Consider the following 72,089-nt stretch of genomic DNA (forward strand, 5'->3'; position numbering starts at 1 on the left):
ATCTCAGCAAAAGAAGGAACGATCTGGAATTAGGATCCATTTACACAGAAAGATTATCTGACAGATTATCTGCCAAAGATTTGAAGCCAAAGCCAGGAATGGACTTGAAAAGAGGAAAAATCTCAGGCTTTCCTTTATGACCTGATCTCTGTTTATAGTCTGTTCCTGGCTTTGGCTTCAAATCTTTGGCAGATAATCTTTGTGTGTAAATTGACCCTTATGCTAAGTTTACACGGAGCGATTATCGGGCGAATTTTCGCGATAACGATCGAATTCGAATGATAATCGTACGTGTAAACGATCATTTTGATCTTTTAACATGTTCTTAAATCGTCGTTCGTAAAAAATTCGCAGATCGTTCTGTGTAAACAGTCGTTCACTGATTTTACCTATGTGTGAGATAGGCTTAAGCGATCGCAAAACGATCGCAAAACGAATTTTCTGTATAATATATTGTTCCATCTAAACGCTGATCGTTATAAAAAAAAAAATTGTTACTTCGAAATCGTTAATCGTACGATCGGCCCAATAATCGCCTCACTTAGCAATACAGCAAACGATTAACAATGATTTTAAGGTAAGATCTAAATGAATGATCAACGACACACAAACGATTTTTCAATCAATGTCTGCAATTACACGGAACAATTATTGTTTTAATTTAAAAGATATAACGTTTTTCCGCATGATAATCATCCCGTGCAATAGGGCCCTCTGTGGCTCTTTAAGCATAGGGGATGATGGCAGTTGCAGTTTTTCAACAGCTGAACTACAAATCCCATCATGCCTTGACGGCCTTCATCTATCAGGGCATGATGGTATTTGTAGTTTGGCACTAGCAGGACTACAACTCCAATCATGCCCTGACAGCATAATAATAATATTTATTTGTATAGCGCCAACATACGCCATAGTGCATTTTAATTTATTATTTTTTTAATAGGAGACATTTTACATTTACATGTCCCGGAATTAAAATATATTGAGGTTGCAGTTTTGCAACAACTGGGCTACAAATCCTTCAGCTGTCAGAGCATGCTGGGACTTGTAGTCTGGCAACATCTGGACTATAACACCTAAAATGCCCTAAAATTCTTCATCTGTCATGGCATGATGGAACTTGTAGCTGTGGACTACAACTCCCATTATGATGGGAGAGCTACACATTGGGAAAGACTGCTCTATGTGAACTTTCCCTACAAGGAACAATAGATTCCTGTGCACAATGACCACAATCAGTGTAAATCTACGTGTAATATACAGATTGGTAGTAGACCAATTCTGCTCACAACCTGTAGGGGGAGCCCGAGAGACCGCAGCCGAAAACAGCCGAATGGAACCTACGGAAATAGCCGAAGCGACCTGGCCAGGTATCTCTTACCTGGAGACCACGTGGGAGGAGGGGGCGGTACCGACCCATCCCAATGACAAGTCACCAGCCACTGCAAGGCGCCTGCTAGGGGCGCAGCCTGCATTGTATTGGTTCCCTTACAGGAGTGCAAAACAAAAAAAGAGGCAAAACCGGCCTCTCCCTCTCCCTCCCCCTCCCCCCAACCTGGATCCTCCTGCAGAGTGAGTGCAGGTCCCCAGGGTGTCCTCTTCCATATCTATAGGTGGAGGTGATTCAAGGTGTAGGGTGGTGCTGTGTTTGGGGGGGCTTTTCTTTCACTTTTTTGGGGGGGAAGGTGAAAGTTTATTATTATTTTTTTTTTTATACCTATAAATATTTTTTGTTGTTGTATATAATTGTTTTGCACACTTGTTGCTCACCATGACGGCGGCTTCCCCGGATTACCTGGTGATTCTGTTCACTAGCACTGCGGGTGCAAACTGTGCCAAGCTGGGCTCCGATGAGAAGGAGGTCATCCAGCTGCTGTGGAGGGTCATAGACCTGGCCAACGAGAAGGTGAGTGGTCGGGGGGGCCCAGGGGTGGTCGGGGGGACGGGACACCTGAGAGACAGAGCCCCACATAATAACAACATGGAGGCTCTGCTCCACCTGGGCCTGCCCTGTCCTACAGCATGTGCTGAAGCCCCTCTGTGCTGCTTTCTGTTGCAGGTGGGGGAGCTGCACGACGTTAAGGTCCGACCTGACCACCTGGACCTGACAGAAGAATGTAAGGAAGCCACAAAGATGGAGGCCGAGAGCCTGTACCTGGCCCCCCAGCTGGAGCAAGCCCTGCAGCAGGTGAGGCCCCCAGCAACCCTGACAGCATTAACCCCTTCACTGCTGACCTCATAGGATAAGGTTGTATCCATGTATATCCTACAGAGCAGCAGGCTACATTGTGGAAATACTATCATGTGGGGGCTTCGCTAGTTCTTGTATGAAGCCCCCCTTATACTATGGACTATATATGCAGATAGCAGGAGACATCTGTCATAGTATATCCACCTGTGCATATACATAGCACAGTGTCCCTAGCATGATATGACAACCTTTGGTTATAGTATATTCACCTGTGCACTAGGGTGTTATGTATATAGCACAGTGTCCTTCAACCAAAACTACAACTCCCAGCATGTATATTCACATGTGCTATAGAGGCCATGTACTTAACAGTGTTCTCACCACCTGTGAAGGCTAAACTACAACTCTCAGCATGCTCTGACAACCTTTGGTTAGAGTATGCTTACCTGGGCAATAGGAGGTCATTTATATAGCACAGTGTTTCTCAACCAGAACTACAACTCCCAGCATGCGCTGACAACCTTTGGTTAGAGTATGTTCACCTGTGCAGAAGGGTGTTATGTATATAGCAAAGTGTCCTTCAACCAAAACTACAACTCCCAGCATGTATATTCACATGTGCTATAGAGGCCATGTACCTAACAGTGTTCTCACCACCTGTGACGACTAAACTACAACTCCTGGCATGTATGTTCACATGTGCTTTAGAGGCCAATGTTCTTACAACATGTGACTGCTAAACTACAACTCCCAGCATGCTCTGACAACCTTGGTTAGAGTATGTTCACCTGGGCAATAGGGGGTCATGTATATGGCAAAAACGACAACTCCAAGCATGCTCTGACAATCTTTGGTTATAGTATATTCACCTGTGCAATAGGGTGTTATGTATATAGCAGTGTCCTTCAACCAAAACTACAACTCCCAGCATGTATGTTCACATGTGCTATAGAGGTCAATGTTCTTACAACATGTGACTGCTAAACTACAACCCCCAGCATGCTCTGTCAGCCTTTGGTTATAGTATATTCACATGTGCAACAGGGGAGCATTTATATAGCACAGTGTCCTTCAACCAAAACTACAATTCCCAACATGCTGTGACCACTTTCAGTTAATGGTATCTGCATGTATCCAGCACAGTGTTCATCCTGCTGTGAAAAACTACAACTCCCAGCATGCTTTGACACCTTTAGGCCAATATATCTTCACAATAGGAGGGCTCATGTATCTAGTACGGTATTCCTCCCAATTGGTTGACTGGCTATCAGCGCATGATGGGAGATGTAGTTTTGCAACAGCTAGAGAGCCACAAGTTGGGGAATATAATGAGGGCATGATGGGCGATGTAGTTTTGCAACAACTAGCAAGCCACATGTTGAGGAGCATTATGTATTGTCTGTGAGGGCATGTTGGGAGTTATACTTTTGTCACAGATTGGGGAGCACTAATAAAGTTGTATATACATTGAATGCTCTCCTCATATTTCCTATGAAGCTTGTACCTTATATGATACATACAGACCCTTGCATTTTTTTTTATTATATTTTAGGTATACTATATAAGTGATTGTCCTGGCTCCGCGGCACTGGACGTCACCTTTGTTTTGTTATGTTTTTTTTAAAGCGTCCGCCATATTCAATGATGTTTCGAAGCACAGTTCTAGTCTGACAGCACTGATCCCCTTTGTATACATTGTGGGTTATTCTGAGGTAGAAACGATCATGGCAGCTGTCAGGACTTCCTTGTCAGTAAATGTAAAGCGCTCACGTTAACTCTTTCGTTGCTGGAAGCCTCTTGGGTTCGCTTGCTGTACAGCGATTACAAACATGGCGGTTGTCCGGAGGGCCTTCTGCTCATGTGCTGAAGTTAACCCTTTCAAATTCAAATCTAGATACAGGCTAGGGCTGTCTAGCTTTTCTTTGACACAAAGGACGCCTCCTGAGGTAGACTTTACCTCAGGAAGCGTTCCCCTGTATATCCCTTTTTTTTTTTTTTTTGTCTGGCTCACAATTTAGCAGTATTTTTTGTGTTGGGTGTCATTACACCCACAGAGAGTCATTAACTAAACAGGTGGCTCAGGTTTGTACAACTACAGCTGTGGCGTTATCCGCCCATAATCCATCTGCTGGTAGCCTGTAATCACACAAGGGCAGAGATCCGGGGAGGCTCCTGGAGGTGGGACTCACCATACCGGATCACTATTTGACACCTTTGGGAAGTGGAGTCACCGCTGGTTTTATTCTATGGCACCTCATGCTACATGAGATCCTGTTTTCTATCAGGGAATGTAGAACATGGCATGGCTTGTATTCATACTGTGTCTAAGTATATATATATATATATATATATTTTTTTTTTTTTTTTTTATGCTTATAGTTGCCACCTTTTAGTGTTTTAACATTAACAGTACAGATTTCATGTCCCTGTTATTTTCCCTATTTTTTCTACTTTATAGTTTATTTAGCAGACCAGATATTATTCCATAAGGCCGCATTCACACACCTTGGTACATTTTTCACTGTACTTTATCCTAGCAAAACCACTGCCCATAGATGATTGATGGTCCCTCTAGTCATTCTTCTACTATAACCCCCATCATGCACCTACAGCTGCAGAACATGATTATCCCAGACCTGTGTGAATGAATAATGAATGAACATTATTTTTATACACTTTTTTTTTTAGACTTTTAATGTGCTTAAACATATACTGTATATAGTTTGTTTTTGTTTTTTCTCAAAATTCACACTTAAACACATGTATATGTCTGTGCTGTAATGCCTGATTTTTGTCTATGTATGTACCCCAGAACTGCTGTGGAACCTGTTGACACTATAGTAATAAAAATATTAATAATATATTATATGCCTTACTGACATGTTGAAAGTTAAGACTGTGGAGGGAGTGCCCAGGTGCTGAGACCCCCCCCCCCCCCCCCCATTTGCTGCTAAAACAAAGGGTTAGAAGTGATCAGTTGAGTGCTGTGTCCCACTATGTTTGGATCCTCTCGGAGAGACGAGAAGGTGCAGTCTCAAAGGCTGTGTTCACCCAGTGCATGAACAACAGCCGCTCTTTGACACTCGAAAACAGCATCTGTCGTAGTTAGTGTCGAACAACGGACGTTGTTGCACTGAAAGCTGCATTGATTTCAGTGCAATACGGACGGAAATAATTGACGTGTCAATTATTTCCTCAGCCGGTGCGAACAACAGCTGTAGGTCAATACATTGTGTTTTTATGACAAGAATGGCCGTTGTTTTAATCGTCAACAACGGCCGTTCTAGTCATAAAAAAAAGTTGTGTGAATATAGGCTAAGGGTGGTATTACATTATATATTACATTTTTTAAGCGATAAACGATCTCAAATGACTTATGACGAACGATCTTAATCGTTCACCCTATTACACAGGATGATGATTGTTACTTGCGGTCATTTTTGCGCTTTAGGGAAAAAGCGAACGACGCATTTACACCGAATGAGTAACGATAAAACTAGGTCCAGATTCTATCAAATGGTCAATGATTTCTCGTTGGTCGCCTAATCAGTGCCTGCTATTACACATAACTATTATTGTTCAAATCTGAACGATCCAACGATTTTTTGAAAGAAAATCGTCCCGTGTAATAAGGCCCTAAAGGATGTTCTACATAAGGCAATCGACCCAGCAGTCTCTTTGGTTTTGCGCAGGCCTACGGCTGTGTTTGCACATGCATGCATTCTAAACCATGCAATCTCCAATGTCTAGCAACGTTGCACAGCCATTGACGAACACGAGAGGGTGTAGTATCAAATGCATGCATGGGGGAACCCATCCTAAAAATTAGCAGCACCTCTCTATGTAAACAGAGGATGTGCTGCTAACAATAATGGAAGTGAACAGCAACATGTATAATCAACCTAAAAAGCCTTTTATTTCTGGAATATGTAGTGCTTCAAGGTCAGACTCCACCAATATATAGGACTTACCTGGGTATTTATTTATTTAATATATATATATATATATATATATATATATATATATATATATATACACGCGCGCATATACGCGCGCGCATACACACGCGCGCGCACACACGCGCGCACACACACAGTTACTCCACTTTAAGCTGATGTTCCCCTTTAAACCCAGACCCATTAGGTTTATGGGCAATTCTGCACTGCTGGTCTGGTAACTCTGTGGCTCCAGGTGTTTTAACATTGCAGCTCCCGACATTCCTAGACCCCAGGCCAGTGCATTAGTGGTCACCTCTATTTCTGTCTTGAAGCTAGAACCATCTTGGAAATATTACCAAAAATTAAAGGGGGTTCTGCTTCTGTATAGTTAAAGGAGTTGTTCACCAATTTTTATTATAAATTTTAGTTTTTTCAATCAACTGGTGCCAGACATTTCTGATTTACTTCTATTAAAATTCAAGTCGTTCAGTACTTATCAGTTGCTGCATGTCCTGCAGGAAGTGGTGTAATTTTTCTGGAGAGGTTTTCTATGGGAATTTGCTACTTTTCTGGACAGTTCCTGACATGGACAGAGAGGGCAGCAGAGAGCATTGTCCGACTGGAGACATTAGGGGAGATTTATCAAACATGGTTCAAAGTGAAACTGGCTCAGTTGCCCCTAGCAACCAATCAGATTCCACTTTTCATTCCTCAGACTTTTTGGAAAATGAAAGGTGGAATCTGATTGCTAGGGGCAACTGAGCAAGTTTCACTTTACACCATGTTTGATCTCCCCCATTGTGTTTCTTATAAGAACTGATAGACATTTCCTACCTGTGTCTGCTCTGGACAGTTCCTGACATGGACAGAGGTGGCAGCGGAGAGCACTGTGTCAGACTGGAAAGAAAACCCCACTTTCTGTAGGACATACAGCAGCTGATACTACTGGGTTTACTTTACAAATCTGTATAACTTTCTGCAACAAGGGAGTGAAACGAAAAAAATCTCTGAAGTGCCCCTTTAATATTAAGAGTAGAAACAGTAACATGAATGACCTGATGCATGACGTAGCTTCTGCTTTATGTCTCTACCTGATATCTGAGTTGTTGCACATTATATAGTTTATTGCCATATCAAACAGTGGATTACATGAAGCCTATCCTGAATGATACCATAAAGCACAAGGAGAACTATACTGTGTACATAGGTCAGATGAGCAGTCTGTTTATCATGGGTATAAAGGGTTACATAGCAATCATAGAATAGGTTTGGGGCACGTGCTCAGTATTTTGTTGTTTGGTTCAATGTACGTTGTGCTGTTTGGCACCCGACGTGTAACTCAACCTTGTCTTATTGTATTCAATGCTTCTAATATGTTAACTCTTGATAAGGTTATAGGATAAAGAAACTTTAGCCTTTTTTTCTTTTAATAACCCCTTATTTGTATGTTTTATTTCTTGAGTCACAAATAGGGAAGTACCAGGGTGGCCCCTTTAAATCAAAAGTCTAACTAATTGACATGACATGGGGGAAAACCAAAGCCAGGTATCCATCCACAGACAGCTGTTTCAGGGTGTTGCCCCTCATCAGTGTGGAGCAGGATTCTGGTTAACAGGGCAATTAAAAGTAGACCAACAAAACACAACAATCAGTGAGCTCAGGGAGATCATTAGAGAAAACAAAACAAATGGAGTACTCATTTAAGGGGGGCAATTGCTGGTCCACTTTTCACTGCCACCTACTCCTCACTGATGAGGGGCAACACCCTAAAACAGCTGTCTGTGGATGGATGCCTGGCTTTAATTTTCCCTCGTCATTTCGCAACAGAGTTAAGGTGCGTTTACACGAAACGATTATCGTGCGAATTTGCATGATAACTATCGAATTCGAACGATAATCGTTTGTGTAAACGCTGCGAACGATCAAACGACGAACGAGAAATTGTTCAGATCGTTCCGTGTAAACAGTCGTTCGCCGATTTAACCAATGTGTGAGATAGGCTTAAGCGATCGCAGAGCGAATTTCCGTACGATATATCGTACAGTCTAAGCGCTGATCGTTGTGAAAAAAAAATTGTTACTCCGACATCGTTAATCGTACAATTGGGCCAATTATCGTTTCGTGTAAACGCACCTTTAGACTTGAACTTAAAAGGGGCCATCCTGATATTTCCCTATTTGTGCCCTAATACTTGCAACAGAGTGGCTACATATCGTTGTGGTTTGGTGGTCACCACTTAGCAACAGGTTTCCTTCCCAGGAGGGATATCTGGCTTTTCCCATTTTTGAGGCTCCACAGACCCCCTTTTTTTTTTTTTTTTTTTTTTGCATATTCATTTTTTTTAGGCGGCAATGTATCAATGGAGATTCTTGAATACTCGCATTGATTTTTTTTTTTTTTTTCTTTTGCTGATCTCCCTGAGCTCAGTGACTGTTGTGTTTTGTTGTTTTATTTCTTGTAAGCAAAACGTTATTGCCCATAGCAGCCATACCAGTATGGATGACAGTCGCAGTGTTATCTATATAGTCATAGATGGAGGATGGCATCATTAAAACAGTTCTCTGGGGAAAATATTTGTTTTCAAATCAACTGGTGTCAGAAAAGTATACAAATTTGTAAGTCACTGCTATTTAAAAATTTCAACTCTTCTAGTACTTATTAACTGCTGTATGTCCTGCAGGAAGTGCTGTATTCTTTCCACTCTGACAGTGCTCTCTGCTGCCACCTCTGTCCATGTCAGGAACTGTCCAGAGCAGGAGAGGTTTTCTATGGGGATTTACTACTGCTCTGGACAGTTCCTGACATGGACAGAGGTGGCAGCAGAGAGCACTGTGTCAGAGTGGAAAGACTATACCACTTCCTTCAGGACATACAGCAGCTGGTAAGTGCTGGAAGAGGCAAGTTGTTTTTTAAAATAGAACTCATTTTACAAATCTGTATAATTTTGTTGATCTGAAAATATTTACCCACCCCCACCACCACCACCAGAATACTCCTTTAAAGGTACATCCCATAAAACTGTCCCAATTCTGATTGTGTCTAGAATAGGAAGACCAGATTGTAATTCCACTAGAGAAATGATTTGAACTAAAAGAATACATCCATTGTCCACCGCTGTAGAAGGTGTCCCCTCTGTATGAACAGGACATAATAGTTACAATAACACGCTCCACACCACAAAATAACATTGTGTGCACTCAGCTGTCTCACAGTTGCCAGACACAGTTATCCATTCCTATAGGTTTTGTTAAATGTATGCAATTGGTGAAACTGCATGTCACTGCCCATATGGTTGTGGGTCAGCATGGAGAAGACATCCCGATCGATTTTGGCCCCGTAGTATGTGAGGTCACCTCTTCTCTTTAGTTGGCTCAGCTAATTCGGTCACACCCATTGTTAACTGGTACATAAAACCGAGCAGCCATGCACTCTCCATAGATAAACATTAACAATAGGATGGATGCCTTCTTTCTATTGAGTCAGTTTGTCAAGTTTCGACCCTGCTTGGGTTTTTCTTTCTACTGCAGAACTGGCCATACACATGCGATGGCTTTCGGCTGAAAAGTCCCGATCCCTACATACACTTGCAATGGCTTTTGGCTACACAGTTCTTTCTAGTGCCAACATACACATGAACATTTGGTTGGCTAAATGTTCTTGTGTTTAGAATTGAGAGTTGAGAGTAAGCTGCTGCTGGACTCTTAAAGTCAACATGCCCGATCCTTCTCTCCCCCCCCCCCCAACATTATCTGCCAGGAGGCCCCCCATACAACCAGTCCTGCTAAAATCGGTGGGATTTGACTGCTATTTTTTTTAACATGTATGGGGTGGGGGACCTAAAATGGTGGTGGGGTAAGACGTGACACTAGTTTAGATGAACTCTAGAGTCCTATTACACTGAGCGATTTTTAACGATTAATGACAAAGAATCTCGTTTGTAATTATTTGTCGTTAACCCGAAATCGTTCACCATAATACACAGAAGATGATCGTTACTACGATTGTTATTGCGACCGTTACTATGATCGTTTACTCCATCTGATCCCAGCAAAACAATGAACAATGTGCAATTACACTGAACGATTAGTGAAAAAATGCGGAACTTGAGCGAACGGATGTGGAATTACAGCGAACGGTTAACGATAATTTTAGGTTCAGATCTAAATCAACGACATACGAGTGATTTTTTATTTTTTTTCCCTGCAGTTACACAGAACGATTATCGTTTAAATTCGAATGGTATAACAATTTTTTTGCATGATGATCGTCCTGTGTAACAGGGTCCTAAGAAAGGGTAGGCTATAAGCCTACGGCAATAATTCTTTGTGCGTTCTATGTTGAAATCCTCCAATGGGGCCATTGTTCGTGTGTGCAGAAAGTAAGTGTCTTGTCACTTGTTGAGCCTGAACATGGACACCCATTATGAAACCATAGCAATACCTATATGTATTTTGCACTGCATTGCTTCTACTGTTCAACATGTATACCATTGTGTGAGTTTTCCATCAGAAGTTTACCCCTTGGAACAGGATTCTTGTCCTTTTTTGCTCTTTTGCTTGTAAGCACAGGCTCAGACATGCTCGTCTAAGTGGTCATAGTGAAAAACTGCATTGGTGGCATCTATATGCATGGTACGGGGGTGAAGGATTCCTTTAGGGCACCATGGGGGGTGAACACTTTGAACCTAGCTTAGAAATATCTGTGTTAAATACTACAGCGTGCACACTATTATTGTTATGCCAGGATATATTGATTTTTTTTTTTTTTTTTTTTAAGGTTTATCTTTTCTTATCACAGTTGAGAGGAGGCAGTGAGTATTATTAGGATTATAGGGCTATCAGGTGTATACTAGTTATATTTATATTTACGTTGTATTATGTTTGTCTCCTTGAAAATTTTGAATTTCTAATTTTGTTTGACATGTGTACATGACATGAGACAGACCCCTAAAGCAATTGTTCCTCAGACTAGTCACTGACCATAATTATGTAGCTGTTGTTTGGCTTCAAACAATTAAGAATACAGAGGATCCTGCCATAAGCTTAGATGAGATTTAGATGAGGCGTTAAATTGTAGGATTGTTCTCCAATCTTAGAGGATGTACCACCAGGTACATCCTCTTTAATCTGAACCCACGAACTGAACGGCGACATTACATGAAAGCAGGTGCCGTTTTTCGGACTGCAGCCCGGTTCCCGTGCACAGCGCCGTTCTATGCACCGGCCGGTGCTCAAGCACTGGAGGCCGGACCACCCCCAGTGGGAGGGAATTCCCTCCCTGTATGACGCGGCTCCCTCCCTGTGACTGCGCCGTTCGATCCGTGGGTTCAGATTAAAGAGGATGTACCTGGTGGTACATCCTCTTTAAGGTGGCCACAGGTTCCCACCACTGCCTTAAGCCCATATTACACGGGGCAACTAGACTCGTTTCCCGCTCTCTGCCAGCCCACTACACGCGGCGGCAGCCAAATACGGCCGATAATCATTCTCTGTAATTGGGCCTTTTGGGCCCTATTACACTAACAGATGTCTGACGAATTTTTTTTGACAAGAGGAGAAATCTCAGTCTTTTATGACCTGTTCTCTGTTTATAGTCCATTCCTGGCTTTGGCTCAAAAATAACAAATCTGTCAGATAATCTGTGGGTGTAATAGGGCCCATAGACGATTGGCTGGTCCCACCAAGTTTGGCTGTTTTTTCTCTAATGTTTATGGTGGCCTTAAGGGTATAACATGTAGCAGTATTGTTGCAGATATTGCCACCATGTAAACTAAGCTCTATGCGTCTGAATGGGTTTGTTTTTATATCAAGCACACAGGCTTTTGTAAGTTTCGTTCAAGAAATCCAGGCAGTTGCAGAAACTTCCTCAACTCTTCCATGTATAAAGGCCTAATTGGGGAAAACTTTACTTATGCCCCCCACCCCCATTAAATACCCACAATACAGTTCATTTGTTTTGGTAACCAATTATTGGAAGGGTATACATAAGTTGCGATATAATATGCCATATGAACACTAAAAAGGAGCATACTTTTTTTTTTTTTTTAAGACTTTAAAAATGGTCCCTGTTGAAAGTCTGATCCTGTAGGCTACCCTTCATTCATGGGTCTATACAACAGTCTGTCTCTTCTAAAGTCTAAGCAACTGCCCCCCAACCGAGGGTTCTCCAACTGTTGTCAGGACATTGTGGGAGATGCCATTTTGCACCCGCTAGAGCCACTTGTTTGGAGTATACAGTATTCATCATTGCATGAGGCTCTTAATTTCTGGAATTAACTTTATTTTATTTTTTTCTATTACAGTTCAACCAGTCCGTAGGAAACGAGATAAACATTGGTGTGGGGACTTCTTTCTGCTTGTGCACCGATGGGCAACTTCACATCAGACAAGTGTTACACCCCGAGACCTCCAAAAAGGTATTGTGCTGATCCTCTCATATATATATATATATATATATATATATATATATATATATATATATATATATATATATATATATATTATAATATGAATAATATTTTGTCATTATTTGTTATTTTCTATATTAAAGGTATTCTCTGCTTTAGAAATCCTGGTTCCTCAACTATGGTATGCTGTGGTAATATTCAGGATAACATCACCACTACTACTAGAAGGCATAAACTAGAGCATTAGAAAGCAGAATACCTATGTAGTAATTACATTACTACTAAACAGTTACTTATGCATCTTGGACCCCAATATAAAACGTGTAATGACACTGACTACCTACCATGTGCTTTCTATATTGGTGATATATACAACAGAGTGGCCTTTGGGTCCCTTCTTGCACTAGGGTTTGGCTTTAACTGCTATCTAGCACTTTCTATAGCTATGGTTCTGTTCATGCAACAAATCAGATTCCACCTTTCATTCCTCACAGACTCTTTGGAAAATGAAAGGTGGAATCTGATTGGTTGCCAGGGGCAACTGAGCTAGTTTCACTTAACACCATGTTTAATAAATCTCCCCCAATGTGTTTTCAATCAAGTCTAATGTTGGCCATACATCTAAGATAGTTGGCAGCTGAATGTCTGTTCCATCAACAGCTGTTTCTCTCCTTTGCCCCCCACCCCAATAAACTTGCACCCTCAGGCTATGTTCACACATTGTATGAGACCAGCCGTTCTGTAACACGGAACGCCCGGTCTTAGAAAAGATCATCCTGCATTACTGGCCGGATGATCTTTAGCGCCACTGAGTTCTGATGCGGGTGCATCCGTGCACGCCCGCATCAGAACTCCCCACAGCACGCTCCATTGTGTGAACTGACAGGGTTTTCTGTGGCCGCAGAAAACTGACATGTCCGTTTTCTACGGCGCTAGGGATCCCGGATGGAGTGTATACTATGTGTATACACTCCGGCCGAGATTCCCTCAGCCTGCAGCACTACGTAAGTACGACAGAAATCAGAAATTTCTGTGAAACTTGCGTAGTGTGAACATAGCCTCATGTGTAAATTTTTTTTAAGCTGTTGCTAGATACCTGTGGTAGCTGCTTATCTCACCAAAACAAGAGAATGAGGATGTTCAGGCCCAACTGCATGTCTTTCCCTTGTATCTGCCTTTAGGAGAGTCAGGAAGCCCTCAAAGATACTTGACTGGTTTGGCTAATATAAATCTATGGGACCGGATTTAGGAATCATTCAGATATAATTTTTACCATCCATATCTTTCTGTTTTCATCTTCCTTTCCTTAATAAGGCTAGCTTTAAACTTTGTCAAGGCACCATTTTGTGGGGTTACTGTCACCGTATCCATTTGGCGCCACAAAACAGACCCGGATGGTCTTTTTGAGAGTGGACACTAAGGCTGGGTTCACACTGCGGTTTTTTTGCATTTGTGTGCATCCGTTTTTCCATTGACTTCCATTTTAAAAAAGGACCAAAACGGATCTGTTTTTTTTTTTTTTAACGGACACAAAATTAGTGTCAGCTACGTTTTTGTGTCAGTCAAAAAAAATGATCCGTTTTGATCCGTTTTTTTTACAATGGGTTGCAAAAACGCAGTGTGAACCCAGCCTAACTGATGCAGATGGATCCTGACAGATACCATTGACTCCATCAGGATATTGTCTGGTGTCCGTTTATTAAGCGGCCAAAAAAAATTGCAGCTTGCAGGATTTTTTTGTCCGCTCTGATGTTGCAAAATTAACGTAACTTGTGATGGAGCTCCCTGAACATATCTCCAACCAAAGTGTGAACCTACTACTAGCCTTAAACGTGCTATTGGTTTTAACACTTCAAAAATGGCATCATGAAAAAGGACCACATTAAAAACGGACACCAAGACAATAAATCCAACACAAAATCTCAGTTGATACTTCACGCAACAAAATAAACAATGGGACGTTTCTACGGAATGCCTGATCTAGATTTTTGGGTTCTACAAGGCCTTGGACATTTTATAGTCTCCCCAGGTGTGATAAGAGGATAAAACCTAGATGAACATGACTTGTAGTGACAGGGTGGGATTTACCCCTCCATCTTTACAGGTAATAGCTGGAATTTGACACTCTCCAGGGTCTCGCAATTATCGAGGATATGGCTGTATTTTTCGTCTTTTCTTTCAGTTTTTTTTCCCCCCTCTGCTTCAGACCTGCAGATGAGTTAATTGGAGTAGCGGTGCTCTGGATAAATCCGGCATCTTTTGTGTGTTTGGCGACACGAGGAGCTGAGAATAGAATCTCTAATTATAATTTATTACGGAGGCAGAGTCCCCACGGACGCAGCGATGTTAGACGATCTTTGTTTACAGTCACTGAATAATTTCACCTTTTTATTGTCTAATCCTATCGGTGACTGTTTTATTCCGTTTCATTTGTCTCATTTCGGCTTCCAGTGAACTGCGCATTACACTAAGTGATAAACATTCAGATCATAACTATTACACGTGCTTGTAATAATAACTGCTCAGTATGTACAAGCAACACAGTCTGCAGTGGAAGGAAAATATATTATCTGCCAATGTTACCATGCCCAATGATCACATAGATTGTTTCTGGTGTATGCGATACCTTTCTGCAAATATTGTGTAGCTTTGTTAGGCCTTGTTTACATGGTGCAGGTTTTTGCTTCCTTTGTGGACCCTTTTTTTTTTTTTTTTTTTTTTTAATGACTGGATTGCACCATGTCAGTCTAGTCTAAAGGTCCCCATACACCGTCAATAACTCATCGCCTAACGAGCATTTGCCCAACAGTTATCTCTTCCAACCAAACCCTTTCCCCACCCCCACCCCCTATGGCCAAACCTGCCGCGAGCGACAGGTACAGCTCACTTCAGTATTAAAGACTATCCAGAGTCTTATTCTAGGTTTCTGCGGGGAGTCAACTTTTGGAAAGTAGAACAAATTTTACAAGACTCAGTCGATAGCCGATCTAGTTCAGTTCATGTTAGTTGAATTTTATTGTAGATTTGCTCAACTCCGCACAGGAATAGGATGCATATTTGTATTGTCCAGATGGTTGAGGCATTTTTTTTTTTTTAATTTTTTTTTTTATTTGCACTCTTTATGGTCATTCTGGCCTCCAGAGTTTGTCACCTGTTCAGCTCTTGGATAGGTCGGTCTTATCCTTGCATTACTTCTAAATCGATTACTTCCACTCTCTGCTCTTCTCTCAAACTCACCCTCAAGGTCCTTTCTGATATATAATGTATGTAACCAGTAGAACTGATGGCGGTTACATTTCATGTCTGAACAAACATACGTTGCATATGCTTTATGGGTTTTTACGCATTCCTTGCAAAGCTATTTACCTTTCTCTAGGCAGTTGTTTGATTGTTTCATTGGAGACGACCCCTTCATAATGCGACTGCTGCAGGGGAAATTTAGTATTACATGGCAGCCGTTTAGATGAATGGCTGACCTTGTACTACATAGAAGGGTTGAACGTGCCAGAATTAGAGCTTTTCAGAAACCGCTTATTTAGGGGCATCTTGAAGGGGGGGACCCCCCTTTATAATGTGATTGTGCCCTGATAGGAAATATTCACATTAAAAGGGATTGCTTTAATAAGAAAGACCTTTTAAGATCTAGGTGTGCTGCTTGTTTGCTCCAGGGTCCTTGTAATCCCTCACCATCTTCTATGGAATTACTACCCCAGCAATTCACTGTTAGAACACATGATAAATCTCTCCACAGACCACCTCAGACCCACAGACCAGTTTGCCACTGGTTAACCTCACATTGTGACCTGCAGCGTACCAATTACGCCATCAATTTAGACCATCAGAGGGTTTTCTTTTATCCACGCTTTTGCGTTAGTTCACATATCCTTGCCCAGGCCACTGCATGGCCCACTGGCCGTCTTCTTCATTAACCCCAGAGACATTCTGGACACCCTGGAAGTCAATGTAGACTGTGTGTCCTGGGAAAACTTTAGTCAGAGGGATACGGCAAAGTCTGTATGGGATTGTAGAAGATGGCAACTAATGGCATGGACTAGGAGCAAGGTCGCACCCCAGAGCATAACAAGATGAGACATCTCCCCCAAGTAAGGAAGAATAACATATATCTGGCTCTGGCAGACCCAGGCCATGTAAAGCTATTTTTTCATTCATAAGTTGATTTATTTGCAGACTTCCATGTTGTCTTCATGAGACAATCCCTAGGTTTTTCCATTGCTACAAAAACATGGCCACTTTCTTCCAGAGACAGCACCACTCTTGTTCAGGTATGGTTTGCAATTAAGCTCCATTCATGTCAATGGAACGGAGTTTCAAAACACCACCCAAACTGGAGACAAGAGTGGTGCTGTCTCTGGACGAAAGTGGCCATGTTTTTTTTAGTACTAACCCCTTTAAACATTATACAGCACCAATGAGAAGAGACTGTCTGGTTCTATAACGCACATTGATCATTCGATAAGCAATCAATAGGATTAATGTTTCTTTTGTTGCTGCCGTAGTTTTGTTTAACCAGAGGAGCACATGTAGAGGAGTAATACTTGGCACAGAACTTGTGTCAGTGTGACATTAAAAAACAGAAGTATATCACATTGTTCAGATGTGACTTTTGTTCATAGTACAAAACGGTATATATTACAACTGCCCCACTGTGTGGCTGACATTGCAGATTAGTTTCAGATTTTCATTGTGAAATCCACCTTGAGTACTATACAGACTATGTAAACTGAATGCATGTCAAAATCAGAATGGGGTTTGGAAAACCCAATGTGTGGATTATAGAAGTCTTGGTTTCCAGTATCCTCCTCCTTGCTAGAGACAGCTCCTGGGGGCCCCACCTGCCATGGGTCATTTTATACTAGAGTCCCAACCCCGCACGCCCCTTTTAGCTATGCCTCTAGCTCTTCCCTTTGTTTGCCAACCTGGTAACTATCAAACGGAGAGAATATTAGATGTAATCGGAAACGTACACGTGGAGGAGTAAACCATGGCTGTTTCTGGCCGTGCAGGTGCATCAGAAAGCGAGATGGTCACGGCGAGTTTGACAAGCATGACTGGTTTCCCTGCTTGGCGTAGTGTTAGAATGAGCTTAACGTCCTGAAAACGCCACAGAAACAAAAGACGATTGTTCTTTATCTGTAAGCGTGATGCAGGGGAAGACTCTCTCCAACAAATCTGTGTTTTGGTGATTGGAGCAGAAGCTTCATTGTGGGACATTTAGCAGGGGGAATAGTATTCTTAAACTTTTTATATACAGACCAGAACTTTTAGACACGTGCTGAGCTAGACCTGAAAGACCTGTCTTTCCATGAAGTCTACAGCAGGTGAAACCTTCAAGGACCTTCAGACATTTCGTTTCCCCTTTGTGCATGTAAAATAAGTTGGGGCCAAGCTTGGTCTCTGGCTGGGAAGATGGTTATTGATCTGATATTAAAGGGGAACTATCAGGTTAGAGTAATCTGACCTGCTGATATGTCCCTATTGCACAGGAGACGCAGAGGGGTATCTTCCTCCACGGTGCCTTTACGATGCAGCTAGTCACAGGCTCCACGGTCTGCTGAGACCATTAGGAGCACTGCCCACCCCCGTAGCACCAATCCGGCCCGCCCCTTGCCGACCCGCTCCAATCATTATGATTAGAAAGGGACAGGATGGCCAGTGGTGGATCTGTGCTATTGGAGGGGGGCAGTGCCCATAACTAGTGCCTTCCTCCTCGGCATGCCGGGGGCAGTAGGAACATATCAGCAGGTTAGATTCATCTAACCACCTGATAGTTCCCTTCTAATGAGCTGTTCTGAGAATAGGCCATCAGTAAGCCAAATGTTAACTTTCTAGTTAAACATGGTGGAAGCTATGTAGGGAGTGTCCCTCTTTTGCCAGATTTCAGAAAGTTATATATGTATGAGTGTTGTTTTTAGTCCTTTGACATTTAAATATACCATGTGATTTTATTGCTGTTTTTGTACCATCTGCATATAATATAAGGTGTAGGAGCAGTAGTGCTTTAATCTAGTTTTTATGAGACTCTCCTAAGGGTGTGGTGGAATAAATGATGACTCAAATCCAGTGATCTGTCCATGGTTAGTAATACTGTGAATATATTCTACATGGTACTTCTGCGGTTCTTAGGAGGTAGATGAGATTAAATAATGACTACGGCTTTGTAACTGGGGCAGACAGGTGGCCGTTGTAGGGAATTATGTGTGGATATCTTGTATATAGATTAATACAGGGATGGGGAACCTCTGGCCCTCCAGCTGTTGCAAAACTACAATTCCCATTATGCCAGGACAGCCGAAGCTAAAGCTTTGGCTGTCCAGGCATGATGAGTATTGTAGTCTTGCAACAGCTGGAAAGCCAGAGGTTCCCCATTGCGCCTGTTAACAGGTTGACCTGTCCCTGCACACAAGCACTGATCTTGTAGGTCGCCGCTCTATAATTGCAAGCAGGTTTGCGGCAATTATTATTTTTGCTACAGTTCAATCAGAGTTGCAGTAATACTTTAATTTGGTTAAATTCATCTGAATGAGTATGTTTATGATGGATAGGGCCATTGGCAGGGGGTGGGGGCAGCCATCTTGCTGGAGCTGCTCTTAACATCATTTAGACAGATGCTTTACAACACTTCCCATGGACATAGGTACAATATTATGGAGTGGGTTTGTTATCATGCTCTGTGACCTATGCAGAGGTCATTCTACAGGGGAGGAGGAGGCTGAGCTCTGAACATCAGCTATTGTGACTGACAGTAGATCCCGTGTTATCTATTTACCAGTGTCACCTTTCACAGTAACCCTACCTATGATAATACTGCTAGAAAGTGATTTTTTTGTTTTTTGTTTTGTTTTTTTTCTAGAATGGAAAGTGTTAGTTTATTAGGTATATTGGCCTGAGTGAAACGTGCAAAATTTCTGGATTATTTAATAGAGAAATTAGGAAAGAAAAAAAAAAGTCCCCAAAAATCCTTTTAATAAGTTTAAAGCTTTGGTTGTCCAGGCATGATGGGGAGCCGCAGGTTTCATATACAGCCTCCTGGGTAACAGCTACCGCTACCATCTATCTGAAAAACCAAATGTAAAGCCCAAGCAGCGTGGCACAAGTGCACATAAGGATCCTGGCGTACAGTGGCTGTCATATATTACTGCATAGCAGTGTGGTGATTTTTAAAGGGGTAGTTCACAAAAGTTCTTTTAAAGGGCTTATCCAGCGCTACAAAACATGGCCACTTTCCCCCCTCTCTTGTCTCCAGATTGGGTGGGATTTCAAACTAAGTTCCATTGAAGTAAATGGAGCTTAATTGCAAACACCTGAACTGGAGACAAGAGAGGAGGAAAAGTGGCCATGTTTTAAAAAAAAATCTCAAGTCTTCCAGTACTTATCAGCTGCTGTATGTCCTGCTGTATTGTTTCCAGTCTGGAGAGCAGGAGAGGTTTTCTATGGGGATTTGCTACTGCTCTGGACGGTTCCTGACATGGACAAAGGTGACAGCAGAGAGTTTTGTCACACTAGAGAGAATATACCACTTCCTGTAGAACATACAGCAGCTAATAAGTACTGAAAGATTGGAGTTTATTTTTTTAAATAGTAATTTACAAATCTCTCATTTTCTGGCACCAGTTCATTTGAAAGAAAAAAACAAATTGGTGAAATACACCGTTAGGGTGCGTTCACACCTACAGGATCTGCAGCAGATTTGATGCTGTGTTCAGTTATTTAAATGAAATCTGCTGCGGAAAATCTGCTGCAGATCCTGTAGGTGTGAACGCACCATTAAATGTAAATGCTTTATGTAGATTCATATTAGTTAATGTATTTTTTTTTTTTACACTGAAACTCTTTATTGGTTTCTCAATAAAATGCAGCCATGTAAACCAATCGATTAAAGATGAGCCTTGAGGCTGTGGGTTCCGTGTAAAATAGTGACTTAGAGATTCCAACCATATAGTGTCATTCTTCTTGTGTAGTTGCACAGGTTCTTTTTGTCTCTGAACAACCTCCGAGATATACTTAGCCATAAGGCAGCGCCTATACATGTCTATAGGCATAGTTCTACAATAAAGTGACATTTTATATAATTTTTGTTTTGGCTCTGTGCCATTTTCCATTATATCCTCCATGTCTGGTGACTCTCTAGTTCTCTATATAGAGAACCTACTTAGTGTGTTTGACACTTTGTGTAAATATTCGCCAGGTTCTGTTGGTCAAACATGGTTTATTGTTACACAGTGTATGTACAAGGATTTGCTGGTTGAGTGTGGCGTTTCCAACCGGTTGTAAAATTGTCACTTATGAGTGTGGTTCTTAAAGCCATATACACCTTACACAATTGTTGTCCTAATCTAACCATTATGACAGGACTGGCCAACCATCTAATGCTGGGGGTGTCCTTAGGGTACTATTACACCAAGCAATTTTCCGACGACTAACGATTAACAATCTATACGACCGCTAAGGCAAACGACCCGAAATCGTACACCAAAGTACACAAAACGATCGTTATTTATGATCGTTCTTGCGGTTGTTTAGTCGTCGCTATTGCGTACGTTTCAGCTATGAATTCTTATTCCACCGAACGATGTGCGAACGATCAAACGATAAAAATAGGTCCGGATCCTATTAAACGATCAACGATTTCTCGTTGGTCGTTTAATCGTTGCCTGCTATTACACAAAATGATTATCGTTCAAATCCGAACGATTTAACGATTTTTCGAACGATAATCGTTCTGTGTAATACCACTCTTACTCTTCCCCTTACTTCAGGTGTGAGGGGGCAGTTGGCATTTAACATGCCCGATCCTTTTGCTCCCAACGGAGGTAAACCACTGCCAGGGGTGTCTGAAAGTCACTGGTTTCCCTTCCTTATTGAATATTCATGAATGCTTGACTAAGCTGATTGAGACCAATAGCTGTTGGCCATACAAGAGTTTTGCCAACAGCTTTCTAACCTGTATGTTAAGCATACGAGTGCTGATCACAACTAGAACAGTAAAATACGGCCTGTAGGATGTCTTCACACCTGATTAGGGTAAATAAGGTTGTTTGAAGCATGTGTCTGGATACTTAATCGGCCATGGATAAAAATGTACCAGTATGGTCCCATTTTTTAAGTTTTTCACCTGAATAGAACAGTGCCGGTGCTGGCCGGTTCCTGTGCACGGTGCCAATCTATTACCGAGCACCAGCCCAGGCTGAAGCACTGGAGGCAAGCTGGCCTGCCCCTAGTGGGAGAAAACATCCGCCCCTCTATGATGCGGCTCCATTGATTTTAATTGAGCCCTGTCATAGAGGGGTGGGGGTTTCCTCCCACTGGGGACGGGCCAGCCCGCCTTCAGTACTTCACCCCTGGGCAGTGCTCTGTAATAGATTGGTGCCATGCTAGGGAACCGGGCCGCCATTAAAAAAAAAAAAAAAGGACCGAGGCACCAGCGCCGTTCCAGTCATAAGCAAAACTTAAAGCGAATGTACTGATGGTACTTTGGCTTTGATATGGTCACTTCTAATGCATTATTGAAGCCTATTGGCATAAGAAGTAAAAGATGAAATGCTTAATCATGGTTTTATTCTCCACAGAATATCCTTCTTCCCGAATGTTTTTATTCCTTCTTTGACTTGAGGAAAGAATTCAAGAAATGCTGCCCAGGATCTGGTGAAACAAGCGAGCTCGATGTCACCGCTATGGCAAGTTGTATCCTTTTTATATAGAGACCGTAGCTAAAAAGTGCAGGCTTATACACATGGCTATAATGGAGATACAGTGTATGCAATGACAAGCAGGGATCCTTGTACAGATTTTGCACCACTGCGTCCCTAAGGCTTTGTGTCTGACAATGCATCTAGTTATTATGTATGTGCAAAAGAAATTCTGAGCTGGTAGAAATGGAGCCAAATTGTTTTATCAAATATTCTGTTTACACTTATAATCTCTAATTCATTGAATATCTGGAAAGTTCTGCTTTGTCCACAGCCCGTAACAGGAGTTCTACTGACACTCCTCTGTTGATTCTTGTCATGTGCTAGATCCGTGTTCTTTGTCCTGCAAAGGTGCCTTTTTTTTCCCCTTCTCCCCCCTCCTCCTTTTTGTATTTAATATATCCATGAGATTGTTCTCTCTCTCTCTCTGGCGAGGCTACACCGATGTATTAGAGAGTTGCATAAAGGTGATGGTCTTGCCACAAATCCTGTTTAGCAGCAACACAGAGCTCCAGGTTATAGCAAGGAGCTATGTAAATGGGGACGTGCAGGTGCAGGTTTAATAAAGATGAGTTGGCATTAGTAGTTCCATTTTATGCTAGTGATGCTCATATAAAAGAGGAGACACATAGAAAAGTTTTTTAAAGGGTTATCCTGGCTTAGAGAAACATGGCCACCTTCTTCCAGAAACGGCACCACTCTCCTCAGTTTGGGGGGTTTTGCAGCTTGGTTCAATTGAAGTGAACTGTAATACCACACACAACCTGAGGACAGGGGTGGAGCTGTTTTTGCAAGAAAGTAGCTCTGTTTTTCTAATCTGGTATAACCCCATTAATTACATAGTTTTTCCATGACCCTTGCCGTTTTTCTTGAGAGAGGACCCATCATTAGTTCTTGTGTCCCAGTTGTAAAGGCCAACCAGTACAGCCTCTATCCCATTCCTTTGGCTCTCTGGCTGTTGCTTGGACGGCATGCTAGTGTTGTAACAGCCGGATAAGCACAGGTTAAACACTGCTGTGTGGTATGTAAGCCCTTGGTTATACCATAGATGTACCTGAAATGCCTGAAATTCATACTTCTGCGCGGTCCTGTCTGGGACGGGTTTTTTCCCCCCTTGATGTTGCTACAAAAGAATAGAGAATACTGTCCTGTTTTTCCACATACCGGTCATTTTACTGCGACCTGAAGCAACCAGAAAGGTTCTTCATAGGCTTATCTGAAGAGCAGCTTCTATCCCCTAGAGAGCAGTGAACTTTGGTGTATTTGGCCAACTGTGCAAAGTGTATTGAGGGGCCTGCAACTCTCTCCTGACAGGAGAGAAGGATCGGACGTGATGGATTTTCACCTGACCCTTTTGTTCTACTGAGAGAATCCGCCACCAGAGCTATCTTGTGGCTTCTTACCACTCCCTATAGAGGAAACGTGAATGTTTGCCTGAGCTGAACTTATATAGTGATGGCCAACAGTTACTAAAATTGTATGACCATGTTAACATGACTTTGGAGCTAAGCTGCTATCAGACTACTCTGGTGGGGGCTTATCTCTCCAAAAACAAAAGAATCAGGCAGTTGAAATTCAACAGGCCTGAATTGAGAAGTTCCCATTTCCATGAGAGAGATGGCTGATCCCACTGAAACTTGAGGTTTCAGCCTAAACGTCTAATACCGACTGTCTTGTCTATGAATCTCTACATTCTTAAAGTGCACATTTGGTATTGTCATTTTAGAGCTAAAAGGCGACCATTATTGGTAATGACTGACGCAAATAATGAACATGGACAAATAATACGTTGTGTGAACATGGCCCTAATGTTAAGAACTAATAAGATGCGGCATCCCATACAAGAAGGAAGTTTGAGCTTCTAGTAAAAATTTCACATAGATTTTTATTTTTTTTTTTAACATGCAAGAAAGCTCCACACCTTGTGATCATATTTGCCATGCCTCTAAATGCATTATCTCTTGGCAGAGCCTGTCGGTGCAGAATCTATTTGCCCTGGAGCTGATTGCTTATACAGAGGCGTGAGAAGGCAGTGAGAACTTTCCTTGGCGTATGGATATGTCCTATAGGATGATGGTGTAGGCACTAGACTATAGCTTCAAATTGCAGAAGTTTTGATGCGGTGTTTTTTTGTTACTTTTTTTCTTTTTAAATTTCCTAATAAACTATTTCTGATCATCCAGCCCTGTGATCTGCTTCTCAGTATGTGAATATAGCCTAAGGGCCCTTTTACATGGAGCGATAATTGGCAAAATCGGCCTGATTCGGCAGATAATCGCTCTGTGTAATAGAGACAATGATCAGCCGATGAAACAATCATTGGCTGATTGTTTTTTAGGGTCCAGACTTAAAAACATCAGCCGAGGATTGAGCAAACTGTTCCCAGTGTTCTCCTGCGCTCTGCACGCGTCTTAGCACTGCATGCTGCAGCTTTAGAGCAGCCTGTTTGAGCTGACAGACTGCTCAGCCAATCACTGGAAGCAGCACTGCCAGCCAGTGATTGGTTGAGCGGCCTGTCAGCTCAAACAGGCCGCTCTGAAGCTGCAGCGCACAGTACCAGGACATATGCAGAGTGCAGGAGAACACTGGGAATGTGGACAGGTAATGTATTAACTGATTGGGCAAGGGTTGCACGGAGATCGCTAACTATGTCTGTGCAACCCTTGCTAAACTATTATTGGGCTGTAATAGGCTATGTAAACGAGCACCGATCTAGCAGATCGCAGCTCGTTTTACAATATTGATCAGCTCGTGTAATAGGACCCTAATGGTGCGTTTACACAGAGATTTATCTGACAGATTTTTGAAGCCAAGGCCAGGAACAGACTATAAACAGGGAACAGGTCATAAAGGAAAGACTGAGATTTCTCCTCTTTAAATCCATTCCTGGCTTTGGCTTCCAAAATCTGTCAGATAAACGCACCATAAGAGGAGTTCACCCCCTCTTTAATAGAACATGAACCTGAAAGCAATCCTAGTACAGTCACTATGCATAGAATGTTTCACCATAATGTGTTTTTATGATACTTTTGTGAATGAAATGTTCTTCTGCCTATAGTTCTAAGTTTATGCACATTGCTTGGTGTCTTTCCGTTTAGCTTGCTTTTAAGTTCTTACATCCCGGATGTGCTGGTTCATTGTTTGCACAGTGACCGTTCTGCTGAGAAATGTTCTGGGTGGCTTCCTCGAAGAAGGGGGAAACAAAAGTGCTGCAGTCTTTGCCGATTCTTTGGATTTCATCCCCAAGTAACTCTGGTCTTTCTATGTTTGTCGTTCCTGCTTACAGTTAGATCATGCTGTTTTCCAGTTTGAGTTTCCATCCATTGTTTAGCTTGAAGTTGCCAAACCTCAGGAGAAACCTTCTAGCGTATTTGTCTTTTTGCATCACTTGTCGCTTTATATAAGGGGTATCTCTCCAAATAGTCACCACTGCTTTACTATTGGTCCCTTCCAGGCTGAAGTGCATGCACAGGCTGTGTCGTATAAATTTTTGCACGGGAGGTGGAAGAAGTCCCTCATTTCATGTTTGGATATGTGCTCTAATAAGGAAGTTGGAAAGGCGATCATCCAATATTTGTAGATGCAGATTAACATTGATGTCTGGGAGGGTAATTTTAGTGAACGGTAATTGTAGAACAGGTATGTGTGAGGCAGTACTGACTCCTAACGTATCCTCACTAGGGATGGTCCGAACAGAGTTCGGTTCGGGTTCATACGAACCCGAACTCTCGGTAATGATTCCCGCTGTCTGCCCGCTCCGTGCAGCGGGCGGATCCAGCGGGAGGACCGCCTGGAAAACTGGGATACAGCCATAGCCATAGGCTGTATCCCAGTTTTCCAGGCGGTCCTCCCGCTGTATCCACCCGCTCCACGGAGCGGGCAGACAGCGGGAATCTGATGGAGGGTTTGGACCATCCCTAATCCTCACCCCTTCTATCACCTAGTGAGGCAGTGGGACATATGAATGACATACACCTGTCTTCCATATTTGTAGACCGATGTCAAGGCCTAAGAAACCAATGGTCATGACAGAGGCCTAGAAAATGCAAGGAGGCATAATCCAAAGATAGTAGGTAGAAGAAAGTGTGTTAAATGGGAAGACCCACCCTTCACACTCCATTTACCATTAGTGAAGGAAGATCTATCCTTTTCTGACCAAAATAGCTGACTCTGAATATATTGTCTAGATTATTATTTATTAAAATTAATATATATGATGGGATATAATATATTTTTATTTTTTTATTTATTTTTCTTCATTTTAATGCGGGGGCAGCCAAATTGTTTATAGCAAACCCCAAGGACATAAGCACAATAGAACTGTAGGTCATTTTATAGTAGGGGGGAAACTGAGCCCTATTGTGAACGGCCTGAACCCATCTTATCTATGCATTGACCTATCTGTGAAAAGGAGGACACTGCTGGGAAATGGAACAGGCCATCTCTACTATATGTGCCTATATAACTTCAATAACTGACTGTTATCTCCCCATACTCAAGAACATTCCCATGTCTTCACAGACAGCGTAGGTTCAGACACTGTTGTTATGTGTATGGGGGCCCATTTTAAAATATCAATAGTAAAATGGAAAATTACAAAAAAAAAAAAATCACAATGTTTTTAAAGACTGAAGTCTAGCATCAATTTATCAATGAAGGAAATAGATTTGTAAGTCACTATTGACACTTTTATTGGATCACGTGGTTGTCACTTTCCTTTTTAAATCCAGCCCTCTCTTGTCCATCAGTTTTAAATGGGTGTTCAGGATCAACGCTCTTGACACCAGTACCAAACTAAAGGACCTGCAGTATTATGTTCTACGTGATATAGGCCGGATACGGTCTTTGTCCTCGAACTGCTCTTGTTTTGTCAGACGGGTTAACATTTGAGACTTTTGGGTAGGGACAGTGCAGCAAGCAACATGACAGGTCCTATAAGTGTCAAGCCTGCTGAGCCAGTTTGGTTTGTTTATGGATGCCTTGTGGGGGGGTGAGCGAAGTTTTCTTGGCTGTTCCTGTGAGTCACTCCGCCTAGTTTGCAACCGCCTTTCCCTGAAGAGAAAAATGTTGTTTAAGTGCGTAATTGGATCCCTGTGATCCACCCAATTTATTCACGGAGTCAGCAGATGTGCAAATTATTTTCTGTCCTTTGGTGTCACCTTTAAGGTTTCTGAAGACTCCATACTGTAGATATGAGGTTGCAGGGGCGGCGGTGCAACTTTGATCAGATTTTGTGGCTCTGGTGGTCAAATATTCCAAGTTTAATCTATTATCAATGAATGTGTGATGATATGACTGTGTAATCATGTCCAGGTATGTCCCGGGGGGGTAAAGAGGTGTGACCCAATACAGATTCTGTAACATTGGCCCCACCTGTCAAGTGCCATTTAAAATACTGGTGGTGTCCTATAGAGCCTCTTTAAACCCCATCTTTTATATTAAAAGGGGTACTCAAGGGAAAATCTTTCCTTCAAATCATACTTATTAGCTGCTTTATGTCCTGCAGGAAGTGGTGTATTCTGTCCAGTCAGACACAGTGCTCTCTGCTGCCACCTCTGTCCATGTCAGGAACTGTCCAGAGCAGGAGTACTTTTCTGGTTCAATGTTTTTATTAGGTTTTTTAAGAACAAATTACAAAAGAGAAAATCTATAAGCACTGACTTTAGTGCCAACAGTATAGTTAACGTTTAGAAACAACAGGAATAACATTTGGTATATTATATAGATATAAAATTGTGGTAACATACATTCAGCATGGTAGAATGACATTAGGTGTAGCACCTCCTGAGAAAATTGGTGTAAAGTCTACTGGTTTGTCAGTAAAGAAAATATACACGGTAAAGAGAGAAAAATAATATATTATAATATAATGTACATTTCCTCAAAGCCCATATGTGAGCTGCTTATTGTGCGTGTGTGCAGTATGATGATTCCATCCATAAACCCCATTTGCATAGAAAAGGTTGTGTGGAGCCAGCGCCATATGCTAAAACCTTTTCAAAATGGAAAGAGGAGTTTACTGCTGTACTTTTCTATTGGGATTTGCTACTACTGTGGACAGTTCCTGACATGGACAGAGGTGGCAGCAGAGAGCACCGTGTCAGACTGGAAATAATATACCACTTCCTGCAAGACATGCAGCAGCTGATAAGTACTTGAAGACTTGAGAATTTTAAAAATAAGTAAATTACAAATCTATATAACTGAAATCATTTGATTTGAAAGAAAAAAAAATCTGAGTACTCATTTAATGGAACAGATTTTTAGTTCGAGAAAATCCATCTATTTGGCTGATCGTTCCATATCCCAAGAAGACCTACAAACCAAAAAACCCTTTGTTAGTGACTTTGTTGCATGTCAAGGAGCTCTAGGTCTTTATTATTAAAGCGAAGATTAACATCTAGCTCTTGGTTAAGATGATGATGAAGAAGAAGAAAAAACTTGTTTGTCTGCATCATTGCACAACAAATGTCCTGAAAAATGCAATTGATGTGTTTGACTTGTACAAGCAGCGACAAGATACGTGGTGGTGGTGGTAATAATAATGGGAAGGGCTGGGTCTCTATACATGCTAATAAGTTATGCAGAGAACACAACTGGGTAGAGCCCATCCCGGACGCTGCACCCCCTAGACATCTTATTCTTTCCTTCCTGGTAGAGTTGAACAAACCGAGTGGAAAAGGTGGGACGGAAACATTTAAAAAATAATAAAGAACCAATAAGAAATTAATAATTGACATTCCTGGCAGATTGTTCATTGTAATTACTGTTTTTATAAATGATTTTTAGTCGTATATATCCAAGATGAATTTGTCATCTGTGCAATCTATATTAGGAATACATAGTTGATTTACCTGCAGCCCTATGTAAAACCACTGTTGATACAGTGTGAGTATGGTGATATATCCACCTGTTATCTGTGGTATGACATAGCTGGGGATTATTCACCCTGTTGCCATGCGGACCTTATTTCTATGGGGTTTCCAGTACTTAGAGAAGTGGTCATAAACATGACTAGAGTAGATTATCCATGTCTAGTTCTTAATCACTATCTTCTATAAGATGGATTTATCAAGATGGCCATGGCTAGAGTTGTCTGTCAGTGAGCTAGTATTCAGCTCACGGCTATAGTTACACTTTAATGTAATATAGATAAATATATATATATGCGCAAAGGTACTTCCACTGCACTCCAATAGTGTTAAAAAAGAAATGAAGCGACATTTGTGGCTTCATTCGTTTTGCTGTGCTGCACTTCTCTGTTGCATAAAATAAATTGGTTTCTTTTTTAACACAATTGGAGTGCAGTGGATGTACCTTTGCATCTACATAGAGCCACGGCGATCTGTTGGCACCCCCTACATTATCAGATTGTGCTGCTGACAAGAATATATATACACATATGGGGCATAGCTATAGGGAGTGCAGCAGTGGCAGCTGCACCAGGTTCCTGGCATCTGAGGGAGCTCAAAGGTCCCTCTACCAGTATTACAGAAGGCACGGTAGGTGTGGGGTCCTTGAAATATTCAGAGCTCCAGGTTTTGCCTTTGGGTCTCTTTGACATCCTTGTGATAAACGTTCTCCTCTGTTTTAGTAATTGTATTGGGTCACATTTGTTTTTGAACTTTTCAGTTTCGTCTTTGCCCCAGATTTTTAGTTTTTGCCTTCCAGCCTTTTGCTTTATCCCACAACTGTTAACACGAAAATTGCTGCCAAGTTCTCCTTAACCAACATCTACAGATTTGGGCCTTGAAAGAGAGGACATGGAGTTGCCTCATGGAGCATCGGAGGTGGACGCTATGGGAGATATTATTGTCACACTGATTTCAAAGCCTTACAGTAAGTAAAAATTGTGTGCACCTGTAAATCTGTTCCATACATATAATAAGAGTGGCCATGGTTTATATCGTGTGAATAGATTTTTACAAACCTTATTTAGGCTGGGTTCATAATACGTTTTTGCAATCTTTTTTTCATCCATTTTTGCAAAAAAAAAAAACTGATGGAAAAATGGATAAATTTGTGCATCCGTTTTGATCTGTTTTTCCATTGCCTTCCATAATAAAAAAGATCAAATGCATCCATGTTTAAAAAAAGATGCATTTTGATCTATTTTTTTAATATTGAAGTCAATGGAAAAATGGATCAAAACTACTGCACACAAATGCATGTTTTTGATAGTGTTTTTTTTTTTTTTGTTTTGCAAAAACTGATTACTAAAACTTAGTGTGAACCCAAACTTAGATGTATGGAACAGTAGATTTTTTTTTTTTTTTTTTTTTTTTTTTTTTTTTTTTTTCATCAAATTTGCAGCGTGTTTCTTTAAAGACAGAAGATGCTTCTACCTTCGTCATTTCTGCGGTTGGATTGTTCTCGTGTTTCAGGAGATGGACATTTTAATTTCAGCTTTCAAACACTCTGTTCACCAAGAGCTGTGATGGAGAAGCTCATCCAATAGATATACAACAAGCAGTGATGTCTGTCAGCAATGTTACACCTTGTAGTAGAATAAACTCCCCTAATCTTAAGGATCTGACATTTTGATTAATGTTCCACGATCTACAAGTCTCACTTGTACTCTTTTTACTAAAAACTTGAAACACTGTAAAGAAACATGTAGGAAAAAGGTTTAGTATAATTAAGTTACAATAAGGACCACAGTGATCAGCTATAATCTTCAGGGGATCCTTGAAACAAGTGTCCAATTTCCTGTAGTGCCTCCACAGGGGAAATAAGGTATTGCAAGTCCTGTTTAAAATTAAAATTAAAATGTTAGTGTAATACATGGATATAATGGATCTCCCTGAGCAAAAAAAGCAACTGATCATACATCTGAGGACTCCACGACCTACAAACTATGACAGATGCCTGTTTGTGGCATCCATCATACCTTGACTTCCATGCTAAAGAAATGTATATCAGTGGAAACTGCCCAAAACAACAGCCTTCTTACCCCATCAGCAAATGGGTACATTTGCTGTAAGCATTTGTTAACAAACGTGTAACCCTAGTAATTATAGAGGAGGGTCCTGAGCAGGGGCAGCCGCCTAGTTAAAAAAAAATTAGTTGGTATTTCTGGAATTTCTAATGAATGTTTTTAATATTTCAGGTCACAAATTTTCAGACCCAGAAAGAGTAAACTATAAATTTGAGTCTGGTACTTGGTAAGTTATTCTTGTTGTTTTTTTTTTCTATTAGATTACATTTATTATTGACGTCTTTTTTTACTTTCATATATAAAGGCGATGTTCCCAAACAGTGTGTTTTTTAACTTTCCAGCTCAGAAACGTTTGTATAGTTTTTTTTTTTTTTTTTGTAATGTATTTTGGGTTATTTAGAGCTAAAGATATGGCCTTGTTTACAGACGCTGGGCTGTGAACAACCAAAAATAGGGCGTGTCAGTTTTATGGCCATAAAGAAGGTTGTAAAATAAATAGGTGTTGGACAAAACAGATGGTTTCACACTGCATTTAGGAGCACTAAATAAAAAAAAAAAATTAGGTAGTTTTTTTTTTTTGCCCTTGAAGCATGCATCTGAGCGCTTCTCTCCCCGACTTGTTACAGGATACGCCCTCGTAGACTTACAATACAATGTCTCCTGTTTAGGACAGTGTAGAGGGAATGCCCTTATCCAGACTAGTTCTAACAATCATTGGGCCTGAACACCTACACAATCAAAACTTTTCACGTCTTCAGAATTTGCTATGAAATGATTGCTATGGGGAGCAAAGTCCGTTTTTATGTTGCACAGTTTTTTTTGGGGGGAAATATATACCATTAATTTTGTTCACCTTTTAAAATGTTTTCTCTTTGCTTTTTTTTTTTTTTTTTTACTCCTTTCTGCAGCAGCAAACTGGAGATAATCGACGACAACACCATAATCCGAGCCCGAGGTTTACCATGGCAGTCATCTGACCAGGACATTGCCCGTTTCTTCAAGGGCTTGAATATCGCCAAGTGAGTGTTCTTACCCTCTTAGCCCCTCCTCATTACTCCTGTCCTAAATTCCCTTGTATTTTATGCTGTGTGTATGTGATTTAGTTATTTTGTGTTTTTTGTTTTACCCAGTTGGGAAATTCCCATATCTTAAGGGGGTGGTTTGTATACCCCCTGCATTACATAAGGTAAGATTAGTGCAGGTTACAAGGCAGGTTATGGTCTCTGCTAAACAAGATGCCTTACTGGTTTTTCAGCGGCGTGTGTGCGTTTTCACCCCCCCCTTTCCACTTCTGGTCGCTGTGTTTAGTATGGTTTTAAATTCTGTTCCTTTTGGTGTAATTTTGTTTACAGTACTATGATCTATTTGATCTCTGCATGGAATAACTTATGTTTTTAAGTTTGCTGTGACCCTATTTTTTTGCTGGTTGGATCTTTTTGATTTTAGAGGGTTGCCTATTTCCCCTAATGACTATGTGAACGGTGGTCTTCAAATTGAGCTCATTGTTCCACATTCTCATCCACTTCTGATATGGGTTCATGTAGTTGCACGGTTCAAAGGGCTCCTTGTAACCAGAATGTGTCCTATGTATAATTTCTTTGTAATATATGTATAGGGGTGGAGCTGCCCTCTGTCTCAATGCCCAGGGAAGAAGAAACGGTGAAGCTTTGGTCAGATTTGTCAGTGAGGAGCACAGAGATTTGGCACTGCAGAGACATAAGCATCACATGGGCAACAGATACATTGAGGTAGGTTTCCAGATAATATTATTATTAATTATTATTATTTTATTTATTATTATTTATTTTATTATTATTATTTATTATTATTATTTATATATTTTTTTTATAAATATCTAAATTTACACATTTCTTCTAACATCTTCTTAGGTATACAAAGCAACTGGAGAAGATTTCCTGAAAATTGCTGGAGGTGAGCATTTACACACAGGGTTTTACTTTCTAACTAATCTATAAACATATCTTGCCCATGTATCGCTAGTTTACATCAGCAAAGAGGTATGCTGACGTATAACCCATTGTGCCCATTGACTTTCATGGGCTGAACATAGTCAGTCAGTCACAATGCTTGGTCCAGTGTCCGTATGGACCAAATGTAGTCTGTACTTGATTATAATATGTTAGCGTATATTTTAGACAGGTTCGGGATGTGGACACGTGGAGGTCAGGAGAAATGCAGACGTTGGCAGCTATCTAATGTTGTATGGCCAGAGGTTACAGGCTCTAGGAACCCCGACTCTCACACACTTAAAAATCCATTGTTTCTCATATTGCATTAAAGGGATAATCCAGGATTAGAAAAACACAGTTCCTTTGAAACAGCGCCACCCTTGTTCTTGAGTGGTGTTGCAGCTCATTTCCGTTAAAAGGAATGGATAATCCCTGTATATCCCCTTTAATGGAGAGCCCAGGGGTGGAGGATGGGGGTGAAGACTTTTTTAATCCTAAATTCAGACAGCCCCTCAAAGGATATTTCTCATGTTGATCAATAATGCTTTCCTTTTTGCTTCTGATGTAAACCTTATGCTCTTTATAGCCCAAACTTCCCATTTAGTGTACATGCTGTAATAGGCTACTTGATACTGTTGTACAATCTAGCTAGGAGTTCAGTCAATTGAATCTCCCTCCCACTTCATGGACATCTCCTGTGGGTGGGGTAACAGTCAAGATGGTGTTGTGGGAGGGTGATGGGGTTGGCTGAATTTCTAGCTGCAGTGTTCACCAGACAGGTAATAGGACAGTAGAGCAGTCAGCATAAATCAGAATCGAAGTATAAAAGGCCATATAATGGAAGCTTTAATTGTTAGGAAATACCTTTTAAAATGTATACAAAAATCTGGTTCGCTCTCCCTTATAGGGATCAAGTTAGATCTTCTTGATAAGATCCACCTTGTTGTCAGTGCTCCTCTGTTTTGTGAAGGAAGAATGTACCATGGTATCTGTCAGTGATGAGGATTGCCTTTGATGCCTATTGTTTAGCAGATGACAACCCTTCTGTTCTCAAACCATAGTGAATGCTACATAAAAATAATCTCCATTTTCTCTAGGTACATCCAATGAAGTTGCTCAGTTCTTGTCCAAAGAGAACCAGGTGATAGTACGCATGAGGGGGCTGCCATTTACTGCTACTGCCGAGGAAGTGCTGACGTTCTTTGGCCAACACTGCCCGGTAACTGGAGGCAAAGAAGGAATTTTGTTTGTTACTTACCCTGACGGCAGGCCGACAGGAGACGCATTTGTGTTATTTGCCTGTGAGGAATATGCACAGAATGCATTAAAGAAGCACAAGGACTTGCTGGGCAAGCGGTACATTGAGCTATTTAGGAGCACAGCCGCCGAGGTGCAACAGGTTTGTCGTCTTTCTATATCACTAAATGCATTTGCACAGTGTCACTACAGGATACTGTCGGGGGCTCCTGGAGCCAATTTAGGGCATTTATATTTTCATAGATATGTGACTGGTGCATTATAACTAAATTCTATGACCGGCATCAGATCAAGATGACAAAGTCAAAATAAAACTAGGCTCAGATGGTGGACTTGTAACGCCATTTACAATACTGGTCTCTTGTTAAATGCTATGAGGCCCTTATCAGTCGTGACAGCCCATGTAACGCCGATCTCTGTCCCTCGTGTTCCATCGCCGTGCCTATAAGGCACCTATAAGGCCCCATTCACACAGTGCAAGAGCAGCGGCGGAATGCCGCCAGCCTCCGTGTCATAATGACACTCTATGGGAGCCTTACGCGCCGCATCGCTCAGCGTCTCTCCTCGCTGAAGAATGAACATGTTTATTAGAGATGAGCGAACCTGGAGCATGCTTGAGGCCATCCGAACCCGAACTTTCGGCATTTGATTAGCGGTGGCTGCTGAACTTGGATTAAGCCCTGAGGCTATGTGGAAAACATGGATATAGTCATTGGTTGTATCCATGTTTTCCAGACAACGTTAGAGCTTTATCCAAGTTCAGCAGCCCCAGCTAATCAAATACCAAACGATCGGGTTCGGATTGACTCGAACCCGAACCCGATTCGCTCATTTCGGTTCGCTCTGTTTATTCTTCAGCGCTGAGAGATGCAGCGCGCGCGCCTCCCATAGTGTGTCATTATGAGACGGAGGGTGGCGGCATTCCACCGCTCTTGCTCTGTGTGAACAGGGCCTAAAGCCATGAAACCGTGCAGCAATCATAATGGGGATGGAACCTGTTGCACACAAGCTGTTGAACGGATGACTTTGAAACATTTCACGCCCTTCAACCCAACCCAGCAATTGTTTTTAATAGTAAAAAATATATATGTATAATTCAATGCAATAAAACAATGGTCCAGTAAAGTGGCATCATCTCTTTAACTGCTAATAAAATAGACTATTATGCAACCGTGTTTCCCTGTGATGGTAAAGCTGATCTGTCAGCATTTTCATGTTACCCCAGTTTTCACTGTTATAGTAGCAGTAACTATGTGTTTTTGTACCATTGTGGGATAATATGCACTATGTGTCCCTGCAGGTTCTGAACAGATACTCCTCTGCACCTCTTATCCCACTCCCGACACCCCCAATCATTCCTGTACTACCTCAGCCATTCATTCCTCCAGTAAATGTCAGAGACTGCATACGCCTTCGCGGGCTTCCATATGCCGCCACTATTGAGGACATTTTGGAGTTTTTGGGTGAATTCTCTGCTGATATCCGGACACATGGAGTACACATGGTGCTCAACCACCAGGTAACTTGAAAGTTCCTCTCTATGCATCTTAGGAGATTCTCTGAAGAAAGTTCAGTAGCCATCTTAAAGGGTCTTTTGGCTGAAATTCTCTACACACCTTTATTATAAATATTAAGGGGGAGTGTGGACTTCTCTTCATACATATAAATGTGCCCAGGATGGGTCCTACTGCTCAGCACTTCCTGGCCTTGATGCAAGGAAGCCCTACTTATCTGACCACTGGTTCAGATGGTGCATGGCTGTGACCAGTCACTGGCCTTTTCAATCCAGAAAGTCAGGGGTCCCATCCTGTCTCAGAAGTATACAGTAGATTGACACTGGTCAACACTCAAAGGTGACATATGCGATGCATTAACATCCCTCCAACCCCAGTAACGCCTTAAAGTGGTCAAATCTTCATTTTTTTTATTTTTTTACAAAGTTCCCTAATCACTTCTACAAACATAGCTTTAAATGTGGTTCTACACGAAATGAAAAACATGGTGACTTTCTTCCACCACACCTGTCCATGGGTTCTGTCTGTCTGGCACTGCAGCTCAGCTACATTGACCCAAAATGGGGTTGACCTGCAAGGCCTTCTTTGACTTTTTTTTTTTCTTTTTCTATATTGAACAATTCCTTTAAGGAGAAGGCCTGTGGCTGACATTTTTTTAGTTTTTTTTTGGTTTTCAAAAGAGCCAGGGAGGAGGTGGCAGAGCATAACATACACTTACCAACACCGCTCCAGCGCGGGGGTCCACTGTCCTCTGCTTTGGTACCCAGCCGCTTCCTGGTCTGAGCAGGGGCTCGGGTGGTGACGTGTCAGCCCCACTCAGCCAGTCAGCAGCCGTAGCACGGTCCCGACTGATTACATACTGGTAACCTGCTGCAGCCACTTGATGGAGCATTGGATCTACCTGCATGCTGTTACCAGTAAGTTCGATGCATGATAACGTCCGAGTGGTGGCTGACGGATACCAGCATGATCTATAAAACACTTGTCTATGGTGTTTGATGCAAAACAGGACATCTGACTAAACATAATTTTGAAACACTACAACAACATGATGGTAAAGGGTGGACGCCTGCTTTAAAGTTCCTCAATGTGATGTTTTTGTCAGCTATATAGTACAGGTCCCAGCTTCTATTTTTGTGACTTCGTCTGTAATAATTGCACGGTGGCGCCACTGCTTTATACACTGCAGCTCCGGCTTTGCGGCCCGATCCTTTTAGATCGGTAAAGTAGGTAATGCTCTGTTTAAAAAGCAGAATTATGCAAGTAATCGGGACAAAAGCTCTTCAGGAAGTGTATGAGTGTTGAGCTGGCATTACATCTAGTGCCTTTGCTCAAACAAGGACATAAAACCCGTAGAACCACTTGTACACGCCACTTCATGATTGTCATTTTCTGTATGTCAGATGTGAGGTTTGGCTTTTCAATGAAGCGCTTTGCATTGTTTCCTGCTGTCATTTATGTGTATGGACAGTAAACACTACTTATTCTGCTCTCACGCTTAGAATAGTATTGACGAACCCACTTAGATGTTCTGTATTCTTATACTTATGTATATGAGGCTGGTCAGTCTGGGTGTGTATATTCAGGTTTGGGCTGGCTGGGCATGTGCAGCTCATGCTGAATGGTGTAGGGGGCACCGATAGGAAACCAGAAGAGTCACAAGACAGGCAGGCCTGCATAAGGGGTCATAACGGAGTCTGTATGTTCAAAGCATTAAGTGATTTCTGCAAACAACTTGTCAGAATTGGCATTTGTCTATGGAGGGGAAGGCTGGATACTCTCAGCTATATATCTAAAACTTGCTACCCTGATGGTAACAAAACTGATGGGTTCCAACTGTTGAGAATCTGCCCTATTGGTCAGTACACTTAAAGGGAACCTGGCATATTAAAATGCCATCCAGTCTGCGGGCAGCATGGTAAAGAGCAGAAGGAGCCGAGTAGAATTATATCTGTTTGTGCGAAAAGATTCTGTACATGAGCAGAGATTGTTCCTGCTCATTTTTGTTTAGGAGTCCGGTGGGTGGTCCTAATTTGGTGATTGACAATCTTTAAATGCCCGTTCATACAGGGATAGTAGTCGACCACTGATCAGCACCTGGATTTCAACCGCCCAGTCCAACTACAGATGTTTGGGGAACAAGAGTTTGGAGGTGAACAAACACATTAGGTGGTTATCCGGTCCTACTAAATTGTATGGCCAGCTTTATCATTCATATAGTACAGTACATGCAGTAAAATTTCCAAACAGATAATTATCAAATCTTTTTAGATTATGAGTAGAGATGAGCGAACCGGGTTCGGGTTCGAGTCGATCCGAACCTGAACGTTCGGTGTTTGATTAGTTGGGACTGCTTAACTTGGATAAAGCTCTAAGGTTGTGTGGAAAACATGGATACAGCCAATGACTATATCCATGTTTTCCACATAGCCTTAGGGCTTTATCCAACTTCAGCAGCCTCCGCTAATCAAATGCCAAAGTTCGGGTTCGGATCGACTCGATGATGCTCGAGGTTCGCTCATCTCTAATTATGAGAAACCCTACAAATTCCTGTAATCCTTTTTTTCTTCCTTTGTCATATGATCTCATTGTGACTCTATGGAAATTACTTGTGTTTCTGTGCTCTCGATGGAGTCACCATCTCAGACAGAACTCTATTTTATCAAGCTGTTGCACACAAGCTGTCCATGTGGAGTAGGGTGGATACACAAACTCCTGTTAGTTACTGATGATTATGCAGCTCTTGTCACACCGTTATAATGGATGGGATGACGGTTCAGCCTCCCTGACTGTATGCTTGACGTGAGGAGTATTACACTGTGATCACCGCAGGCAGAGATAATGGCTCTAGCTGTCCAAGTGATGATGCATCATGGGGTTGAGAGCAGATTTGAAAGGAAGAAAATGTTTTTAATCTGAAAGTAAAGATGGAGGTTACATGGCTCAATTACAGTATTGAAATGTAAGGTGCAGCAGAGCTGTGATGAAACAGATGACACCGCAAAAAAAGTGGTGGTGAGAGTGCATTTTATATAAGCTAAAAAAAAACTACAAGAGTTTTTCTTTTAATATTACAAGACTATAGATGTCCATTCACCTTAAATAAAAGTCCTCTGGTTAGTATGTGTAGTATGAAATTTATATAGCATTGATCATTAACAAGCGGTATCACTAGAGACATTCCTATGTTGGTGTATTGCTCACATATCTGCAACATTCACTCCTATACAGGAAACGTGGAAATGCTTCACTCGCTGTGTAATGATAACTTATCCAAGGTCACAGAGCAAATACCGTGCCGAGACTTGGCATCGGGCGACTCCCATTTACTTAATGACAAGCACTTCAATCGTTCCTTCCGCCACCTCCCATAGTTAACCCTTTAGTTTCTGCAGCACCTTTTTACTTATGACTTCATTCATGTTATGCAACACGTACATTGTGACACTAATACGTTATTAGATTTCCTGTTGGCCAAATTCCAAGAAGAGTGACAGATGAAAATCTTGGAAAGATTGTGCCGCAGATATTACTGTTCCCCCATTGAGTATTATACTCTCTAGTGCCTCCTGCTGCTCTGTGAGTGTACAGCGACTCCTATAGAACCTGTGCCATCGAGATCAAGCGCTGACACACTTACCAAACAAAGATGTCTGAAGTATCGGATAATGGGATACAATACATAACCTGGACAAAAAAACATGCCATCATCCAAAGTATATTTGATTCCTTAATAGAGATGAGCGAACCTCGAGCATGCTCGAGTCCATCCAAACCCGAACGATCGGCATTTGATTAGTGGCGGCTGCAGAACTTGGATAAAGCTCTAAGGTTGTCTCGAAAACTTGGATACAGCCAATGACTATACCCATGTTTTCCACATAGCCTTAGGGCCGAAAGTTCGGGTTCGGATGGACTCGAGCATGCTCGAGATTCGCTCATCTCTATTCCTTAAAGGGAACCATTCACCCCGTGGCCCCCGGCAGAAATTGACATACAGTGACATAAAGGTCAATATACTTACCACATTGTTGACACGGAGAAATCGCCGATTCTTCTTCTCCCGCCCATTATGGTAATGAGCTGAGATGAGTCCCAACGTCCATAGGAAACGACGGACGAGTCCAACTTGTTCATGAGGTCCTCTTCTCGTCGCCGCCTATCCACGCCTTCTGGAACTTGATTGACGTCTTCAGTCTTCTGATGAATTCCCGTGCAGGCGCCGTTGCGATGGTCTCGTCACCTCTTCTGCGCCTGCACGGTAAACAGGATATGTGTTCGAGCCAATCGGCGCACGCGCAGTAAACGGTGGAGCTGCGGAGCACCTGCGCGGGATCCGGTGAGAAGAAAGAAGACGAGGAGGAAGAGGAACCGGCGTCAATCAAGTGTCGGAGGCGGGGAGAAGGCTGGACTTCGGACGGCGGTGCTCATTACCATAATGGGCGCGAGAAGAAGAATCGTCGATTTCTGTGTCAACAACTGGATCCGGGACGGGACCGGGAGCGATGTGGTAAGTATATTGACCTTTATGTCAGTTTCTGCCGGGGGCCACGGGGTAAATGGTTCCCTTTAACACTAAATCTAGCTCATAAAAATAGAATATGCAAAATGAGAAACTCTATCCATGATGCCCCTATTCCCCTGGGTATACTAGATGTTACAGGTTTGGCCCAGATACAGCACCACTCTTGTCCATGGGTTTTTTCTAGTATTGCAGCTCAATGTCATTCATTATGGATATGAGAGAATCTTCTGTACCCTTTCCCCCACCCCCTCAACTGGTGTCAGAGTGCCCCTTTTAGATTTAAAAACTACTAATTTACAGATTTATTTTTTATATACAGATTTAAAAATTACGTCTATTAAAAGAGCTCAAGTCTTCCAGTACTTATCAGCTGCTGTATGTTCTGCAGGAAGTGGCGTATTCTTTTAACGTGATGTGTCGCCATATTTAATGCACCGAGCATACAGTGATCAACAGATGTGGTTTGGCTCAAACATATCTTGTACACAAAAACTAACAATCATAAGCAGCATAATTCCCAACATGTTTCCCCCAAAAGTAGTCAGGTTAGTCAGGGGACAAATTACTGAGAGGAAAAAGCTATGATTGTTAATGACATTCAGCAGCCAAACTTTTGCTATATGTTTTCATGTCTCTTACAATTTATTATTGCCATTTTACTATGCTCAGTTTGTGACGTTTTCTTTCCACCCCCAGGGGCGGCCATCAGGGGACTCATTCATTCAGATGAAGTCAGCGGAGAGGGCTTTCCTGGCAGCACAGAAGTGTCACAAGAAGACCATGAAGGACAGATATGTGGAGGTGTTTCAGTGTTCTGCAGAGGAGATGAACTTTGTCTTAATGGGGGGAACTTTAAATCGCAATGGCTTGTCCCCGCCGCCATGTAAGTTACCATGTAAGTTTGGGCTGAGGGTCTTGCCGCTTCTCTGCGCTTTGAGCTGGTAGGTGCTGGAACTGCTTTCTTCTTTGTGGGGATTTGGGGTTTGGCCGGTTGTACATATTCATGGAGGGGAGACAACAAATCAGCTGCAACTCCTTGGTGGTGAATAAGATTTTGGATGTATATGCTTCCATTTTTTTCCTTAAAGGGGAACTAAAGCAAAATTGACTCAAAGTATAAAGCTTCCCATTAGTCATTTTATCCATGGAAACTGCTACAGGCTTTTTTATAAGAAAGTTATATGGACAATCTATACACGTGCAGAATTCTGATAACTGTACTGTAACACGCAGTGACTGTTCCTGTTTTATGTGAATCAGCATAATACATTTCCATAATTTATTATTTTTAAAGGGGTTATCCAGGATTAGATAAAACACAACTACTTTTATTGCAGAAACAGTTCTACCCCTGTCCTCAGGTTATATGTGTGTGTGGTATTGCAATTCAGCTCCCTTCACTTCAATGGAATTAAGCTGCAAAACCTCACACCCAACCTGAGCACAAGGAGAGGTGCTACTTCTGGAAGAAAGTGGTCGGGATTTTCTAAGTCTAGATATCCCCTTTAAATGTTTTCAAAGGGCATCTCCAGACTGTAGTTTGTTTTGTTTTTTGACACTTAATGTACAATCCTTTAAATTTTTTGGCTTTAGTTCCCCTTTAAGTCACTTTACTAGACTAGAAGCTTTCACCCACAGCAGTCAAACTGCATCCTTAATTTTCCTTGGTAAATCACTTCATTTTTCCACTCTCTTCATTGCTGATCTTGGGAGCGAATAGTTGTGCCGCGCCACCAAATCCCTTTTTTTTTCTCTCCATGTTGTATAATTTATGTGTGCATTCAGTTGAAAGTATTAGAGGAATCTTTGGTCTGATCTCACATGATCGCTGATGATTTGCAAATCGGTGAACAAAAAACACAAAGCGAACGGTGGGAATAAGGGTACATTCACACGACATGGACCAGCTGCACAGAACCAAAACCAACAATGCACTTTTAAAATCTGTAGACTGGCCTCAAATATACCCTAGGATAATAAGCTATTGCGGTATATGTAATTTCCTGATAACCGTAGGTTACATAGGAGGAACAGAGTGATTTATATAGTCTATCGCAGAGTAAACAATGCTTTGACATGGTTAAGGTTAGTCTAATGGGCACAAATTACACAAGTAAAGCTGTCTATAATGTTATATATGCTCCCACAGCATCTTAATATTAAGCTTCATGAGTGCAGCAATGTTACCCAGCTTCCCTGATGAGGGCCGTGTAATGTGCATAGTGGGCATGCTTAGCTGCAGGCAGGAAAGGTGCTGAAGCACCTGCTGGCTTTTTTTTTTCTATTATTTTTTAGGTTAAGGGTTTAGGTTTATCTTTAGATTAATCATTTATCACAGATCAACAGGGTAGGGGATGACGAGCTGATGAGTGGGGGGTGGCGGGGGGCGGGGGGGGGGGTGTCTAACCTCCTGCCTGGGCCCCCCTACCAATCACAAGGACAAAAGTCTGTGAATAAAACACTGTGCATGCTTAGCCACTGCTCCATCCACACACTATAGGACTTACGAGCAGTTGTGCCATAGCCATGAAAGCTACTGAAATTGGGATGTGATAATTACTGTAGGTGCAGGTTGACTTTTATATCCTAAATGATAAAATACGAAGTAGGGACTCCTATACCTATAAACTCACTTTCCAATGAACAACCTGGACGTTGTGTTCAATAACAAACATTAAATGATGTAGGCAGATACACGAGATCCCATTGACTTCGATGGAATCCGTCAGAGCACTGACAGTGATTCTTATCAGAAGCACTGACCACCTTTTTTAAGCAGTTGAATATCTCCGTAATTTATTCTTCAAGTTCAGTCACGTTCAGGTTCCAGTGTTTGTGCCCTGTGGGTTTCATAGCTTCCAGGATAACATTGCTGGAGGAGGGGGTGATGGTGATCTCCCCTTCCACTATGATGGGGCAGATACTCAGCGTGTGAATCTGGATGGAAACCACAGCAGCTGCTGACTAGTTTATACTATAAATTCCACTGGTGTACCTAATAAAGGATTGTTCTTATAAATCATGTGCTCCATGTAAGTTTGAGATGCTCATATACCATGGATCCTGATTATATAGGTAGTGCGTGCAGGGATTCTTTACTCATATATATGTATTTCTTTCTCTAGGCCTGTCTCCTCCTTCATACACCTTCCCTGCACCAACAGCAGTCATACCTACTGAAGCAGCGGCCCTCTACCAGCCCTCCCTCCTCCTCAATCCACGTGCCCTGCAACCCTCCGCAGCATACTACCCAGCTGGCGCACAGCTCTTCATGAACTACACTGCTTACTACCCAAGGTATGAATAACCAGGAACAATGGGAGAGTTGTAAGATTTATGGACTGGCATTGGTCAAGATGTCCTGATACCTTTACTATGTATAAGCGCACTCTGATACGGATCTCAGATATCAATAATCAATTACACCCTTTCCGTTCCAAAGCAGCGTTGTTGTGTCGGATGATTGACAGTGCGTAAACTCACAACCTGTAGGAGCGGAGGATGCCCGGTCAATGTGTAAGGGAGGTAGTTCTGTGAATTCAAGGGCATGAGGCGGCGGTGACGGTTAATGGGTGAGCGAGCGGCTATAAATCTCCTGCAGTAAAAGCTTCTGTAATGAGTAGAAATCTTTTAACCTGCCAAATTGTTGCCCTGGAGTTAAAATAGTTGTGTGCAAGGTCAGGCTTATTTTCTTGGGTCTGCAGCTTCTGTGGAGATTGAAGAATGTTACCTATGTAGGAGACTCTGTTTTTTCTAAGCTTAGGGGAGTGGTAGACCTCTAAGACACGGTGAGACCTTATGCTTTGATGGTACTGTCTGTATTTACAGGGTTACATAGACTATTGTCAGCCAGTATATTATGAAGTTATATATTCTTATATACTTTCTGTATTGTTTTATGGTTTTCGTGATCCCTGCTTCCATAGGGATGGAACTGCTCTGGTAACCGTACTGTAACTTCCACTGTGTATCCACTACATACCCAGGATTGAATATTATACACTGGAAGTGATCAGTTTTCTGAAGTTAGAATACCCCTTTAAATGTACTTCTATACTTTATTGCTAAAGTCTATGGACATCTTTGCAAGGGTTGTGTTTATTATTTCTTGCACAATTTGAACAGTTCCTCTTTATTAATATTTCCTGCAGTAAAGTCTGTGTAACACCTTCACCTAGTTGGCTGTCCTGCTGAATCTGACACAGATTCAGAGCACACTGGTGGTATCGGGTCCCTCTGCTTCTCTTCTGTGTAATTGAAAAGCCATCGGCTGAGGTTGTAAATGGCAGATAGGAGTCTGTAGAGGAGGGAAAGCAAAAGTTTTTTTTGTAGAGGGCAGATCCCACAGTCCAGTCTGCAGGCATCATATTATACAGCTGGAGGAGCTAAGAAAATTGATTATATAGTTTTATGTGAAAAGTTTCAGGATAACTTGTCATTCATGTAACTCTCTGCTCATTCTGGGCTAGGTAGTCCAGTGGGCGGTCCTAATTACTGAGTGTGCTGTCAATCACTGGAACTTTGCCCACAAACCTATATATTAGTCTGCTCTGCTCTTCCTCCTCCATAACATGAGGCCTGCAGATCGGGATGCTTTTTTGATGAGTGTAATGGTTTATAGTTTGACAAGCTGGATGTTTAAGTTTACTTTTTTTGACATAGATAGGCAACCTTTGGAATTTTTACAGATGTGACAAGTTGTAAACAAGTTGAGATTGTTTAGAGAAATGTAAACAATACCTAATAACCCGTTCTGATTGTCATGGTTCACGAATACAATGGTTCATGGTCAGCTCCGCAACTCCTGCACATTAACCAGTATGTTTAGATTTTCATTTTTTTTTTTTTTTCCCTGTGCTTTTTATATGAACCTGGGTCATTTGACTGGAGGCAAAAACAACATTCTCACACTTTTCAGTCACGGTATCATTTGTTAGGTGTGGAAAGGTCTATGAATATTTGTAGATTGTCCTAAGGGGTTGTTTTCTTCTCTTCTCTTTTTTTTTTTTTTTTCTCACTTACATTCTTCTGGATTTCATGAAAATACGAGTATAAGAAGTATGTAGCAAGCTCTGCTGCATTACATTACAGAAATGGGCACTATACATAATATGCAGCCATAGGGAATACATGTACAGTCATGGCCAAAAGTTTTGAGAATGATACAAATATTAATGTTTACAAAGCCTACCGCTTCAGTTTTTAAAATGGCAATTTGCATATACTCCAGAATGTTATAAAGAGTGATCTGCTTAACAGCAATTACTCGCAAAGTCAATATTTGCCTAGAAAATGAACTTTATCCCCCCAAAACACATTTCAACATCATTGCAGCCCTGCTTTAAACGAACCAGCTAACATAGTTTCAATGATTGCTCCATTAACACAGGTGTGGGTGTTGGTGAGGACAGGGCTGGAGATCAATCTGTCATGATTAAGTAAGAATGACACCACTGGATACTTTAAAAGGAGGCTGGTGCTTGGCATCATTGTTTCTCTTCTGCCAACCATGGTTATCTCTAAAGAAACATGTGCAGTCATCATTGCACAAAAATGGCCTAACAGGGCAGAGTATCGCAGCTAGAAGGATTGCATCTCAGTCAACAATCTATTGCATCAAGAAGAACTTCAAGGAGAGAGGTTGCATTGTTGCCAAAAAGGCTCCAGGGCGCCTAAGAAAGACCAGCAAGCGCCAGGTCTCAAGTGTTTCAGCTGCGGGATCGGGCTACCAGCAGTGCAGACCTGGCTCAGGAATGGCAGCAGGCAGGTGTGAGTGCATCTGCACGCACTGTGAGGCGGAGATTCTTGGAGCAAGGCCTGGTCTCAAGGAGGGCACAAAGAAGCCACTTCTCTCCAGAAAAAAACATCAGGGACAGACTGATATTCTGCAAAAGGTCCAGGGAGTGGACTTCTGAGGACTGGGGTAAAGTCATTTTCTCTGATGAACCCCCTTTCCGATTGTTTGGGTCATCTGGAAAACAGCTTATTCAGAGAAGACAAGGTGAGTGCTACCACCAATCTTGTCTCATTCCAACTCTAAAGCATCCTGAAACCATTCATGTGTGGGGTTGCTTCTCAGTCTGGCCTAAAAACACAGCCATGAATAAAGAATGGTACCAGAATGTCCTCCAAGAGCAACTTCTCCAAACCGTCCAAGAGCAGTTTGGCGATCAACAATGCCTTTTCCAGCATGATGGAGCACCTTGCCATAAAGAAAAGGTGATAACTAAATGGCTCAGGGAACAAAACATAAAGATTTTGGGTCCATGGCCTGAAAACTCCCCAGATCTTAATCCCATTGAGAACTTGTGGTCAATCATCAAGAGACGGGTGGACAAACAGAAACCAACAAATTCTGACAAAATGCAAGCATTGATTGTGCAAGAATGGACTGCTATCAGTCAGGATTTGGTCCAGAAGTTGATTGAGAGCAGCCGGGGAGAATTGCAGAGGTCCTGAAGAAAAAGGGTCACTGCAAATATTGACTTGCTGCATTAACTCATTCTAACTGTCGGTATAAACTTTTGTTACTCATAATATGATTGCAATTATATTTCTGTATGTGATAAAAACATCTGACAAACACACATAAAAACCAGAGGGCAGCAGATCATGTGAAAATATAATATTTTTGTCATTCTCAAAACTTTTGGCCATGACTTTAGGATTTAAAAAAGTGTTTCAAGCATTGTAATGTTCATGATAAAAATGGCAAAACATCCCCTTTGAAAGTTTCTAAGATAATTTGGGTTAACATTTAATGTTCTTCATAGTTTGATATGGTGCAAGGATTTAAAGGGGAATTCAGGTGACATTTTTTTCTTTCAAATCAACTGGTGTCAGAAAATGACATAGATTACTACTTTTTTAAAATCTCCAGTCTTCTAGTACTTTACTGCTGCTGTATGTCCTGCAGGAAGTGGTGCATTCTTTCCAGTCTGACACAGTGACTGCTGCCACCTCTGTCCATGTCAGGAACTGTCCAGAGCAGCAGCAAATCCCCATAGAAAACCTCTCCTGCTCTGGACAGTTCCTGACATGGACAGAGGTGGCAGCAGAGAGCACCATGTTGGACTGGAAAGAATACACCACTTCCTGCAGGACATACAGCAGCTGATAACTACTGAAAGTCTCGAGGTTTTTAAATAGAAGTAATTAAAAAAATCTGTATAACATTCTAAAACCAGTTCATTTGAAAGCCTTTTAAGGCTGAAAGTTATGCCTTGTTTTGTTCTTACTACACAATTAAAATTTTGACTGCAGCCACCACTGGGGGGTGCTCACTGCATAGGGATTTATTTCACTACCACTGTGCGCCACCTAATGGCTGTAGAAAAAAACTTTATCATTTGGGGACAAGGTGGTGCAGGACACTGTTGGCATGTGCTTGCAGACTGGTTATCAGGTGAGGTGCCATGTCTGGTAGATGAAAGACCCCCTGCAATCTCCAGAATTACCCAAGCAGTGATAGAATTGGGTATATATCAATGTTTACGCAAGTGAATTGTGAAGGTAGACTTTAAGTTTCCCTCAACATGGACAGCAATGAATTAGGACAAGAATATGTAAGGTTGAAATATCCATTGTGTTCTTTATTCCACAGTCCCCCAGGTTCTCCAAGCAATCTTGGGTTCTTCCCAGCCACAGCCGGTGCCAGCAGTATCCCCCCGCACAATGGAGCTGCAGTGGTCCGCATGCAAGGACTGGCTTACAACTCTGGTGTAAAGGAGATATTGAATTTCTTCCAAGGTTATCAGGTAGGTAATGTGGAGTGTGCTGAGGAATCCTCATCCCATTTATTTGCATTCTGTATGGCTATTGTCAGGTCCATGTGTAGTAAGGCTGGGTTCACACTGCGTTTTTGCAATCCGTTTTGTTTGTTTTTTTTCATCCGTTTTTTTGCAAAAAAAGAATGAAAAAAAGGATGCATTTGTGTGCATCCGTTTTGATCCGTTTTTCCATTGACTTCCATTGTAAAAAAAAAGGATCCTTTTTTTTGACGGACACAAAAACATAGCTGACGCTACTTTTGTGTCTGTTAAAAAAAAAACTGATCCGTTTTGATCCGTTTTTTTAAAAATGGAAGTCAATGGAAAAACTGATCAAAAAGGATGCACACAAATGCATCCGTTTTTTTTCATCCGGTTTTTCCAAAAAACTGATAAAGAAACGCAGTGTGAACCCAGCCTAATAGTGCACGGATCAGTTCTTTATACCAGAATGGAGGCGTTTCTGCAACGGTCTCATTAATCTGAATAGAGTTTGCAGATATCCATAGGAAATATTGGACCATGGTGTAACAAAATTCACAAGCTATCCACTGCAGCACAGAGAAGAGGAAAAACTTGAAAGGGGATTTAAAGGGATTATGCAGAATTAGAAAAACATGGTGGCTTTATTCCAGAGACAGGACCACTCTTGTCTCCAGTTCAGGTGTGATTTGCAATTAAGCTCCATTCATTTCAATAGAACAGAGTTGCAGAATCTACACCCAAACAGCACTGGAGTGGTGCTGTCTGTGGAAGAAAGTGAGATCAGTGATCTGTTTCTCTTATGGCTCTACTAGGCATTGCTCCCACCTAGCCAGAATCCTGCTCCACACTGAGGGGCAACACCCGAAACAGCTGTATGTGGATGGTAACCTGGTCTTGGTTTATCCCTTGTCATTACATTGACTAATAGGGCCACTTAATATGGTGGATTTGGTGGTTTCCTAACAGGAGCTGCCCCTTGGCTGGGTCCTTCCTGGAGGGATATCTGGCTAGTCCTGCGTTTTGAGACTCTTCAATGAGGCCCTATGGGCTCTTCTTTTGCATATTCTGGAAGAAAGTGGCCATGTTTTTCCTAACTCTGCATAACCCCTTTAATAGTAGGTTAGGAGACTCTTATCTTTTGTTATGTTCCCATAGGGCAGGAGAGGCTGAGGAAGAGAGTAGTTTTCTTGCCTTCGTCCTCAGCACAGTTCCCTGCGTCCAATCTATGCAATGCTATGTGAGCAGAATTTCCCGGGAAGTTGAATGCAGCCCTAGGGAGTCCTGGAAAACAAGGATACAGCCTATAGGCCGTAGTACATGCTTACTGAGCTTATTACACGGCTTGATAATTGTCCAACAAGGCCTGTGTATATCTGTAAACACCTGTCCATGCTCCTCGTGTTCTCCACGATTCTGCCTGCAGCCACTGGAACTTTAGAGACTGTCTCTGGCTCCGGTACTGTCTCATCTCGGCCAAGGATTGGCTGAGCAGCCTGTCACTTCAGAGACGGTCTCTAAAATTCTAGCGGCTGCTGCGGGCAGAAGCAAGGACAACACTAGGATGTGTGGACAGGTATGTGTAAACTTTATACATTTCCTTTCTTTCACAATCAGCCGATTTTCCAGCATGTTGAAAGACATCGATCAGGTAACAATGATAAGTTCATCGGCTGATTGGGTAGATCATCACTCTGTGTAATGAAACAATCGGGCAGATTATCGGTCCGTGTAGTAGGGTTTTATCCATGTTTTCCATCCATGAACTTCAGCCAATAATCAAATTCTCAGGTTTTCTCATCTGTAAAGTACAGTAAAACTCTTAATAGAAACTCTAGAACACATCTGTGATCCTTGTCATAGGGCTGAGACTCTCCTAGCAGAGCCCACAAGACAACTAATGCTAATAAACCAGGATTCTCATCTCTACCTTTTCCTTTACCTTAGTACTCCCCAGAAGAGGGGCTGCTCCCAGTAACTGACCAGACCAGAACCCTGCTCACCCACCCAAAGGAATGGGTGTGTATATAGAGGTCTTCCCAGCGCTTATGTAGAAGAGGTAAGTAAAGCCCTTAATTTCCCTAATTGATGCAATATTTGTATAATTTCTTAAATTGCTGATTCATGTACAAAGGCATCATCATTATTATAGTGTTCTAGTGAGTTTATCTGCTATTATGCAGACAGAAGGCCTATTACTGTCAGTGTGGGTAATGCACAGCCAGGACACTGCTGCTACTGCCATGGATGGACATGATTCAGCAGATTGACCCCTCAGATGCTGCTGTCAGTAGCAAACACAGCACCTAAGTGATTTGATGGGGTAGGGGGCTGTGCTCTGTCATTCACTAGCACCCCACAGATGCAGGTGTGGATGGTTGCCTTGCAAGCATGGGACTTGGCAAAGGCCCAGCCTAATAGATTCTGACAGCTTTACATTGACAGGCAAAAATGCAATCATACACTGAGTATATCACAAATGCCATTACCCCTATGATATGTATACCATGTTGTATAATGGGCTGCAGAGCTGGTTCTTGTGTATACAGCAACGTTAGGTTTAAGTGTGACAACTCTGCGCTTTCCTGCACCCAGAGCCATTGGCAAGATGTTGTACTATAAAAAAAAAAAAGTTCAGCACACCAAACCCCACTTAATAAGAGTGGTGTGCAAGCAAAAGCACTGCTCTTCTAGCAGCCACCCAAATGCAGAAGTCTGATGTCAGCAATGACCTCACAGGGCTTCTGTGGTAATGCGGGTCTGGAGGCTGGCAGGTAAGATGCAATCTGTCTTCTCTCCATGACTATACAGCATACCGGTAACAGTAATCAGATGGTTACAGTCCATTAGTCATCTGTATATTGTGACAGAAGGGAACACACAGAAAATGTGCTAGGCCTCTGTGCCTGCCATGACTGATCTGCTAATACAGCTTGTATGGCAGGCTTTAGCATCAGAGCGCCGATCACATAGATCAATGCAGTGCATAAGACTACAAATCATGGCACAAAAAGAATTATTCTGATCAGTGTCCATCTAGTGAATGTTCTCTCTGTTATATTACTTATAGTCGTCTTTTCTGTGTTCCGCAGGTTTTCCTCAACCAGATTAATTGTACATTGTCACTCTGCTAAGCAGGAAGCCCCTGGCCTATTTTTTTTTTTTTTCTTTTCTTACATCCGGGCCAGGAAAGCATTTTGGGCAAAATGTAGCCATGGAAATAGCAGTCTACCCACTGAGACTATTAAAGAACATGAACTTTAAAAGAAATTCAATACATACAACACAGACCGGGTAGACGGACAGATCTTCGGACGTGCAAAATTGTTGAACTTCTGAGATGAGATCAACCTTTCATTGATGACCTCATCACACTATGTAAAGGGAAAGATGTCTCTATTGACCTTTCTGATGCGTCCGGAAGCGGCACTCACCAAATACAAGGAATTTCTCCACCTAATAGACTTTTTTTTTTTTTTTGAAACTTCCTGTTAGTCTTTTCCACTGCTGCACCAAAAGTGTTAATACAGCGGGTGATATATTTTTATGTATATTTTAGTTGTTTGATTTCTAAAAAGCAGAGGTTCACTCTCTACAGAATACCACCACTCGCCATGCTCCAGAGGGGAATGGCCGTCTGTTCCATTATAGGTATATGTGTGTGTATGTGTATATATATATATATATATATATATATATATATATATATATATATATATATATATATATATATATATATATATATATATATATATATATATACGTTTGTGTACCATGCAACTTTTTTTTTTTTTTTACGTCAGAATTTAAAATTTCTAAAGCTTTCTATGTAACCTTTTTAGTTTATGATAATAAAAAATAAAGGTGGAAAAAAAAGTTAAATAAAATAAGAAGAAAAAAAAAAAACTAAAAAAAAAATAATTATGAATTTGTGTGCTGGCAACATGAAGCAGATTTCTACCTGTGAATGCAAATGCCCTCGCATGATGCACTCCCATCATTTATTTTTTGCTTTTGTCAAACACTTTGTTACATTTATATATTAAATATTTGTATATATTTTGAGAACCTCTCGTGAACATTATATTATAGTAAAGTTGCTTAAGTATGAATTAGCGCTTTAATTATTCACTTTTTTTTTTTTTAATATAATTGTTTCTAAAGTATCTTTTTCTTGGTTCCGTCAAAAGAAAAACCCCCAACTCCCCCTTCCCCGCCATAGTCATACTATACCGAGTCCTGTCCATGGAGCAAACACTGTGCTTCCTTTCAACGTCTATATTTTCATGGTTGGCGCTCCATGTACGCCCATAGTGAGAAGCTACTGATAGTCCAGCTATATATATAGGAAGGGCTAATGTCGTATGTATAGTTTTGTAAACTGAAATAATTGTATGGATGTTCCTCATATAAAGAGTCCGCTAAGCAGGACACTACTTGAGCTCTTTGGATTTCATGGAGCGATGATTTAGTGGATACAGAAATTTTTGTTTGTTCCTTTATATCAAGCATAGGGAACCTGCGGCTGTCCAGCTGTTGCAAAACTACAATTCCCATCATGCCTGGACAGCCAAAGCTTTAGCTTTGGCTGTCCAGGCATGATGGGAATTGTAGTTTTGCAACAGCTGGAGGGCGCAGGTTCCCTATTCTGCTTTATATCCATAGAAAGTGAGACATAGGAAATCTGTTTTGCAGCCTGTCCCTATAATCCTGCCATCCATGCATGCTTACCTGTTTGATAAGCCAATGGAACCCAATGGTGTCCACTCCTGTTTTGTAGATCTTTAGGCTCCTTACGTGTTCTTGTCACATTTACGCCTTGTTGCTGAACCATGGTGATAGCGTTCTGCCGCCAGATGGTTTCCTAGCAAAAAATATGTGAACAATTGTCACTATATATCTATTATTTGTGTGTCATTGCATGTCTACACACTGGTTTATTATAGTTTGTGCTATTAAAAAAAAAGTAGTTTGTTTCTGTTTAAGCTGTGTACCGATTACATGACTGTTTTATTAATGCTGTGTTGCACAAACGAACTGCAAAAAAAAAAATCGGAAAAAAAATGTCTGTGAATAAACTGTTTACATGTGCAGATGATAATAAAAATGCTTTTTTCTGCTTGTCCAAATACTTTTTGAGTCGTACTGCTATTGGTGTTTGTGTAGATATTTCCATAGTGTAAGCATACGTGCAAATATATAAGGCACAGCGGCACACTGCAAATGCTGAGATGTGCAGCAATAGCGATACAGCTATAGAGAAAATGAGGTTCTTGGCATACCATGTGATTAAATAGTCTGTACCATCCCACCACGATAAGGTTCCTACACTAAAGGTATGCCTCTCTTGGGCTAATGCTAAACCTACAAATTCTGGACATGTAGGATCCAGCTTAAAAGGGAGCCCCTTTTACTTATCCCCCTCTTGAAGTGCCGTTCCCGGACCCCGTCCTGCCGCTGAGAAATCCCCATCAGAAGCCGTGCGAGCGCTTACCAGAGATGAGTCCGACACCCATAGAGAATGACTGGAGCAGTCCTTCTCTATGGGCGTCGGAATCCTCTCTGGTGAGTGCGCGCATGGCTTCCAACGGGGATTTCTCGGAAGGGGTAAGTATAAGGGGCTCCACCAGGCGCTTGGGTTAGGCGTCACCCCGGCAGCCAGGGTGATAGGCTTTCTTTAAAGGGAATCTGTCTTAAATAAGGGAAGCATAAACACGTGAAAGAAATGGTAAACAGAACAATGTATTATATCATTTTGTTCATCCGTTCTCCTAATATGCAGGAGAATGGGCTTTGTGCCACACTTTCCACCAACTGGCTGCGAATTGATAGCCATTTGACTATTAGACACCTGCTAATCAGCGGCCAGTAGGCAGAGTGCGCTGGTGCTCTTGAATATCAAGGACCACTCAGCATTATAATTCTGTCCACTGCTATTTTAGCAGTGAGACAGTTAAAGAGGCAATATGCACCTGCCCCTTCATTCTAGCAATCAGCATTGTTCTCCGCGCCTGGACCCTGACTGATACAAACCTCTGACATGTCGCTATGACATGTCAGAAGTTTAACTGATGGGTACCCTTTAAAGCTCTGCAGGCAGCAGTTCTCTGCTTTGCGAGTGCACGGAATCCCCTGGAGGTTATCCAAGTGAACAGGCCCTAAGGCTGCATTTACACAGATCTATCTGACATATTTGAAGCCAAAGCCAGGAACAGCCTATAAATGGAGATGAGCGAACCTGCCGAGGTTTGGGTTCGTGTGAACCTGAACTCTCGGCGTCTGATTCCCGCTGTCTGCAGCCTCTGTGAAGAGGGTGGATACAGCCGGAGGACCGCCTGGAAAACTGGGATACAGCCATAGCCATAGGCTGTATCCCAGTTTTCCAGGCGGTCCTCCCGCTGTATCCACCCTCTTCACGGAGGCTGCAGACAGCGGGAATCAGACGCCGAGAGTTCAGGTTCATACAAACCCGAACCTCGGCAGGTTCGCTCATCTCTGCCTATAAACAGAGAACAGGTCATAAAGGAAAGATTTCTCCTCTTTACAAATCCATTCCTTGCTTTGGCTTCAAAAATTTGTCAGCTAAATCTCTCTATGTAAATGCACCATTAGTCATCCCCTATGAAGTTTTTCAAAATCACAGTATGCTCAAAGGGCAGAAAAACACCAAAAAATACTGAAAAAAGGCGAACCACAAAAATGCTGTGTGTATGTGTATACTTCCTCAGTGTATAGATCAGAATTATGTTTCTGATCTTTTGAAGTGATCAAAGTTCAACTTTTGGATAAAGAACGTTCTACATTTTATTCCACATTAAAAATAATAAGGTAAAGAAGCTTTGTGCATTATCTGGGGTCATGTTCTAAGATCATATACAGTGGTACCTTGGTTTAAGAGTAACTTGGATTAAGAGCATTTTGCAAGAAGATCTGTTTTTCAAAATTTTAACTTTAAGAGCATTGCTTTGGTTTAAGAGCTCCCTGCACTAGATGAGTGTGGGAAGGGGCATCTAGGGGGGTCTACAGCACTGTACTCTGACCCAGGAAGTCTCCATCGCCGTCAAAATGGCAGATCCACTTCAGGCTGGGGCTTACATCAGGGGACAGGACTGTGGAGGTAATCTCTTCATAGCTGTAACCCCTCTCTCCCCGGACACAGAGTGCTACATTTCTGTGCCCACATCTGCCCTGCTCATTCCTTCATGCTCCCTGCAGTCTCTGTCAGCCCTTGTGTTTCTCATCCTCTCCATTCCTGCTATAATTGGCCTGCACTCACACTCAGCCATTCACACTGCTGTATAGAAAAGTTTGTGTCACTGTGCTCCTGCACAGCTCTGTGATTCTCACTTCTTGATTGGTAAATGCTGAACACCCCCCCCCTTCCCCATTGCTGTCATGTGACCACACAGACCTCTGACAGCAACCCTGCTTCTCTATTCTAGCCTGTTGTACTACACTACTGCATTATGGGGATCTGCATGTCTATACATTATACTCCTCATGCTGATTGCTATACTGTACAGTAACTTATAATATCACATATTCAGTTGTTTCTAAATGTTTGTTTCATCTGGTTTACATGTTCAGAATAAAAAAAAAAATCATTTTTGGGGTGTGGAACCAATTGTCTGCATATCAGTGATTTCTTATGGCAAAATTTGCTTTGGTTTTAGAGTGATTTGGATTACAAGCATGGTCCTGGAACGAATTATTCTCGAAATCCAAGGCACCACTGTATAGAGAAGCGGTTCCCAACCGGGGTGCCGCGGAATCCCGGTGGGAACTGTCACCGCAGCTTCTAGGGATATATCGATCTGTTTGATGTTCCACCCGCTCACACAGTGAGCAGGCGGAACATTCAATTGAGCAGATTGTAGGGGCAGGACCTGTCAGCGTCCTGCTCCTACATTCACTCCTATAGGCCGCCGGCACTTCATGCCAGCAGCCTATGGGACACCTAGAAGGGACCTCTCTGGCAGGCGTGATGATGTGACGTCATCACACCTGCCGTAGGTACCGTCCCCGCGGCTCGCAAGATTGAGCCAGAAGAAACAGAAGAGTAGCTCCCTGTGGCCACACAGAACTCAGGTAAGTAGGATTTTTTTTTATAGGTGGGGGCACAGCGTGGGGGAGAAGCAGAGCAGGGAGAGGGGTATTTATACTGAGGGGAAAGGCTTGGGGGTCATTATTATGAGGCACAACAGAGGGTATATTATTACTATGTGGGGCACAACTGTTGGCATTATTATGAGAGGCAGAGCATGGGCATTATTACTATATTGAGGGCACAGCATGGGCATCATTACTATATGGAGGGCACAGCATGGGCATTATTACTATATGAAGGGTACAGCAGGAGGCATGATTATTATATGGGGGTACAGCAGGAGGCATGATTACTATATTGAGGGCACAGCATGGGCATTATTACTATATGGGGAGTACAGCAGGAGGCATGATTACTATATTGAGGGCACAGCATGGGCAGTTTGGGAGCCTATAGGAGGGAGAAAGGGAAGCAAGTTGCTAGAAATGTGCAGAACCTAAGATGTTTGTCTGTCAGGTTCTGAAAAGATGAAACGTAGCTGCAAGAAGTCGTCCTGGTGGTCTGGATGGGATGGAGAGGAAACGGAGAGTAACATCTCGGATCAAAGAAGACGTCACCTGTGAGTCACTGAATGGCGGTTTTTATATTGTGAAGAACGTTATTTAGTAGGGGTGCCCCGAGCTAAAAAAATTTTTTAAGGGGTGCCCTGAGTTGGAAAAGGTATGACCTCTCTGGTGCCACCTAGTGGTGGTTGCATGTCTGCAACTCAACACTCAATCCTAGAAAAAAAAACTCAGGTTATTTATTTCACTTCATGTGAAGTAAAGAACAAAAACATTTTTTTTTTTAAATAAAATGTCATTAGAATTCTTTATAGAGAATATATTTATCCCATGCATCAATATATTCTCTGGCACTGCTCAAAATCCACAGGAAACTAATTTTCGATAGCTTGTGGCTGAATTGGTAATGCCTTAGACTATGTTCCCAGACAGTATTTTTGCTCAGCATTTTAACCAAAACCAGGGGTGGATTGAAAACCAGACAGGCTCTGTTCACACACTACTGAAATTGAGTGTATGGCCGCCATTTAATGGCAAATAACAGGCGTTATTTAAAAAAGGGCCATTGTTTTATAATAACAGCAAGGATTTGCCATTAAATCGCAGCCATCTGCTAAACTTCAACAGTGTGTGAACAGATCCTTTCTGTGTTTTCAATCTACTCCTGGTTTTCGTTGCAAAATACTGACCAACATACTGAACAAAAATACTGTGTGGAAACATAGCCTTAGGGTGCCTTCACACCTACCGACTTGCAGCGTTAATAACGCTGCGAGTCGGCTAGGTCCTGGCAGATCACTGTCATTACATACACGCAGCGGTCTGAACGACCGCTGCGTGTATGTAAATCTGCTGGCCGTTTAACCCCTTCTGATGCCGCCCGCCTCCCGCTCCGCTCTGTATACATTACCTGTCCTCGCTCCACGGGGTCCCGGCGTCCTGCTCTCCCGCCCGGCCAATCAGTGGCTGCGGCAGGGCAACACACTGATTGGCCGGGCGCGAGATCAGGACGCCGGGACCCCGTGGAGCGAGGAGGTAATGTATACAGAGCGGAGCGGGAGGCGACCGGCATCAGAAGGGGTTAAGCGGCCGGCAGATTTACATACACGCAGGGGTCGTTCAGACTGCTGCGTGTATGTACTGACAGTGATCTGCCAGGACCTAGCCGACTCGCAGCGTTATTAACGCTGCGAGTCGGTAGGTGTGAAGGCACCCTTAAAGTGAATTTGTCATTTAAAAAAACCTTTGACATGTCATAGAGACATGTCAAAAGTTTTTTTTTTAATGATCCGGGTCTGAGTGTACAGACCTGTGTACCGATCAGGAGAACGAGCTGGGAGAAGATCGCTCTAAGTGAGATCCTCTCCCAGCTCTGTGTCACGTAATGAGTCAAGCTCCTAATGTAAGTCTATGGAGCCCGACTTTTCAACTGGCATAGAGCGGGAGTGGACTGCGCTTCAGTACAGTTTCCTCCCAATATGTAGGGGTCTGAACACTCAGACCCGGACCGATCAAAGCCTTTGACGTGTCTCTATGACATGTCGAAAGTGTTTCCAAATGACAGGTACGCTTTAACCCCTAGACAACCCAGGACGTAAATGCACGCCCTGGCGCCACTAGGGGAGTTCACACAGTGATTCCACTCTAAACTGCCGCGATCCCGGCTACTATCTACAGCTTGGGACTGTGGCAATCAGCGGGCTCGGCGATTAGCCATTTAAATGCAGCTGTCAAAGCTGACAGCTGCATTTAAATGGCTGGTTTAACGCATACCTGGTGGTCTAGGGGGGGATCGATCGCCCACCCCCCCTGCTCGCAACGCGATCGCGAGGAGTGGTCCCTGCATCTAAGCTGGCCGGGGGTCTGCATCATAATGGCGCTGATCCAGGCTCGGAAATCTATTGCTGCAGCAGCCGAGAGCAATAGATCACCTATCTCATTGATCTATGCAGTATATATATATTATTACATTCCTCATCTTGCACGGTAATTGGCGTAAGCGCAAAAAAATTGTGCATTTTTGGTTGCATCAAATCAAGAAAAATTGTAATAAAAAGTGATCAAAAAGTTGAATATACACCAGTAAAGTACCGATAGAAAGTACACATCATAGCACAAAAAATGACACCTCACACAGCCCCATAGACCAAAAAGTAAAAGCGCTATAAGCATGACAATAGAACAATTTTAAGGAACATTTTTTTTTTTTTTTTTTTAAAAGGTTTTAATTTTTTAAAAGCCATCAAATAAAATAAAAGTCATGCAAGTTACATATCATTGAAATCGTACTGACTTGAGGAACATGTGTCAGTTTTAACATAAGGCAAACGGCATAAAGACAAAACCCCCCACATAAAAAAAATGCATTTTATTTTCAATTTCACCACACATATTATTTTTGTCTAATTTCTCAGCATACTTAATGCAAAAATTAAGTCTGCCATTGCAAAGTACAAGTAGTGGTGCAAAAAATAAGGGATCATGTGGGTCTCTAGGTGAAAAATAAAAGTGCTTTGGCCTTTTAAGCATCAGGAGGAAAAAACCTGAAATGAAAAATGAAAATTGGCCAGATTTGCCTTTCAGGAACCCAGGAAAGCTAGGTAACTTGCACACCCTGGCTAACACTATCTATATACAGTGTGTATAGCTTCACAACACTTGGAATCCATCTTTAATGTCCCATTTGCTTAGACTGTCAGTGAAAAATCCCTCCAGCCTAAATAGGCGATATTGACATTCCGGCACCTGGGAAAGCAGGGTTACACTTGGGCCAGCATTGGATGCCATAATACATTTGGACTTACAGTTTCACCAATACTATACAGCATACATAGTGACATACAGATATAGGTGTGATATGTCCTAAACAGCTGCCACTGGTATAGAAGTGAATGGGCTCTATTCTTCCAACCTTTCTCTGAATTTCCAGTTTTGATGGTGAGCCCATAGAGATATCGGCCATTGCCCCTGCTGAAGATGGAGTGAAGGAGGTATTTCTCTGGGGGTCAGATGTTTGGCGTTATGACCTTATTTGACATAAGTAAAGTGAATAAAACCAAAGAACATAAAATAAAGACACAACATGTTGTAATCAGGTGTCGAATGGTCACAATTTTATTTTAAATTACGACACTAAAAAAAAAAAGCAGACCCCCCCTCCCCCCCACCCCCCGACTCACAAACAGTCACCCTCCAGCACTCAGGCGAGGAAAAAAAACCCTGTGGAGGAAACCTCAAAGGAGCCAAGGCTAAAGAGTTGCCCCTCCTGTGGGCTTAGGGGGTAATACCAATATATCATAGTTCAGGAATTTGTACATTTTATATGAATTCAGAGAATAACAACAGAAATAGATAATAAATATACTACTACTTCCCTTTATGTGGAATTAGCGATTTGGCCGCAGTCAGCATCTGAAGCAGCAATTTCGGGGTCTTCTAACCTAGGGTCTTGGGGGTAATATTAAACAAATAAGTCAAAAGGTCCAGGTGGATCCAGGTATCTGCTACTGCATAGATTAACTCTGCAACCTGAGACCGGTAGCCTGCAATGAGAGGATAGTCCCAGAAGATATAGAGTAGGGAGCCCACCAGAGCATTACAATGCCAGCGCACTGATGGAATATGTTTGTTTAGCCTGTACAGCAATTTAGGGGTATGGTACCCACCCATTAAAAGTTTACAATGTGTTCCTTTATAATTCATGCAGATCCATGAGGATGTTGCCCTACCCCATACCACCTGTGATAGTTCAGGCGTTATAGGGCCCTATTCCACCGGACGATTATCGTTAGCATAATCGTTAACGATTAACGATCTCAAACGACCGCTATTGCGAAAGACCTGAAAACGTTCACTCATTTCCATGGAACGATAATCGTTACTTATGATCGTAATTGCGATCATTTCTTCTTCCGTATTTCTTCGCTATTGCGTTCGTATCTATTGCGAACGACTGAACGATGTCTTAAGGCCCTATTCCACGGAACGATTATCGTTCGTTTTCGGACGATATCGACCGCTACGGACGATAATCGTTCCGTGGAATAGAGTGCAACGATCAGCCGACATCGTTCATGTCGGCTGATCGTTGCAGTCGCTTGTTTTTCAACATGTTGAAAAACAAGCGACTGATATAGCAGCGATCTGCTGCCGTCGCTCCGTTGAATAGGAGCATCGGCAGCAGATGCTGCTATATCCTATGGGCTGCCCGGACGATCAGCGATCCCCCGGGCAGCCCCCCCAGCAGCTCCCCGCCGCCCCTCCCGCACTCACCTGCTCGCTGCAGCCGCGTTGAATAGCGGCGGCAGCAGCGAGCGGGGAACGAGGAGCAAACAAGCGCTAATAGCGCTCGTTTGCTCCTCTAAAACGACCCGTGGAATAGGGCCATTATAAAGCGATCAACGATTTCTCGTTCGGTCGTTAATCGTTAACTGCATTTCAACCGAACGATTATCGTTTAGATTCGAACGATTTAACGATAATCTGAACGATAATCGTCCGGTGGAATAGGGCCCATAGGCCTAGGTAGAGCCATTTCCCATCTGTCCATGTACTTGTGCCGACCTCGTGCCGACCGACTGCCTTCGACCACAAGAGAAGCTGGCAGTGCAGGGAGCTCTGCCAGAGCCCTGCCCCTTCTGATACCCCCTCTGTCCCCCCCCCCCTTCTAATGTCCTCTGTGGCTGCCATTACAGGACTCCTATTATACCGTGATAGGGTGTAATAAAAGAAAGTGAAAAAGAAAGTACAATATACAATGTACAATACAATCAGGATCAAATAATTACAAAAGTGTAAAAAGGTGCCCCAAAAAAATTACAAAACAAAGTTTAAAAAATATCCATATTAAAAGTAAAAAACAAACAAACAAAAATAGGATTGGTATTGCCTGATGTGGGAATGTCCAAACTATTTGGTGTTCTTTGCCATGCACTAGTCACCTTGCATGCAAAAAAAAAAAAAACATGGAGTAAAAAATTGGTACCGATATAATTTTTTTTACAGACAACTTGGAAAACCACAATGAATTTTATAAATTACAAGTTATATGTGTCTATGGCTCAATTTACTAGTATGAACTCCTTGCCAGATTGTTCTGTGAGTTGTAAAATAATCCCAATGACCTGCTCCAGTGCTATTAGCCTTAAAGAAAATCATGGATGCTTTATTATTTTTTTCTAGGACACTGCACTAAAACGTCTTCTAGTTTTATAGACTGTACAGAAGTTTATAGACATTTGGCAGCCCTAAGAATAGACGGCTCCTGGTATGTTCTTGGAGAACACATTTGCATCTTTTTCAAAAATGTCCTGCATGTAATTCTTAAACTTGACACAAGAGGGCAGACTTCACCAAATAATGTTGGTTTCCATCTCCTTGTTTAGCAGAAATGAACCAGTTGTATTCCTCTATACAGCGTACCCCCTTTACAATAGATTGTGGCATACATGCCCCAAAAATTGTATTCTGTGCCACTTTTTTTTTAAACGTATGCCTCTATGTGGACTTTTTATGGCTTCCATTGGGTGAATGAGGGCCCAGGTATAATAATTTAATAATAATAATAATTTTTATTTATATAGCGCCAACAGATTCCGCAGCACTTAAGGTATGTGCTGGGATCTTTACCATACATACACAATGTACTTTGGAATGGAACAAAAACATGAAAAACTGTCTCTAAACCCTATAGAGGTTAATGATGAGTCCACCCATAGCCATCACGTTACAATTTTAAAACCAACTTGCTAAAAAAAAACATTTTACCTAAAAAATTACATTGCTTTTAACAGCCAACTAAAACTGTGTGTTAACAAGGATTTTTTTTTTTTTTTTGCAAAACAGTGCCACCCCTGTTTTCAGGTTGTGGGTGGTATTACAATTCTGCTCCATTCATTTCAGTGGAGCTAACCTTCTATACCACATCCAAACTCAGGACAAGAGTGGTGCTGTTTCTGGAGGCAAGCGGACATCTTTTTATTAACCCCAGCAGCACTACCTACACATCTGAGGTGTATTAGATGAGTAGAGATCTGTACTGTATTACTTACTGTTCTGCATCTACATCTGGGATGGGAAACCTTAGGCCCTCCAGCTGTTGCAAAACTACAATTCCCATCATGCCTGGACAGCCGAAGCGAAGCTTCGGCTGTCCAGGCATGATGGGAATTGTAGTTTTGCAACAGCTGGAGGGCCAAAGGTTCCCCATCCCTGATCTACATAGAAATTATTGCTGGCTAATGCATGTCTCAGTTCTCCATAGAAGTAGCTTTAAATGCACTAATTTCACTAATGCTACAAGATCTAGAACCAAATCTCCCTGCAGCTTGTCCTGCAGTAACCCTGCGCTTCTCTGCTGCATCACTACCTGTATGTGTGAACACTGCACAGTCTACATATAGCAAATAAATACAATTTGCCCTTTGGAAAAAAAAAATCCTTTACTCCATGTTTTCCAGGATTCATTATTAAACAAAGCAAAACAATCTATTTATATCCGGTGAGGGGGAGGGAGGGGGGTCCACGTGCTATTCAGAGCGACTGGACAATTATCAGTGTTAGCTCGGAGGCAGGTTTGTTACACGTGAACGGCTCCAGATCTGGGTCCTGTGACTCTCCCAGAGATATTACACACAATGCATTATGATGGCTTCAAGCCAGGATCTCTATTTCATGTCCTATTCATAGAGGTTATTATAATAGCGACAGATAGTGAAGCTACTATGGGGCCCGAGACAGACACAAGCTCCTAAGCTCCAATACTATATACATTAGAGCCCCCCACATACCATTGATATATATATATATATATATATATATATATAATTTTTATTTATTTTTTTTTATGACGGAGAAGCTGATGGCACCAGACGTGACTACTACATCTATGGCTATATCCCTGGGATCAGGCATGAGAGATGGCCACCAGAATCAGAGGTGAGGGTCATCTAGTGAGACAGGGATAAGAGTGGATAAGAGTTAGACAGCTGGGACCCCCCATAATGTCATACTGAGACCTGGAAGGTTTGTTTTGAATGACATGGTAGGTCACGCTTGCGCACCACCACTCTATTCAGTCTATTAAGCTGCCAACACTTGGCTACCTACCGCAACTCAACAGAAAATGAATGGCTGTACAAATGTACAATTTGCTGCTCCATTCAAAAGAAAGTTTTGGAGTCCGATTCTTAAAGGAATACTCCGGCAAACATGTTCTTTCATGTTTCAGAACGTTATATAATTTTTAATTTACTTCTATTTAAAAATCTCCAGTCTTCCAGTATTTATCAACTACTGTATGTCCTGCAGGAAGTGGTGTATTCTTTCCAGTCTGACACAGCGCTCTCTGCTGCCACCTCTTTACAGAATAGGAACTGTCAGGAGCAGTAGCAAATCCCCAAAGAAGACCTCTTTTTCTCTGGACAGTTCCTGACATGGACAGAGGTGGCAGCAGAGAGAGCTATGTCAGACTGGAAAGAATACATCACTTTCTGCAGGACATGCAGCAGCTGATAAGAACTAGAAGAGTGGAGATTTTTTTTTTTATGTAATTTACAAATCTGTATAACTTTCTGAAACCAGTTGATTTGAAAGAGAAAAAAAAATTGCCGGAGTACCCCTTTAAGATCACAAGGTGTCTAAGGTGATACTTATCCCCTATCCTGAGGACAAGATAACTCAGAATCCTCTTTAGGATACATATAGGAGCAACAGAGAATCCTAGAAGCGGTGAGAAAGGGTAACATTAAAAGACTTAAAGTAGACTCTACACAGTGTAAAGCCATTGTTACTATGATTCATTTCATCTTGACTATTGCAATTCCTTAATAATCAGCCTTCCTTTCTCTAAACGTAACCCCCTCCCTTACTGGGGTGGGGCGCAGTCAGCCCCAAGAGTTAAGTGAGGATGCACTGCATCCCCACTTACCCCCTTCCTGGTTAATCCCCCTTCTGGTCAAGGCTGTTCACTATGTAGTATGTAAGTGTGTTGGCTGTAAAAAAAACAAAACAAATAAAATGGTATTGGTTGGCATCCCACACACACACACACACACACACACACACACACACACACACAGGGCGCTGCCCTAGGCACTAGATGCCTAGGTAGCAAATCTGGCTCTGAGAACAATTGATTCATAACCCTTAAACAGCTGCCCTTAAAAAGCTTTCCTCTTTGAAAGATTTTTGGCTTGGCATATATCCCCAGTCATGTTCTAAGTCTCGTAGTTGGAGTAAAACACCAACATGAAAGGAAAGTTACCATGAGAATCAGGTGTGGGAGCTGCTTTGCAATTACTTTCTTCACAGTAAAACAGGAATGGCTTATCAGTCTCTACTTGTCTGTATGACACTCTCAAGAAGAATTAGTATTGCTTAGGTAAATCAAACCATTTTACCAGCAGTTCATGACCTCAAGGTGAAAAGATGTGGGGTGATGCACCTAGACCCTGACCTTAAGCACACCAAGTAACTAAAGAATGGCTGAAATATGATGGTTTGTGTATTGGAAGTCGTAGTCCTGACCTTCACCCTATGGATATGCTGTTGCCTGACCTGAACAGGGTTCTGCCTACAAGACATCCCAGAAATACAAATGAGATGAAACATATCTGCAAAGTGGAATAGTCTGAAAATCCTTGTGCAAATCTTAATTCCATCCGGAGCAACAGAACATTTAAAGGGGCTCTACAGAGAAAACGAATTGCTTTAAAATGAACTGGTGTCAGGAAGTTATACAGATTTGTAAATTACTTCTGTTTAAAAATATCAACTCTTCCAGTACCTATCAGCTGCTGTATGTCCTGCAGGAAGGTGTATTCTTTCCAGTCTGACACAGTGCTCTCTGCTGCCACCTCTGTCCATGACAGGAACTGTCCAGAGCAGTAGAAAATCCCCATAGAAAAACCTTTCCTGCTCTGTACAGTTCCTGACATGGACAGAGGTGGCAGCAGAGAGTACTGAGTCAGACTGGAAAGAATACACCACTTCCTGCAGGACATACAGCAGCTGGATTTGATCTTGTTAAAGAGAAGTAATTTACAAATCTTTATAACTTTCTGACACCAGGTAATTTGAAAAACTGTTGTTTTTTTTTCCTCTGCAGCACCCCTTCAATGGAAGTAACTATAACTGGACATTATAGAACAATACTAAGCAGTTTAAACTGTAGATGAAGCTCTCTCTAAGTAGGGTTTTACAATATATAATATATTAGTAGACACATCCATGGGACACTGACCTTTATGTGACCATGATGTATACAGTAGGTATAGTATCCATTGTTATTGGTCTTGTATATCTTTGTCTGAAATGGCTCAGGGATATAGTTACTGAAAACATCAAAGAGGTGAGACAACAGATGCTACTGAGAGGTAGCAGGAAAAACTGCAGTCATGACCCTTACATTCTTGAGGTAAAGCTATATACAAAGTGCAAGGATAATTGCTGACAAGTATTTACAGTTTCCAGTCTAAAATTACTGAGTGTCAAAGCAAAACTATATATCCTAATGGAGACACAGACAGCAATATAATACAGTGCTCTCAGGATGTATCATGGAGATTGTTAGAGGAGAGATGCCTACAGGGGTTTTCTTATTGTGTGTGCCCTGTAATAGTGAAATCAGCTATAGCGGATACTGAATTGTTGAGACCACTAGAAAGACAATAGATGTTATGGTGGGCCAGCTGGAAGTTGTAGTTCTCAGGGCAAGGATGGATGATGTCAAAAAGGTTTACTCAGTGTCGGACTGGCCCACCAGAGGACCGGAGAATCCTCCGGTGGGCCCCCAGCTTTAGAACCTGCATAAACACATGTTGTTTCTCACTGCTTCTTTATTGGTGGGCCCCAGGATCATTTGCTCTGGTGGGCCCCAGATACCACAGTCCTACACTGGTTTATTTCAAGAGGGTAAAGAATAAGTAGCTGATCAGTGGGGTGTGACCACCAGGACTCCCACCGATCACCACAATGAATGAATGGAGCAAAAACATTGCAATTTAGCAAATCCTGTACATACCGTAGTATATAGGATTATAGGTTCTTCATTCAGAAAACACACATCATGTTGGTATATCCATAATGTCCATTTATTATTTTCCTTAATAAAAATTATATTTAAAGTTATATAGATTTATAATTAACTTCTACTTAAAAATCTCAAGTCTTCCAGTACTTATCAGCTGCTGTACGTCCTGCAGGAAGTGGTGTATTTTTTTCCAGTCTGACCCACTGCTCTCTGCTGCCACCTCTGTCCATGTCAGAACCTGTCCAGAGCAGGAGAGGTTTTCTATGGGGATTTGCTGCTGCTCTGGACAGTTCCTGACATGGACAGAGGTGGCAGCAGAGAGCACCGTGTCAGACTGGAAAGAATACACCACTTCCTGCGGGACATGCAGCAGCTGATAAGGAAATTTTTAAATAGAAATAAATTACAAATCTGTATAACTTTCTGACACCAGCTGATTTGAAAGAAAAGCTACATTCAGCTAAATTTGTGGACAGCGAACATCTACTGTACTTTCCGGAACATCTCTAGGTATAAGCTTCTCTCTACACATAGGAGAATGTACATGAACATTTATTTCCCATTATAACCCAAATGCTTACTATTAACATTGATGAGCTGACACCATTGGGGCTCTAATATGTAAATGGAAAAATCGAAGCCTATAGAAAAGCATCCAAACAGATCCTTTACATAAGAGAACGTAAATGTGGCGCCTGAATTATTTAACACATTGGGGTGTCTACATTTCCTCTATTCCCACATTAGAGGTGTATGCAGTAATATCGGGAGCAGCAATGTGCAGGATGCATAGCACTCTCCTCATCTCTCCCAGCATTGTATTTCTGTCACATAATGCTTTGTACAGATGATGCATTTTAGAGAAAAGATGACTACACGGTTCAGCCTCCAGTAATCCGAATAAAAGCTTCAGGTCCATGAGCCCAGGCTGGACATACAGCAGGACCTGTCACTTCACTTTAATATAAAATATTAGTAACTATGGACAACAAGATCTTCCCAGTTATGATACACTGATGTATGCGGCATCTAAGCTGTGGATTATAATACAGTATTTTCTCTATAACTACAGTGAATTATTGTTATTTGGTGTCCCTGTTCCCAGGACAAGTACAGAGCAAGCTATAGAAGTCCTTCTTTGATATATTTAAAGGGCTTGTTGTCTGGGTTTTTTAATAGGCTAGCATTGTATTGACTTCTGTGGGTGTTGTATATTCTATATACACTTTCATTTTATATTTAGAGCACTTGTTGTGCTCTCATGCTCAGTCACATGACCACCCTGCCTGTGTTTTATTTATTTTCTGTGATGACACGTTCCCTTTCTGTTCCTTGACGTAAGGAACCTTCTTCTGTCACTATCCTTCCCACCAAGCCTTCTCCTATGTCACTATCCTTACCTACCAAACCTTCTCCTATATCACTAACCTTACCTACCAAACCTTCTCCTATGTCACTATCCTTACCTACCAAACCTTCTCCTATGTCACTATCCTTACCTACCAAACCTTCTCCTATGTCACTATCCTTACCTACCAAACCTTCTCCTATGTCACTATCCTTACCTACCAAACCTTCTCCTATGTCACTATCCTTACCTACCGAACCTTCTCCTATGTCACTATCCTTACCCACCAAACCTTCTCCTATGTCACTATCCTTACCTACCAAACCTTCTCCTATGTCACTATCCTTACCTACCAAACCTTCTCCTATATCACTGACCTTACCCACCAAACCTTCTCCTATATCACTGACCTTACCCACCAAACCTTCTCCTATATCACTATCCTTACCTACCAAACCTTCTCCTATGTCACTATCCTTACCTACCAACCCTTCTCCTATGTCACTATCCTTACCTACCAAACCTTCTCCTATGTCACTAACCTTACCTACCAAACCTTCTCTTATGCCACTATACTTACCTACCAATCCCTCTCCTATGTCACTATCCTTACCTACCAAACCTTCTCCTATATCACTATCCTTACCTACCAAACCTTCTCCTATGTCACTGACCTTACCTACCAAACCTTCTCCTATGTCACTAACCTTACCTACCAACCCTTCTCCTATGTCACTATCCTTACCTACCAAACCTTCTCCTATGTCTCTATCCTTACCTACCAAACCTTCTCCTATGTCACTATCCTTACCTACCAACCCTTCTCCTATGCCACTAACCTTACCTACCAAACCTTCTCCTATGCCACTAACCTTACCTACCAAACCTTCTCCTATATCGCTATCCTTACCTACCAAACCTTCAACTATGTCACTAACCTTACCTACCAAACCTTCTCCTATGTCACTAACCTTACCTACCAAACCTTCTCCTACAGTATGTCACTATCCTTACCTACCAAACCTTCTCCTATATCACTATACTTACCTACCAAACCTTCTCCTATGCCACTAACCTTACCTAACAATCCCTCTCCTATGTCACTATCCTTACCTACCAAACCTTCTCCTATATCACTATCCTTACCTACCAAACCTTCTCCTCTGTTACTATCCTTACCTACCAAACCTTTTCCTCTGTCACTATCCTTGCCTACCAAATCTTCTCCTATGGCACTATCCTTACCTACCACACCTTCTCCTGTCACTATCCTTACCTACCACACCTTCTCCTGTCACTATCCTTACCTACCAATCCCTCTCCTATGTCACTATCCTTACCTACCAAACCTTTTCCTATATCACTATCCTTACCTACCACACCTTCTCCTGTCACTATCCTTACCTACCAAACCACCTCCTGTGCCTCTTACAAACATATTAAAAAGAACACGACCCAGAACAAATGCAAACAATAGGGATGAACCCTAGACTAGAGATAATCTTATGTCCAACTACAAGGTGCCCCGGATGTCTTCCAATCCCAACAAAACCCCTGATCTTATGTGCATGTGTGTAGCTTAGAATTAGCCCTGAACCCGTCACAGCATATTGGTATTAAAGTTAACTTTAACACAGTAATCAGAGTTGTGAGTATTAGCCATGCGTAGTGTGTACCATAGCGTATTGAGAGCGTTTAGCTAATAGCAGCAAATGAATGTAACGTCACAAGCCCCTTAGAGTCAGGATTGTTCTCTAGCTCCTTAGGAGAAGTGCACGTGCCGGAGATATACTGGGATAACTACCTTGACTGACACTGATCATTGTGTGTGGCTTTCAAAGAGGCTCATTCTTTATTGTCTTACTCCAGCCTCATCCACCGAAAACCGGACAGAACTTTACTGTATTCCTGACAAGCCGGATAGAATGAACAGCTGTGTACAGATTGGGAACTTCTCGCCATCCCGTGATCAGGGCCGCTTTTCCTGCAGGGTCTTTGTGTTGTGCATTCCTCCGACTTCCTTGAAAGCCGTCATATTGACCACAAACTATATGAGTTGTGTGAGTATATATATATATATATATATATATATATATATATATATATACATATACATATATATAGTGAAACCTTGGATTATAAGCGGAGTTCGTTCCGGGAACGTGCTTGCAATCCGAATCACTCATATATCAAAGCAAATTTTCCTATATGAAATAATTAAAACACAGACAGTTAGTTCCACAACCCAAAAATAAGGTAGGTAAGGTGTTCTGTATCAATAAAGAACACAGGGAGATTTATCAAACATGGTGTAAAGTGAAACTGGCTCAGTTGCCCCTAGCAACCAATCAGATTCCACCTTTCATTCCTCACAGACTCTCTGGGAAATGAAAGGTGGAATCTGATTGGTTGCTAGGGGAAACTGAGCCAGTTTCACTTTACACCATGTTTGATACATCTCCCCCACTGTATCAGTAAAGAAGGGGTTAATCAGTTACATTAACAACTCCCCAGATGGCTGCAAACCTTCTGGTGCTGGTACCTGATGGTACTAGTGCCGGCTGCCTAGCTATCGGTGAAGGTGAAGATGGCGGCGACACATGTGCAGCAGTGTGTGTGTGTGTGGGGGGGGGGGGGGGGGTCCGGACGAGGTCATTGGGAGTTCAAGCACTCAACTCTTCGATTACCCCTGTGCACGCTGTTCCCCGCAGCGGAGAGAAGCATGGATGGCGTGGCATGTTCAAAGAGAAACCCGCTCCTGCCTCTCTCCTGCCTCCACTGCCGGGAACGCACTGTAAAGGAGCAGGGATCCCCATCATTATGACAGGAATCCCTGCTCCTCTACAGTAAGCAGTGGTGGAGGATGCACCGCTACTTACTGCTAGTCCTTACACTCTGTGGGCCGGGCGCTCTGCACCTGACCCATGAAGTGTAAAAAACAATTAGGGCATAAACCCACACACCGTATACGCAGCAGATACGCAACAAATACACAGCAGATTTGATGGTTTAGATTTGATGCTGTGTTCAGTTATTTAGATCTAATCTGCTGCGTATTTGTTGCGTATTTGCTGCGTATCGCAGCAGTAAATGCGCTGCTTATACGTTGTGTGGGTTTATACCCTTAAAGACATTTATATTGTTCCCTGTGATAACATACAGCTCGGTTCATGAACTGTTCGCTTCTGGAACAACTGATTGCGTTTGAGAACGGTTATTACTGTATTATCCTCCTAGTTTACTTAGAACACACAATAGGAAAAGATTGTGACCTCCTAGATACGAGCCCCGGGCAATGGCCGGAATTTACTCCTGGCCCATTTACTACTGGAATGTTGAGGATGAGTGCAGTTTAATGGCTACAAACCGACTTGTTATATCCAGTAAGATAGTGAATACTCTGTGCAATACATGTGACAGCTGGAAAGAGCCTTGAGCTAAACTAATCCCGGCCAATGCTCTCATGTAACTCCCCTTGTTATAGGTTCCCCTGCGCTTAGTGTTCTCACTGCACATCTGCTCTCTGTCTGCTACAGAACAAATACTCTACATAGTGATTGTCATGTGGCTAATACACCTATATATTATACATCATATATATTTGCCCTTATTCACATGTTCTGGCCTGACCACTGGGACCCCCACTGATCATGAAGATGGGGGTGAATGGGGCGGCAGCATGTCTTTTTATACACTATGGAAAGATAGCTGAGCTCTGTGCTCCATACCAAATTTTTCCAATGACGGAACTGCAATGCCTGGTGAGGCACGGGGGAGAGTTTTTGGTCGGTGTTGGTTGTTCTCCCCGCTGGGTCAGCTGATAGGGTGGTGTGATAGGTGGGTGGCTCTAAAGGTCACTTGAGCACTTGTTATGTAGCCTGGAGTGGTATAGAACCCACCACGG

The 72,089-nt window shown here is 42.1% G+C and overlaps 1 protein-coding gene across 3 annotated transcripts; it reads left to right on the top strand.

Moving 5' to 3' along the window:
- The first annotated feature begins 1,562 nt into the window (after positions 1–1,562).
- ESRP1 (epithelial splicing regulatory protein 1) lies at positions 1,563–53,328 on the top strand. 3 transcript variants are annotated; one of them, XR_011361625.1, is made up of 17 exons: positions 1,564–1,906; positions 2,060–2,188; positions 12,431–12,544; positions 22,123–22,237; positions 29,983–30,081; positions 31,352–31,406; positions 32,089–32,199; positions 32,796–32,928; positions 33,070–33,112; positions 34,248–34,549; positions 35,708–35,926; positions 41,143–41,341; positions 43,572–43,743; positions 48,050–48,203; positions 50,145–50,256; positions 51,290–52,690; positions 52,836–53,328. XR_011361625.1 is itself a non-coding variant. In XM_069957299.1 (16 exons), exons 1-15 carry the CDS (start codon positions 1,772–1,774, stop codon positions 50,226–50,228), a joined length of 2,052 nt encoding a protein of 683 aa, XP_069813400.1. In that variant the 5' UTR covers positions 1,563–1,771; the 3' UTR covers positions 50,229–50,256; positions 51,290–53,328. The 3 variants fall into 3 exon arrangements, 2 of the variants coding, with proteins under 2 accessions (XP_069813400.1, XP_069813399.1); XM_069957299.1 differs by having other exon boundaries at positions 1,563–1,906; positions 41,143–41,329; positions 51,290–53,328; XM_069957298.1 differs by having other exon boundaries at positions 51,290–53,328.
- The last annotated feature ends 18,761 nt before the right edge of the window (positions 53,329–72,089 follow it).

The sequence above is a fragment of the Dendropsophus ebraccatus genome, chromosome 2 (genome assembly GCF_027789765.1).
Source record: "Dendropsophus ebraccatus isolate aDenEbr1 chromosome 2, aDenEbr1.pat, whole genome shotgun sequence".
Lineage (NCBI taxonomy): Eukaryota > Metazoa > Chordata > Amphibia > Anura > Hylidae > Dendropsophus > Dendropsophus ebraccatus.

Excerpts from the sequence above, each read along its gene's own strand:
- ESRP1 (XM_069957298.1), top strand. The coding sequence starts at position 1,772 with ATGACGGCGGCTTCCCCGGATTACCTGGTGATTCTGTTCACTAGCACT. Across the intron at positions 31,407-32,088 it reads AAATTTGAGTCTGGTACTTG|CAGCAAACTGGAGATAATCG; the intron begins GTAAGTTATTCT and ends TCCTTTCTGCAG. Across the intron at positions 33,113-34,247 it reads TTTCCTGAAAATTGCTGGAG|GTACATCCAATGAAGTTGCT; the intron begins GTGAGCATTTAC and ends CATTTTCTCTAG.